Raw genomic sequence first — 72,089 nt, forward strand, 5'->3', positions numbered from 1 at the left:
AAACTAGCTGGGTGACTCTGGGCAAGTCACTTAACCATTTCCTGCCTCTGTTTCCTCAAATGTAAAGTGGCGATAACAATAGCATCTACCTGCCAGGGTTGTTGTGAGGATCATAATATAATATTCATAAAGCACTTAGCAGAGTGCATAATGAGCACCGGTTTCCTTTCTCTCCAAAGGATCCAGTCTCCTCATTTTTAGGAAGAGCCTCATGTAAGTTTCTATGCTGCTAGGGAACAATGATGTAAGCAAGATACTGAAGCTGCCCAGCCCTGGAGCAGAAGTGAGAGGGTGAGAAGTGGCAGTAGGTCAGCTTTTCAGTGGGAAGGAACTAAAATGGTGAGGGATGGCGGTGGGGGTAGAAGAGCAGGTAAAAGCTTTCAGGGACAAAAAAAAAAGAATAGAAAGCAAGAATACCAAGAGAAAAGGTTGGATATAAGCCCAGCTGCTGCTCAGATAAATCAATATTGGAATTATGCAAAAGGAAAAGGAAGCAAGAAACCTATAAAGGAACTGACACGAATAGATATTATGTGGAGAAAAATAAGAACTTTAAAACTCCCAATAAAAAAATAAAGCAAGGAAATCTGAGAATTCCAGATGGCTTATAAACTCAAACAACCATAGATCTAGAATTGATAGGAAGTTTCAAGTTCATTTAGCACAAACATTAATATTATATATGAGGAACCTAAGGCCAAGAGAAGGGAAGTGACCTACGGTCACAGAGTAACATCAATTTAGACCTGGAAGACATCTAAGGTATCATCTAAGCAAAATTTCTAATTTTATAATTGAGGAAACTGAAATCAAGAGGAATGAAATGACTTGCCTAAGATCACACAGCAGGGGCAAGATTTGAACACAAGTCCTCTGACATAAAAATCCAGAACCATATGATCCAAGCTCTCACTTAGTATAAGGAATCCCCTCTATAATATTCTGACAAAAGCCTCTGTTTGTATGTGCCCAATATTTTTTTTCTGGTATGGGACAAACATAAACACCTTTCCCTAATTAAATGAGGAAAACCTCACAAGAGAGAAAGAAGCCAAGCCAAGCCAAATTTTTATCGAGCCTCTTGCCTTATTTTCATGAAGCCTTCCTTTCCTGGTCCTGATTTTAGCCTGGCTATTCTCTCAATTTCATTTTGTCTTTGTGATCAGAGTGAGTAATTGTCTAGATAATTGATTCTCAGAGGAGTAGAAGAATTTGTTCTAAAGGCTTACATTATCCGGCTTACTGTATGCATTGGAGGCCTGGCACCCAAATGGGACCTTCAGAGACTCATATAAGGAGAGGCCCTCTGCCCACTCCCACACAACCAGAGGGAAGGAGATGCCAATGTTGAAAAACCAGAGACCCATTTATAGAGTTTCCAAAGAGTCTCCTTCTTTTCTTTTGGTAAGTGTTTGTGATCCAGGCTCTTGGACCAGGTCTTCTTGGAATAAGTCCTGAAACTTATTATTCATCACAGTTTTCATTCTTGCCTCAGGTCTGAACCTTTACCTCCTATACGTTGTTCTTGTTGGAAGATGGGATACACCTTTCTCCCATCTCCCTCAGGGAAGAAACAAAGACTTGATTGAGGCTGAAATAGAATCTATAAGGACTCCTCTCTAGGAGTGAGGAAACCCCAGCTCAGTCAGGGAGCTGCTGAAGAGAAGGGGGAGAGGATAGGGAAAGAGAGATGGAGCAAAAAATATGAAAAGAGAAAAAAAAAAAAGGTCTGGGGGAATTCTTAGCAAGTTTGGTTTATAGATGGTTTATTTGGTTGGGAATTTTTTTTTTGCTATTGGGGATAGGGTGGTACTAACTTCTGAAACATTGCGGGAGTGCTTCTGTTCCTCTTCATTGCACCCCAAATTACCTTTTGGTTCCAGTTTGAAATTGTTCTCTCCATAGGCACCTGAAAACTGGCTCAGTGGTACAGAATGCCATATCACCCCAGATTATTTTGAGTTCTCACTTTCTGTCTAGATAAAGTTCACAGAATGCCCCAGTGTTCAATTTTTGTAAGTTATTTACCTCTAATTAGTCAAAGTACAACTTCCCTATTGCCCCAGTATTTCTATAACTGGCTTTGAATCACATTCCTGTCATCCAATTGAAGGAAATCTCTTTGAGGGCAAGGACTATTTTTTATTTTGTCTTTGTATCCCCAAATATGATAGGTAGGTTGGTAAGTAAGTAGGTAGGTGATAGATATATAGATAGATGATAGATAGATAGATAGATAGATAGATAGATAGATAGATAGATAGATAGATAGATAGATAGATAGATAGATAGATAGATAGAGCTTTATGGCTACAAGTTCCTTTTTACACCGTAAATCTTTTGGATATCATTATAATATGTGAGTTAGTATGTATACTGTATACCTCCCTTTCTCAATGGGTGGAGGAGGAGTGGGAGGGAGGGGAGGAATCTGGAACTACATTTTTTAAAAATGAAAATAAATAAATATTTGCATGAGTAATTATCATTAATTTCATTTTATATGGGAGGACACAGGTTAAGAGGGATGACTGTCACATAAGTAGTCAGTGGGAGAACCATTCCTCATAAATCAGGTATTCTGACTCAGAGCTAATTTAGCACAGCAAATTCTTTATTTTTACTCCTTTCTTTTCCTTTTTCTATTGTTTTTCCTTTCTCTCCTTCCTTCCTTCCTTCCATCTTTTTCTCTCTTTCCTTTCTCTTACATGGAGGTGTTTCTCATAAAGTAGGAAAGATACAATGGAATGGTAACATGTTAATGCTCTGAAAGTCCAACACTATTCTCTTTTGACTTTTGGACCAGACTTTGAAAACCATTATGTCTGTCCAACTATAGGATCCCAATGGGAAATGGGAAGGGAATGAGCAATTATGTGCTGGGCACTGTGCTAATCCTTACAACAACTCTAAGAGATAGGGGCTGGTAGGATTTTAATATTACAATTGAAGAAACTGAGGCACATAGAAATTGACTTGCCAAGAGTCACACAGCTAGTAAGTGTCTTAGTATAGATTTGAACTTAAGTACGCCTGACTCCAGGCCCAGTATTCTATCTATCATGCTACCTAGTTGCCTTGGGATGAGGCTTTCTCTGCTCCTTTCCCTTCATCCTGCCCCCTCTGGACACCCAGTGCACAGGATCACATATTCCTATCAGAATGTTACTTTGTGGTTAGTTAATCCAAACTTCTTATTTGACCATTGTACAACCAGAGAGATTCACTAATTTATCCAAGATCATACCATCAGTTAAATGAAAGAGGCAGGATTTGAACCCTTAGCCTATGGTTCCAAAGCCAGTATTCTTTACATTGAACCCACAAGAGATTTTTCTACAGTAGTCCCTGACTCATTAGCATTTTACTTATAATCTTCTATGAAACTCTGATCCCATAGGATGAGTTCTATAATGCAAGGTCTCAACAAGTCCTTGGCATTCACTCCCCAGACCTTCATTCTGGTTGGCATCCCTGGGCTGGAAGCTGAGCACATCAAGATTGCTATTCCCTTCTGCCTGATGTATGCTATCATCTTCCTGGGCAATGGCACTATTCTCCATGTAATTCAGGTGGACCAAACCCTTCATCAGCCCATGTACCTCTTCTTGGCCATGCTGGCATCAGCTGAGCTCGGTGTCACCACATGTACAGTGCCTACTGTGTTGGGCATCTTCCTCTTTGGCACCAATGAAATTAGCTTTGAAGCCTGCCTGTTGCAGATGTTCTTCATGCATTCCTTTACCATGATGGAATCAGCTGTCCTACTGGCCATGTCTGTGGACCGCTTCATAGCCATCTACAACTCACTGCGCTACATGGCTATCCTTACCCTGCCTCGAATCACTGGCACAGGGGTCGCCATTGGGCTGAAAACCTTGGGGCTCATGCTCCCTTTGCCCTTACTCTTAAGGTGGTTGCCCTTCTGTGGCCACAATACTCTGTCCCACTCTTACTGCCTCCACTCGGACTTGATCAAGTTGCCTTGTGGAAACACACGCCCTAATAGCATCCTGGGGCTCTTCATTGTCATCTTCACCTTTGGAGTGGACTCAATGCTCATTGTAGTTTCCTACGTGCTGATCCTTCGAACAGTGCTGGGCATTGCCTCCAGGGAAGGCCGATGGAAGGCACTTAACACATGTGTGTCACATATATATGCTGTGCTTGCATACTATGTACCTGTGATTAGTCTTTCTGTGTTACATCGCTTCATGCACCCTATGCCTCCCCTGCTGCAGGTCATGATGGCCAACGCTTACCTTTTACTCCCACCTGTGGTCAACCCAATTGTCTACAGTATCAAGACCAAAGAAATCCGCCGGGCTATTGTACAAACACTGTCCAGGAAGAGGGCCACAGTTAGCTAAGGGTAAGGAACAGCAAAATCATAGGGATTATACTCAAATAGGCTGGTGTCATCCTTGTGAGAATTGTTTTTTGTTTCCTACTAAAAGTAAGAAATATTGAGATTTTGACATCTGGAGAGCCTTTCAGAACATGGCAACTCAATCACTCTGTTATGACCCAAACCATTTGCATTTGCGACCAATTGTCCCACCTTCTTCTGTGTGTGTGTGTGTGTGTGTGTGTGTGTGTGTGTGTGTGAGAAGTGGGGAGTAGAAGGATAGGGGATGGATGAATGCATGAAAAGGCATTTATTAAGTGCTTACTATGTGCAAACAACTGTTCTAGGGGTTGGTGATACAAATAAACAAGTAAAACAATACCTATTCTCAAGAAGTTCACTTTCTAATGGGGGAGACAACACATAAGGAAGGTTTGGCTGCAACCCAGATGGAAATGTCCCATAGTCCTTAGGTACCAACAAAAAAATTGTCGGTAATGCATCTTCTTTAATGTTATTTCCACTAACAAAACTGTATCTATTTCCAATGTTATCATTTGACAGTGCAAAAGACTGATGGTGGAAACTTTTTTTCCCAGATCTTCAGTAACTGTGGCTACTGAGGTGGTAAGGGGATGCCACAGTAACAGAATCAGTTGTCAGGTAACACCTTCACATGGATTCATTACCTGGATATGGCTATGAGAGATGGTCTAGAAGCAGAGTTGATAATCTGGGGAGAGAATGGAGTTGGTAATTTTGTTCCTGAGTTCTTGGGTTTAGAGTTTGGAATTGTTTACCCTGAACTCCTCACCCACCTTCCTTTCCCTCCCCATCCCACTCATCATCAACTATCTCTCCCTACTATTTTGTCTGTTTCTTGTATGTGTTTCGGGGGGATGTCTAGGAGCATCAAGCCAGGGAATAAAAACAGCTTGAGAATTATTAAAATCCGTGAAAATGATTACTCCTAATCAACAAGAATGAGAATAATGCAAATCAAAATAATCTTAAGACCCCATCTCACACTCAGAAAATTGGAAAGATGAAAAAAGATGGGAATAATCATTGTTGGAGATGGAGGGTCTGTGAAATGATAGGAATGTTGATGAACAATTTTTAAAAATGTGCAGTGTTCCAACATTCTGGAAAGCAATTTGGAATTATGTTAAGAAATGAAAATCAAAGAGATCCTATATTTTCACTTCATAACAAGCAAATTGGCAAAAGTAAAAATAAATATTAGAAGGGCTGTGAATAGACAGGCAAAGTAATGCACTGTTGTTGGAGCTAAAAAGTGACTAAAATATTCATATCCTTTGATTCAGGGCTGTTACTGCCAGGGATATACACTAAGGAAGTCAAAGACAGAAATGAAGGTCCCATACATACCAAAATATGGATAGCAGTACTTTCCTTGAGATAAACTGCATCCACCCCTTCCTGATATGCAGCTGATACCAACTGGAAACACAGCAGATGACCATCCACCGAGGCTCCATAAATTTTCATATTGCTGAGTCATATGAAAAATAAATGTGAAGAATCAGGAGGATGTGAAACACAAAGTTAAGCAAAGTAAACTCAGCAAAACCAGCTAAATTATATATACAACTACTGTAATGTAAATGAACATTTCACAGAATCAGAAACAGAACACAATAATTAAAATCATCAAGATTTTTGAAAACTTACTTCCCTCCCTTCTTTGCAGAGGTAAAGGATTATTTGTGCATAATATTGTAGTAAGATTTTGCTGATGTGTTTTACTGAACTGCCTTTATCTCGTTCTTTTTTATTCCTTGCTAGAAGGATAAGGGAAAGGAGAGCTAGAGTGAGAGAGATTTGGAAATGAAAGTGATATAAGCTTTTGTTTGTTTTTTTTTTGGGGGGGGGTGTTGGGATGAGGCAATTGGGGTTAAGTGACTTGCCCAGGGTCACACAGCTATTAAGTGTCAAGTGTCTGAGGTTGGATTTGAACTCAGGTACTCCTGAATCCAGGGCCGGTGCTCTATCCACTATGCCACCTAGCTGCCACTGTGATATAAGCTTTTTAAAAATAAATAAGGATATGAACAGGCAGTTTTCAGACAAAGAAATCAAAACTATCTAAGATCATATGAAAAAATGCTCTAGACCACTATTAATCGGAGAAATTAAAATTAAAACAACTTTGACGTGTCACCTTATACCTATCAGAGTGGCAAATAAAACAAAAATGGAAAATATTGGATGAGGAGGGGATGTGGGAAAGCTGGGATGCTAATCCACTGTTGGTGGAATTGTGAAAAGATCCAACCATTCTGGAAAGCAATTTTGAACTATGCCCAAATGGCTATAGAAATGTGCATACCCTTTGATCCTGAAATACCACTTCTAGTTTTATATGCCAAAGACATCCTCCAAAAGAGAGAAAAAACCTATTTGTACAAAAATATTTATAGCAGCTCTTTTTGTGGTGGCTAAGAATTAGAAATCAAAGGAATCCCTATCAACTGGGAATTGGCTAAATAAGCTGTGGTATATGATGGTGATGGAATATTATTGTGCTGTAAGAAATGACAAACAGGGTGATTTCAGAAAGGCCTGAAAAGACTTGTATGAACTGATATATAGTAAAGTGGTCAGAACCAAGAGAACATTGTGCACAGAGACAGAAATCCTATTTGTTGAAGAACTGTGAAAGACTTAACTATTCTCAACAATATAATGATCCAAGACAATACCAAAGGACTATTGATGAAACATACTATCCACCTCTGAAGAAAGAACTGATATTAATGGAACACAGACTGAAGCATGATATTTTTCACTTTCATTTTTTTCTTTTATTCAAGTTTTCTTATACAAAATGACTGATATGGTAATGTTTTACATAATCATACATGTATAACCTGTATCTGCTTAGTGCCTCAGGGAAGGGAGTGAGGGAATAAGGGATAAAAATTGGGACCCAAAACTATAAATAAAAATGTTTATTACTTTAAAAAATAAATATAAATGTTTCAAAAGTTAAAAAGTAAACAGTGTATTAAAAGTAAATATTAGCCATTATTATATTAATAAAGTCTTCTTAAAAGAAAAAAATAAAGGTTTTATTTGTATTCTTAAATTGTATAGGGAAATTAGGAACTGTGCTAAACTCCTTACAAATATCATCTCATTTAATTCTCACTACAAACCTCAGAGGTAGATGCTATTATCCCTAATTTATATTAGGAGAAACTAAGACAGACATAAATTACTTTCCCAGAGTCACATGGCTAATAAGTGTCTGAAGCTAGATTTATACTCAGTTTTTTCTCGACTCTAAGCCCAGTACTTTATCTACTGCACCACCAAGATGAAGGAGGGGAATTTTGAGGAATAGTAAGATCAGTGCTGCTTAATATTAGTTTTTGTGGAGGTTTATAAAATATAAGAAGACTGGAAAGGTAGAAAGGGGCCAGATAATAGGAAGCCATTACAATCTGTGGTAGACATGCAAGCACTCTAATAATACAGTTGCTGGAACTAGGAATTGGAATAACCCTAATTTACAATTATAATTAACAAAAAGTGACTAAAATGTTCATCTTCTTTGACTCAAAAATTCCATTGCAAGGGAGATACCTTAATGTGGTCAATAGAAGGGAAGGTCTCATGCCCAGCAAAATATTGATGGTAGTACTTTAAAGTAAAAAGGAGGGGAAGCTAGTTGGTGCAGTGGATAGAGCACCGGCCCTGGATTTAGGAGGACATGAGTTCAAATCCAGCCTCAGACACTTAACACTTACTAGCTGTGTGACCCTGGGCAAGCCACAACCCCAATTGCTTCACCAAAAAAAAAAAAAGACAATATGGATGGATGGTAACTTTAGAAAGATAACACTGGGAGCTAAATGGAGAATATGCTGGTGTGGGGAGAGAACTGAGAAAAGGGACCAAGAAGAAGGCTATTACAATAGTCTGGGGATAAAGTGCTGAGGGCTGCTCCTAGCCTGAACCCCTAATGTGTAGCTTCCTTCCCTGTGGTCCCCCTATACTTGTCCCAGGATAGCACTCCTGCATTTGAGTCACCTCTGTGTGTAGTATGGGCTTTGGGACATGAATTATGCTTCCTTGATGGGTACAATGACATCTGCAGATGACATTGACTCGGGGTGGGGAAAATGTATCAAGGTTTAAAATCATGAAGGCTTTGTTTGGGATCTTGAATATATCTCTTTGATAGGTAAAAAAAACCCTCATCGATTGACTGGCTATGTGGAGAAAGCGAATAACTGGGTTTTGGAGAAATATATTCTTTCCAGAGTAACCTTTGAGAGGAATTCTAAAGTTTGTATTTTACTTCCCCTCCCCATTGGCAACAACAGGATACAGGGGAGGGAAGGAGAAGAGAATAAACATGTATAGAGTGCCTATTATGTGCCAGGCACTATGTTAAGTGTATGTTTGCTTAACAACTATTGTGTCATTTGATCTTCACAACAACACTACATAGTAGTTATTATTATCCCCATTTTACAGTTGAGGAAATCGAGCCAAACAGAGGTTGCGACTTACCCAAAGTCACACAGCTCTTAAGTGGCTGAAGTTGGCTTTGAACTCCGATCTTCCTGATTATAGAATGATCCTATTTTTAAAAAGGCTTTTACCATCTTACAGATTTCCTTCCAATACAGGTAATTCACATTAAGACTAACCTCAGAGAAATGAATTTCCCACAGGAATAAATCTAACCTAGACCACAACTTCTATGATCCCAAGCTTTACACATTCACCCCGTTTCCATTCTGCCACAAAATGTCACTGATTGGCTCTGTACTCCAAGGTGGCATAAAAAGCTATAAAAATCCAAGTTTTATCCTAAGAAGTTAAAATTGCACTTATTGCTACAGTTCTTCCTTAGCACACTAATAAATGTATTTTCTTACAGTCTGGCTACTCATTTATCTACGCATAATTTTGCAGATTTCATGTTGGGTAAGATTCTCCTTAGGCTTCCTGGGTTCTGTTTTCCTGGGAGCCAAGGGAGATTAACTCCCATAAAGACTGATTTAAATCTTATAAAAAGTGGCAGACAGATCCACCAGGGAATATTTTGAGACATTCACAGAGTTTAGTTAGACTATAGACTTCAAAGCAGGTGTTCCCTGGAAGGGTGAAACCTGTATATCCACACAGCCACATAGGATGGTTCACACTACCCTCCCCAGTTTATCTTAGAGATGCTGACCATGGACAAGGGAGCCAGATGACCTCATGAGAAGAAGGAAAAGCCAGGCAGAATTAAGGACCCTTTTACTTTCTTTAGACTCCTAGACAAAACTATGCTTTGATATTAGTAGGGGATGCCATGGTTCTGGCAAAAAAAAAAAAAAAGAGTTACTTGGGGTCATAATTTCCAACTCAAAATCTGAATGTCTAAATGGTAGAGCCCCACTGTCAGAAACTGTGCTGGCCTTATCAGAAAGGCAAGAATCTAGGAATCAATGATTTCGCCACAAATCTTGTGAGATATTCAAATGGTGTGGCAAAAAAGCAGTATATTTAATCAGAGAACTTGGGTTCAAATCAAAGTTCTTATGCTTTGTTACTTCCTGTGTAACCTTGAATAAGACACTCAGTGTTTCTAGGTCTGTTAACATTTAAAATGGGGGTGAGGTGAGAGAAGAGAGATTTGATGACCTCTACATTCCCTTTCAAATCTAAATTCTCTAATGGACCAGAACACAGAATCAGCAAAAAGCAACATGAAAGAAGCACAGTACCTTTGCAATTAGAAGGCATTTAATAAACATGAATGGACTAATTCAAGAGCTAGCTATTTCCCCCAAAATGGAATGAAATCTTAGCATTTTGTACTCCTCCATCAAAATCATTTATGCTGGCAATAAGGTTTTTAGAATATCAACTTCACTGATAATTTCTTGAAATGCCACAAGGTGGAGTTATTACTTCAGGAAGATAGTAGGTTTGTTCTTGAAATGACCTTTCCAGTTCTCTACACTTGGAAAATAAAGGGTTTCCTTCAAATAAAAGAAAGGGGGGGGAGGAATAAGAGGATTTGTAAACTCTGAAATTTTGTTCTGTTTTTTAAAAAAGAAAGAGAAAAAAAAAAAGATTCTATAACTGCTTTTGACCAAATGGGAAGCATGCTTTCCACCTTGATGTTGATTCTCTAGAGAAAATAATTAATACTATTAAATTAATATTAAGATTTTTGCTTGTTAGGCTTCTAACAAGCCCATTTGCTTATTTTCTTTTCTGACAACACATCTACTAGTGGTACTACTGGCTAGATTCTCTAAGGATTTTCTATTTTCTTAAAAACTCTACATGGACCAAATCTGGATCTCTACTATAAAGCGGCAGTCATCAAAACTATCTGGTGCTGGCTAAGAAATAGAGTTGAGGACCAATGGAATAGGTTAGGCACAGGAGACATAGTAGTAAATGACATTAGTAATGTACTGTTTGATAAACCCAAAGACCCCAGCTTCTGAGATAGGAATTCAGTATTTGACAAAAATTGCTGGGAAAATTGGAAGATAGTATGGCAGAAATTAGGCATAGACCAACATTTGACACCTTATACTAAAATAAGGTCAAAATGGGTACATGATTTAGACATAAGAGGTGATACCATAAGCAAATTAGGAGAAAAAGGAATAGTCTACCTTTCAGATCTTTGGAAAGGAGAGCAGTTTATGACCAAACAAGAGATAGAGAATATTATGAAATGCAAAATTGTTGACTTTGATTACATTAAATTAAAAAGTTTTTGTACAAACAGAAGCAATACATCCAAAATTAGAAGGGATACAGAAAACTGGGAAACAATATTTATGGCCAGTACCTCTGATAAAGGCCTCATTTCTAAAATATATAGGGAACTAAATCAAATTTATATGAATCCAAGTCGTTCCCCAATTGAGAAATGGTCAAAGGATATGAACAGGCAGTTTTCTGATGAAGAAATCAAAGCTATCTATTCCCATATGAAAAAATGTTCTAAATCACTATTGATTAGAGAGATACAAATTAAAACAACTCTAAGGTACCACCTGACGCCAATCAGATTTGCTAAAATGACACCTACTTTTATGATCATATTTTACTGAATGATATTTCTTAGGCCACTTCTTGTGTGTAGATCATTACTGGAAATATGCTGTAGCCTATCTATTGTATCTTCCACACAGGTCTCCATTGACATTGGAGTCACCTTCATGTTTGATTCTTTGGAGACTGTGGTACATCGAGATTTGCAATCACATGGAAGCGTAAGAGTGTCCTAGTCAGGGGCAGCTAGGTAGCACAGTGGATAAAGCACCGGCCCTGGATTCAGGAGTACCTGAGTTCAAATCCGGCCTCAGACACTTACTAGCTGTGTGACCTTGGGCAAGTCACTTAACCCCCATTGCCCCACAAAAACAAACAAACAACAAAAAAACAAACAAACAAAAAAAAAGAGTGTCCTAGTCACCTGCTTTCTTCCTCCTAATGATTTCTGAGTCCAGTTTCCTATTTGTAAATAGTGTCTGTCTCAAGTACATATAGTGTTGAACTAACTTAATGGACTGATGATACAGTCGAATAGTGTCATTTGGACAATGAGCATTTTTATACATTTAGTTGATCCTATATGGATTGTTGGGTCATTCTCTCTCTCTCTCTCTCTCTCTCTCTCTCTCTCTCTCTCTCTCTTTCTCTTTACTCCAAGACAGTCATATTTGTTGGTTATCATAGTTTTATGTTTAGTGATCCTTTTTTAAAATATCAAATTCATTTCTGAAAATACCCTCCCCAACATGGAAAGAACCTTTTACCTTTTAACAAAGATTAGGAAAAAAGGAGGAAAAAAGTCATTCAGTAAAACCAAATGCTACATTGACCATGACTAACAGTATAAGAAATATACTACATCTATAGTCTCCCAACTCTTCATTAAGGAAAGGCAGGTACATTGTTTCATCTATCCTTTGGGTCCAATTTTGATCATTATAATTATGCAGCATTTAATTTCATTTTATTTTCTACATTTATTTTCATTGTTATGTATATTATTTCCTGATATTGCTATCTTCATTATGAATCTGTCCATTTGTATTGCCACACTATTCTAACTTCTTTGAAACAATTCATTGTGGCACAGTAATATTACTTTCATATAACACAATTTGTTTAGCCTTGGTAGAATTTATGGGCATCTGTTTTTCCAGTTCTTTGCTATAATAAAAAAGAACAAAGTATGGTTCTGAATAGTTTTTTATGTGTAAAAGATCTTTTTTTTCTACTTTTAACTTCACTGGAATACATGCCTAGCAATTGGATCTCTTAGTCACTTTTTAGCATAACTCCAAATTACTTTCCAAAGTGGTTATGAAGGTGCCTTTCTTTTTCAAGAAATCCTAGAGAAAAGGGAGAAAAGAGAGGCAGAAGATATCCAGTTTCTTTTGGACTCACTGCTTGATGTCCATTAGGCATCTGTCAGTTTTCTTAAACTAACAAAACTTTTAAGGCTACAAATCACATTCAAGATCATCTAGTCTAAGTTACATAAAGATTAAGTGATGTGCCTAAGGTCACTGATGACTGATTTCTTTCTAGGCCATTGTCCTGGTGACGATTTTGGCTTCTAGTCTCTCAGGAATTTCCAGAGGGCTACTTAAATCAGTGCAGAAGAAAATAGTTACTAAATGGATAATTATTCCTCAAAGGACTTCCTCCTCTCTCCATCATTACTGCCACAGTGCCTAAGCTGCCCAGGTGGGTCTTCACTCAGCTCATTTAAGAATCTGTAGAGGCCCACCTCACATGTCCAGAAAGAAGGAGATGTCAGGTATGAAGCAGCATGGATGAGATGTCTCTCAACCCCCAAAGAAGCTGAATTTGCCTCTTTGATCATGGTAAATATTTGAGTACCAGTATCATTCATTCATGTATCCTTTAATTCAATAAAAATGTATTAATGTCTACTATGTGAAATGCCTTCTACTTAATTCTAGGGGTAGAAGTGAAAAAAAAGACAGAACCCATGGCCTTAGGGAGGTTACCAGGTACCAAAGTATCTGGTAGTAAAAAATATTCACAATAAGTCTAATACAAGGTAGAATTGAATGGGAGTAAAAAAAAATAGGTTCAGACCCAAACACCATAAAAATATGAGAAAGGAAAAACCATTTTAAGCTGATGGGATGAGGAATGGCTACCCAAAGGAGGTAATACTTGACCTGAGGCTTTGAGGGGAAAAGGGGGCTCAGTAGGCAGAGTAAGTCAAATGTGTTTTAGACTTGGAAGGCAGCCTATACAAAATCAGAGAGGTGAGAGAGAGCAGGATGGGCTCCAAGAAAAATGAGCCGCAGTGTGAATAGAAGATATAGTGGTCTGAAGTGTGGTAGTATAATATCAGGCTGGAAAGTCAGCTTGGATTCATATCTGGGAAGACTTTAAATTTGGGGCTTTTTGGGGGGGATGATTTTTTTATGCTATCCATAGGATAAAAATAGAGGGCCCCTAGAGAGTTTTGAGCTGGAAAGTTAAATCGTCAGCTCTAGGCATTAGGAAGATTACTTGGAAAATTTATTGGGTAAGAGGCAGGATTGTAGAGGCTAGCTCAAAAGATATGAGGCTCTTAAAATAGCACAGAAGATAGGTGATTTGGGCCTGAACAGGGCTGTGACAATAGAAGCAGAAAGAATGAGACAGATATGAAAGGTATTTTAGAGGTAAAATTTTTCACAACCCATGGATGACTCCAAGGTTTTGAGCCTGGGTGAGTGGCATGGTGGGGATTTTGGTACTACAATATAATTAGAGAAATTGGGAAGAGGGGCAGGTTTTGAGGGGAAGACAATGTGTTTCATTTTAATCATGTTGAATCTAGGGTGCTGGAGGGACAGTAGGAAGCTGAAGATTCAGGGCAAAAACTCAGGGGAGAAATTAGGACTGAATAGAGAAATTTTTAAACCATCTTCATATAGCGGATAATTAGAACCATAAAAAAGTTTGGAATCACCAAATAAAGGGTATAGAAAGAGAAGAATAAAAACATCTGTGGAGTGAATCTTAAAATAGAATACCCTCATAAAAATGTAAAGATATAGAATATAACCTCCCTGAAGTAAGGGGTTTGTTTTCTCTTTGTATCACTCTTTCATAGTATACTTAGAAAATAGTAAGCTATTATTAAATGTTTATTGAATTGAATAGGACCCAAGAGATAGAAGATGAATTATCAAAGAAGACTGCATAGAGTTATGATAAAAAGAAGGGGAAGGAAAAAAAGAGCATGCAGCAGAAAGAGGGTTGTCAACAGTAGCAAATGCTGGAGAGAGATTGGGGAGGATAAGGTCTGAGAAAAGGTTATTGGATTTGGTGATTAGAAGTTCCTAAGTGATATCACAGAGAGCAGTCTTATGTAATGATGGAGATGGAAACCAAGTTACACAGGACTGAAGACTAAATGGGTGGGAAGGAAGTATAGGCAGGGAATATGGTATACTCTCTAACATAGTGAAGAGAGGGAGAGCTAAGATAATAGCTTGGAGGGTCATGGGTAAGTTCTTAATCTTTATAATTTATTGGTGAAAAATTTAAGGAAAAATGACCAGATGGCCATGGAAAGATTGAATAAACATGAGAGAGGATATGATTGCTGGTGGAAGTCTTCAGAGAAAACAAGATGGGATCTAAGACAGGTAGAGGGATTAGCCTTGGGAAGGAATTTATCATGTGAAATAGAAGATAAGGGAACAATGATGGGAGATGAAAAAAGAGAAGTCTTTGAGGTATGAAAGAGAAAAAGATAAAGGAGTTCACATTAGATGACTTCAGACTTTTCAGTAAGGCAAGACCCTTGACTCCAGCCCCAGTTCTATTTCACAATATAGTCAAAAGACCACTGTACTCAAGAGTTGGTTAAGACCTGCCTTTACATCCTGCCTCTGAAACTTATTAGTTATGCTTCCCTGAGCAAATAATTTAAACCCTCTGAAACTCTGTTTCCTCATGTTTACAATGAGGTTAATAATACCCACCCATCCCTACTTATGTTTCAGGGTTGTTGTGAGGCTCAAAGGAGTAACATGTGGAAATGTTTTTGCACAATGTAAAAGCCTATGCAAATGTAAGATAATCTTGACTTTACCCATTTCCTTGAACATGAGCCCATGACCCCCACCCCATTCCCATTGCATGGTACCAGTTCCTGACACTAGCCATAGCCCTCAATTTAGCTCCATCACCAACCCCTGCCCCAGTCCTCAGTCTAACAGTAATCCCATTCTCAGATGTAGCCCCCAGTTCCTGTGTCCAACTCTAGCCTCCAAAAATTTGATCTTTACCTCATTCTTATTAAAGAGAATTAATTTTCCTCCATTCAATCTAGAGACAGGTGGAGAAAGATGAATCTACAAGTACAGTGTAAATCTCAAGAAGGGGTCTGGAAGGGAGGCTGAAGAGTTAGGTTTTAGTCATTACTCTGCAATTAAATTACTCCATGGCCTTGTGGAAAGTCACTAATTTCCACAGTTCTCAATTTCCTTTTCTTATGATGAAAAGAAAAGCTCTTTCTCCTTCCTTCATAGTTATGTGAAGATCAAATAGAATGAGAAAGTTCTTTGGCAAGTATTCTACCCTATACAAAGAACTTGCTAGTATTACTTTTATCAGTCCACAAATATGCATTTATTAAGTACCTACTATGTGCTATGCAAGGCACCTAAGTGGCACAGTGGATAGAGTGTCAGGCTTGGAATCAGGAAGACCTGAATTCAAATTCCTATTTGCTTCAGTTTCCTCATCTGTAAAATGAGCCAGAGAAGGAAATGGCAAACCACTTCAGTATCTCTGTCAAGAAAACCCCAAATAGGGTCACAAAGAGTAGAATGCAGATGAGACAATGGAACAAGAACACTTTGCTAAGCAGTAGGGATACAAAGAAAGACAAAAAAACAGTCTCTGACCTAAAGGACCTTACATTGTAATGGGAGAGACAATATGTAAACTATGTTCAAACAAAATATGTCCAAGATAAATTGGGGAAAGTCTCAGAGGAAAGACACTGAAATTAAGGAGAACAGGGAAAGTTTTCTTGTGTAAGGTGGGACTTTAGGTAAAACTTGAAGGAAGCTAGAGAAGACAGGAGGTGGAGATGAGGGAGAACATTATAGGCATCAGGGAAAGCCAATGTTGGGAGACAGACTTTCTTGTGAGAGGAACAGGCAGTGTCTCTGGAGCTTAAAGTATATGGAAACAAGTAAGGTATACAAATTATGGAAAGGTAGAAGGAGGGCTCTGCTGTGTCAGATGGGGTAAGAGAATATAAGAGATGTTACAATGGTAAAATCAGCAGGATTTGGTAACTGATTATTTGAACACCTACTAATCTTCATTGTCAAGTCACATTCTTCTCTTTCCTTGCATTCTCATTTCCTCAAGGAAGATTTTACTGATGAACTCCATGGTTTATATAGTTCCTCCAAATATTGCAGGCCCTCAAGGTGTACCCCTTTGCTCATGTCCTATGTAGCTCTAGAGGGTCTAGTTCAGATCATCAGATCCTTGTGAACAAAGCCCACTTCTCCCTCATGATACTTGATGTTCTCTGTATATCAAGACCTCATCTTTCCCATCAGACCAAAAGGCTTCCCAAAAGTAAGGATCTTGTTTCTCCAATAAGATCTGAAGTTTCCAAAGGGTAAGGAATGTGCCTCCTCTTTTCCAGTAGTTTCTCCAATGCCCAGTCCTGAGCCTTGTCCCCAGGGAGCTCTCTCCATTGTTTTAAACTGACTGGCACTTTGTTTCTTATTCATTAGGTGAAACTATTCCTGTAGCGCAAGGTTCCATAATGCAGACTAATAATGGCTCTGGTCTGATAATGGGGTTCACACCTGAAACATTCATCTTGGCTGGCATCCCTGGGATGGAGGCTGAACACATCTGGATCGCCATCCCTTTTTGCCTTATGTATGTCATCATATTCCTTGGAAATGGGACCATCCTCCATGTCATCCATATGAATCCTACTTTACACCAACCCATGTACCTATTCCTAGCCATGCTGGCCCTTGCTGAGCTTGGCATATCTGCTTCTACACTTCCCACTGTGTTGGGAATTTTCCTCTTTGATGCAACTGAGATTGACTTCAACGTCTGCCTGCTCCAGATGTTCTCTATACACTCCTTCTCCATCATGGAGTCAGGTATCCTGCTGGCCATGTCCATGGACCGCTTTGTGGCCATCTATAGCCCACTGCGCTATACAGTCATACTGACTTTGACTCGAATCATTTCAATAGGTGCTACAATTGGACTCAAGAGTGTGCTACTCATGGCCCCACTACCTGTCCTACTCCAACGTCTGCCTTTCTGTGGACACAATACCCTCTCCCATTCCTACTGCCTACACCCTAACCTTGTCCACCTACCATGTGCTGATACCTCCATCAACAACATCTATGGACTTTTCATTGTAATTTCCACATTTGGGCTAGACTTCCTACTTATTGTGGTCTCCTACATGCTCATCCTTCGCACAGTATTGGGTATTGCCTCTGGAGAGGGTCGGTGGAAGGCCCTCAATACTTGTGGCTCACATGTCTGCGCTGTACTTGTATACTATGTACCCATGATTGGCTTGTCCATGGTGCACCGCTTTGGGCGACACCTCCCCTCTTTGCTACAACCTACCATGGCCAATATTTACCTCTTCTTTCCACCTGTGGTAAACCCAATTGTTTATAGCATCAAGACCAAGGAGATCCGCCGAGGTATTGTCCGCGTATTCTCTAGAAAGAGGGTCAGGGGTTAGCATAGGTAAGAGGAAATAGCTCCTAGATACATGGAGATAAATAGACCTGACTGGACCAGTGCTAGATGAGGGCTAGCTTACTACCACTTCATGGTAAATCTAAGCACTAGTGGAAGCCAAGGGAAGTGGAAGAATCAGTTACCCTGAAGGAAATAGAATCAGACTTTGGTTCATTCTGGTGGAAAGGGAAAAACCTATGATATTGGTTCATTTCTTTGAGATAGGGAGTAGCCATTGCCTAACTGTACTATCAGTCCCATGACCTGGCATCATGGGGATGGGCCCATCTGGTTCAGGAGATAACATCTAATATGGACTATAAATGAGGTAGCCGGCATTTTGGATTTTGAGTTGTCTCACTTACTATTCTAAGGTATTTTATGGGGTTTATGAAAGTATGTGAATTTGACCACTGTGTAATATGCCTTCTTCTAGCAGTATTGTTTGAAACTTAGGGATCACTGAACCTTCTGCTTGGACACTGCTTTTGTGATACGTCAGTTTGTAAGTTGACATTTTCAGGAGATATGTTGGCCTCAAAAAAATCTAATCTACAATTAGGGCTTATGATCACTGGGTTTATTTGTTACTTGAATTGCATAGACCAAATTATAAAACCCTAAAGTTCTCAGATCTTTTCTAGATGAACTTGTACATTCTATCCTGAACTTGTACAGTAGCTTTAGCCATTGTAGTCACTTACATTTATTTCTGTTATATTTTATTTTGGGGAATTTGTTTTATCGTTAGCTTTTAAATGACCTTAATGGATCCTGACCCAGCTATCAAACCTAGCTTTCTGTCATCCTTGGTTCAATCAACTGGAGACCTGCTTCCAGATTGTTATCAATCCATTAATTACTAGCCTATATTTTGTTATTCAGTTTGTTCTGAAGCTACCAAACTTTTCATCACTTAGCTTACATCTTTGCACCTGTCATGCAAAATGTTGTCAAATACTTTTCTAGGGAACAGCTAGGTGGTGCAGTGGATAAAGCACCAGCCCTGGATTCAGGAGGACCTGAGTTCAAATCTGACCTCAAACACTTGATACTTACTGTGTGACCCTGGGCAAGTCACTTAACCCTCACTGCCTTGCAACAACAACAACAAAAAAAACACCTTTTCTGAAATCTAAGTATAGTATGCTGGTTATCTCCCCCCATCTCCACTTTTTGGCTTCCATATGTGTTTTATTCCCCCATTAGACTGTAAACCACTTGAGGGTAGGAACTACCTTTTTCATATTTAGTGTTGTGCCAAGCACAGGCGCTATGTGCCTCACACATAGTTAGTGATCGATAGATGTTCAATGACTGACTGTAGCATTTCATTCAAGTAAACTTATCAAAAATGGAAATAAGGTTTGTCTGGAATAATCTATTTCTGATGGACCCATTCTGGGTCTTAGAGATCAATGTTCTGTTTAATTTTTTGAAAGGACTATCTTTTCAAAGCACATCCTAGAATTTTGTCAAGAAAAGAAACACAACTCACTAGCTTATAGATTGAAGAATGAGATATCTTCCCTACTTAAAAAAAAAATCTAGGCCTCTGGCTTCTCAGATACCATAACATTTCTCCTGATTGACAAGACTTTTTAAAGATCACCAGACCTACAAACACATCTGCCAATTCCATTAGTACCTAATAACTTCATTCATCCAAGCCTCAACTTGAGTTCTTTATTAAGTGCCTACTATGTGCCAGGCACTGTGCTAAATACAAGTTCTCTCATTTGATCCTCATAATAATCCTGATGTAGGTGCTTTTTTGTCTTCATTTTACAGTTGAGGGAACTGAGGCAAATAGAGGTGAAGTGGCTTGCCCAGGATTACATGGCTTAGTAAGTATCTGAGGCTGGATTTGAACTTAGGTCTTTCTAACTTCAGGTCCTGTACTCTATACATTGTTCCACATAGCTTCCTCCAGGTGGAATGAATGGAATCTCTTGGGCCCAAATCCTTCTAGACCATTACATGTTTGGTACTACATTCTAGGAGGGACTTTGACAAATTCAAGAGCATCCAGAGGAGGCCAAATTTTCAACCTGAATTGTGCCTTACTTTCCCTCACCTGAGGGAATTTCATGAGTTCGTTCTTGTCATTCTTTCTCGGTCCCTCTCATAAGGATTTTCATGCACCAGAACAACAAATGAAGAATGTTTGTACCTGCAATAAAACCTAGGACAAATGGCCCCAAATCAGTTCACTGATCCAGCCCTATCAGAAGCTCTCAGTTTCTCGTTCCTGACTATATTATTGCTATTCCTTTGCTACTTTTCTCTTCAATACTCATTTTCTTAGTTTTCATTCACCACTCTCTACTGCTGCTGCCACCACACTCTGCTCATTTGCCCTCTCTCCTCCCAGAGGAACCGAGGCAAAACAGGTAGCATAGCAGATAGAACATTGGGCCTGGAGTCAGGCAGACTTAAGTTCAAATCCACCCTCAGATATTTATTAGCTGTATGATGCTGGGCAAGTCACTTGACCCATTTGCCTTCATTTCCTTTACTGTAAAATGGAAATGATAACAGCACTAACTTCACAGGATTGTTATGAGTCTCAAATGAGATAATATTTGTAAAACATATAGCATGGTGCCTGGTAAAATAGGTACTATATAAATACCTATTCCCTTCCTCTCCCCAGACCAGTTTTTCTCATTAACTCACTTCTGAAAAATAGAGTACTCTTGATACACCTTAGTAAACCTTGAATTACCCTGGTCCTATGGTCACCTGACCCATGATGTTGAGAATGGACAGAATGCCATATGAAAATCAAGAAAACATTGTTATTATAATATAAAGTTATAATGAAAATGGATAAAACATGTATTTTGACAACTTTAAACCACAATACAGGGTGTCTGATTCCAAACAAGTACAGCTTAAAATTAGACTAAGACTCTTCGGATGGCCTATATAAATGTTTGCCATGATAATAATAATTCTCAGGGTTCCGTTGTCACTATCACTCACCTCCCTCTCACCCTGGAACTTCCCTCAGATCCTGGGATCCTCTACCCTGGATCGTCCTACCATCATGTCAGCCTACTTCTCTCACTGATGAGTTTCTTGGGTCCTTTTAGGTGGATGGACGCAGGCCAGCAATTAACCATTTGTTTCCCACCATTCTCCTTTTCAGCTCCCATTTGTGGGTTCTTTTCCCACATGGAATGTAAACTACTTGAAAGCAGACACTGTTTTTTTTTCTTTTTTTTATATTTGCATTCCAAGGCTTTGCATGTAATAAGCAGTTAATAAATGGTTGCTGCCTACTTGTTAATAATTGGTTTGCTTTATATAGTATTTTGAGTGTGGCAAAGCACCATGGATATATCATCTCATTTGATCCTGACAAACCCATTAGGGAAGTATTCTTACTATCCCTATTGTACAAATATGAGGCCTAAGGCTGAACAAGATTAAATGATTTGCCTAAAGTCACAAAGCTATTGAGGGTCAGGGGTAAAATGTGAATTCAGATTTCACCGTGCTCCCAGTCCAGTTTTTTTAATCAATTTGGGATGGGATCTGACATCCAGGGAGTGTTAAAGCCAGCTTAATTAGTGAGAACTGATTATCAAATTTTCAGAGTGAGCATTTACACCATGGAAATCAGCAACTGCTACAAATTAGGACTTTATTTCTTTTTTGATTGACTAGACCATCGTCAGCATCAGGTATAAGAGTGCAAGGAGAAATCAGGTTAAAATGTAAATAGGAAATGTAAAACAAAATAAATAAAATATGATGATATAAATCATAAAATAGTTTTCTAAATCAATATGCAGTCATATGGGCCATTTCTATTTGAGTTTAACCTTATGGTCGAGACTTAAGAAAGTGATGGAGAAATGTTAATAATATATATTAGCCCTTCTGGTGACAAGATGATGGAGTGAGGAAGGAACCCTCTGGGGCTCTCCCAAATTTCTCCTCCAAGCCAATATAAAACTGCCTATGAATCTTTCCAGGAGCACAGAAGCAGCCAACCAGCCCAGCAGGAATGGTCTGTCTTACCCCAGTGGGAGGAAAGTGAAGACCAAGAGCAGCAGCAATAGCAATAGCAGCAGCATCTAGGCTCACAGCAGGGAGCCTGAAGCAGGGCTCTGAGCCTGGAGCAATCTACCAGTGAGGCTCCACCCTCCTGCAAACCAGCAGGCCCCTAGGCAAGTGAGGAGTCTGGGCAGCATAGTAGGGACCCTCACTAAACACCCTACAGCTAGCGCAGACCACCAGGGAGGCCGTGACTCCGCAGCTGACCAGTAGTTAAGCCCCACCCAAGACTGGTCAACAGCAAGTTCATGCCCCTGGGACCTACCAGCAGAGAGACTGTTTCCGGGGCAAACCAGCAGCACGGGGCTCCAACCCTCAGCAGATCTGCAATAAAATTACCCTACCATGGCCTGCTAGTAGAGTGACTCAGTTACCTGAGCAACCCAGCAGCAGGGCCTCAACACTGCTAACAGAACAAACAAGTAGCAGGGCACCACCCCTGGGGCAGACCAAGATCACTCCTCCAAGGAAAGCCACCAGACTTTGTCAACTTTTGCAACCCAGCACCACAATACCACCCCTGGAGAAGACCAGACCACACCCAGGGGAGGCCAAAAGGGAGGACTAACCCCCCAATACCAGTCAGAAAGGAAGCTTATTCTACAGAGAAAATAAGTGGATAAGTCCTGGAGCCCAGTGAAAGCCAGACCTTGGCAGAAAAAAACTTAGGACAGTGCAGGAAGAGAGCCCAACTCTCTCATAAAAGTACCAAGTCACAAAAAAGGCACAAAAATGAGCACAAAAAGAAACAAACAAAAAGCATAACTATTGAGAGTTACTAATGATTATAAGGAAAATCAAGGCATAAACATAGAGGAGGACAATGGTAACAAAATGGCTACAGGTAAAATTTCAAAGAAAAAAGGAAATTGGTCTCAGGGCCGAAAAGAATTCCTGGAAGAGCCTAAAAAGGACTTTAAAAAGCAAATTAGAGAAGTGGAAGAAAAACTGGGGAAAAAAATTAAAGTAATGCAACAGAACCATGAAAAAGAAATACAAAAATTTTCTGAGGAAAATAACTCCCTAAAAAACAGATTTAGCCTAATGGAAAAGGAAGTACAAAAGATCACTGAAGAAAATAATTCTTTAAAAATTAGAATTGAGGGGCAGCTAGGTGGTGCAGTGGATAGAGCACTGGCCCTGGATTCAGGAGTATCTGAGTTCAAATCTAGCCTCAGACCCTTGACACTTACTAGCTGTGTGACCCTGGGCAAGTCACTTAACCCCAATTGCCTCATCAAAAAAAAAAAAAAAAGAATTGAACAAATGGAAACTAATGACTCTATTGTATTAAGATACAATAAAACTAAATCTTTTAATAGAATAAAATGTGAAATTTCTAATGGGAAAAACAACTGAACTAGAAAACAGATCCAGGAGAGATAATATAAGAATTATTGAACTACCTGAAAGCCAGGATCAAATAAATAAATAAATAGATAAATAGATAGATAGATAAATAAATGAATGAATGAATGAATGAATGAATGAATGAATAAATAAATAAATAAATAAATAAATGAATGAATGAATGAATGAATGAATGAATAAAAAGCCCGGGCAATATCTTTCAAGAATTATCAAAGAAAACTGCCCTGATACATTAGAACCAGAGTGCAAAATAGAAATTTAAAGAATCCATTGATCACTGCCTGAAAGAGATAACAAAATGAAAACTCCCCAGAACATCATAGCAAAATTTCAAAGCTCACAGATCAAGGAGAAAGTATTGCAAGCAGCCAAAAAGAAAGAGTTCAAATTGTGTGGAGCTACAATCAGAATTACACAGCATTTGTCAACTTAGAATATGATATAACAGAAGGCAAAGGAGTTAGGTTTACAACCTAATTATAATTATAATGCAATAAAAATTACATTCAATAATGGACAATTGAAAGAAAGATTAAAAATCAATTGGAAATTAAATAATCTGATCCTAAAAAACAAGTGGGTCAAAGAACAAATCATAGAAATAATTGATGATTTCATTAAAGAAAATGACAATGATAAGACAACATATTAAAATTTATGGGATGCAGTCAAAGTGGTACTTAGGGGAAAATTTATATCCTTAACTGCTTACATCAATAAAATAGGGGAGAAGCAGATTAACAAATTGGGTATGCAACTAAAAAAAAAACTAGAAAATGAATAAATTAATAATCCCAAACTAAACACTAAATTGGAAATCCTGAAAATCAAAAAGAGATGAATAAAACTGAAAATAAGAAAACCACTGAAATTGATAAATAAAACTAGAAGTTGGTTTTATGAAAAAAACAATAAAATAGATAAACCACTGGTTAATTTGATCAAAAAAAAAGGAAAAAAGAAAATCAAATTACAAATATCAAAAATGAGAGGGGTGAATTCACCACCAATGAAGAGGAAATTAAGACAATTATTAGGAACTATTTTGTCCAATTATATGCCAATAAACTTGACAATCTAAATAAAATGGATAAATATCTACTAAAATATAAATTACCCAGATTAACAGAAGGTATAAAAAACTTAAATGACCCAATTTTAGAAAAAGAAATTGAACAAGCCATCAATTAACTTTCTAAGAAAAACTCCCCAGGACCAGATGGATTCACAAGTGAATTCTACCAAACATTTAAAGAACAATTAATCCCAATACTATATAAATTATTTGAAGGAATAAGTGGAGTCCTACCAAATCCCTTTTATGAGACAAATATGGTGCTTATACCCAAAACAGGAAGAGCCAAAACAGAGAAAGAAAATTATAGAACAATCTCGCTAATGAATATTGATGCAAAAATTTTAAATAAAATACTAGCAAAAAGGTCACAGCAATACATCACAAAGATCATACACTATGACCAGATAGCATTTATACCAGGAATGCTGGGATGGTTCAATATTAGAAAAACTATCGGCATAATAGACTGTATCAATAACAAAGCCAACAGAAACAATATGATTATCTCAATAAATGCAGAAAAGGCCTTTGACAAAGTACAGCACCCATTCCTATTAAAAACACTAGAGGGGGCAGCTAGGTGGCGCAGTGGATAAAGCACTGGCCTTGGATTCAGGAGGACCTGAGTTCAGGTCCGGCCTCAGACACTTGATACTTACTAGCTGTGTGACCTTAGGCAAGTCACTTAACCCTCAATGCCCTGAAGAAAACAACAACACTAGAGAGCATAGGAATAAAAGTTTACCTTAAAATGATATTTAACTAAACCCATCAGCAAGCATTATCTGTAATAGGGATAAGCTAGAAGCCTTCTCTATACAATCAGGAGTGAAGCAAGGATGCCCATTATCATCTCTTTTATTTAATATTGTACTAGAAATGTTAACTATATCAATAAAAGATGAAAAAGAGGGGCAGCTAGGTGGTACAATGGATAGAGCACCGGCCCTGGATTCAGGAGGACCTGAGTTCAAATCTGGCCTCAGACACTTAACACTTACTAGCTGTGTAACTCTGGGCAAGTCACTTAACCCCAACTGCCTCACCAAAAAATAAAAAAAATAAAATAAAATGAAAAAGAAATTAAAGGAATTAGAATAGGGAATGAGGAAACAAAACTATCACTCTTTGCAGATGATATGATGTTATACTTAGAAAATCTTTTAAGAATTGAGGCTTTTCCTGACTTCAAATGACAAATTCTACCCTCTCTACTACCACGTTTCAAATTTTAACACCATTTTAGATGAGGAAATGGTAGCCCCAACAAGCTTAAGCAATTTGGCCAAGGTCAGTCACGCAATGGAGCCAAAGGACTTAAACCTAGGACTTCTGATTTAAGCTTGAGTATTCTTTCCATGGTCTTTCCAGATAGTTTGAGTTCTTATGTTGACCCAAAATGTGCCTCCTTCTGATAGAACCCTTTTGTTCTAGTGCTTCCTTTTGACACCACATTGAAGAAATCTACCCCCTTCACTATTAAGTCTACTGAATAGTCTTTCAAATTCTTAAAAACCCACTCATCTTCCTCTGCTTTACTGTTCTCTTTTCTGAGATAAACACTGCCAATTCTTGAAACATGCCTCCTTGTAACAGCTTTCAGAAGCCTGAACCGCTCTCATTATGCTCCCCTGGAAACACAAAGCAGAAGCAGCTCTATAAGGAGCTTCATCCATCACCTGCAAAGACCCTGAGACATAGGTCCCTACTCCCACGTGAAGGGCAAAGAACTTTCTTTCCCTTTTCTCTCTGGACCCTGGGCTTCACCCTAGTGGTTTTTCCATTTTCCGTTTTCCTTTTTTGTAAAAAAAAAAATTTTTTTTTAAATTGTTCTGCTCCTTGACATGATTCCTAACTTTTTTTTGATATTTATTCACTTTTGTAATTTTTTTTTACTTTGTAAAGCAAATTGGCTAGTTTCAAAATTTTGTTAAGTTTGAAATAAACATCTAAGTTGATTGTAGTTAATTACAAAGCAAAGTGGCAAATAATACCATGCTTCTCATAACCTGACCCCCCCCCAAAAAAACTATCACTTTCAGCAAAAGAATAAACTTTGAGATCTGAGTTACTATTGTGACTTTGCACCTAAGTATTTGTACTTCAATTCTAAGTTTAAAAAGAAACAAAAAGGCATCAAGAAAAAGAAAATTAGAAAGTAGGATGACAAGAGTTACTCAACAATCAATAAACACTTGTTTGTTTATTTCATATTCCAGGAAACAAAAATCCAAACCACCTTTTCAACTATAAAAATCTAAAACCCGGGGCAGCTAGGTGGTGCAGTGGATAGAGCACCTGCCCTGAAGTCAGGAGGACCTGAGTTCAGGTCGGGCCTCAGACACTTAACACTTACTAGCTGTGTGACCCTGGGCAAGTCACTTAACCCCAATTGCCTCACCAAAATTAAAAAAAAAAATCTAAAACCCACAAAATAACTAAGAGTAAATGCTATATTACAAATTAAAACATGGCCTCAGGACATATTAGAAGATACCTTCCCCTACTGCTTTGCAGAGGTGGGAGCTTCCCTGGGTATGCAACTTTGCATATATTTTCAATTTTTTGGAAAGTACTGATGGGTTTTTTATTCTTTTCCCCCCTCCTTGGCTTCCTTTTTGTTAAAATAAAAACTCTTATTACATATGGAATGGCTCACTGGGAGGTGGGATATTAGGAGTTTAGGCATCAGAAAAAAACCATTTTAAAAAGAAAACAGAGGGGGCAGCTAGGTGGCAGTGGATAAAGCACCCACCCTGGATTCAGGACGTGAATTCAAATCCCACCTCCGACATTTGACACTTACTAGCTGTGTGACCCTGGGCCAGTCACTTAACCCTCACTGCCCCACAAAAAATACAAACAAAAACAAAAAGAAAATAGCCAAAAATCTAAGAAAAATAGGAAATTTTATTTTATAAGTGTAAATCAAAAGGTATCTATCTCAAGTACGTGTGTATGTATACATATGTATACATATATGTGTATATATACATATATATGTGTATGTATACATACACACACCCTCTATACATGTATAAATATTTCCCCCCAATCCATCCCATCTCTATCAGTCCCAACTAAAGCTCTGTTATGTTTAGTCAAGGCAATGACTGGGAAGAATCAAAGGAAGAGCTTTCAGCTGAGGATTACACTCCTTGGTAGGGGTGTTTCCAGAGGCCCTTTCTGAGGGAGGGGAAGGCGAAGGCCTCCTCCCTAGGGGTCCAAGGAGAGGCTGCCCAGGGCTTCCACAGCCTGCTCGCCCTCGTTCTCGGGGTGGGCAGCTGCCCGCTCCTGGGCATCGAGCAGGGCCCCGGGCTGCAGCATGCCCCGGCCCAGGCCCCCAGACTTCTTGAGTTTGCAGGCCTCTTGGTAGGGCGGCCGAATGGGTGGCTGTGCGGGAGGCGTGTAGCGGTATTCCGGGCTGCCCTCCAACTGCAGTGGGTAGGTGCGGTCGGCGTCATAGGCACTGAGGTCCCCGCAGGCCAGGAAGGGTACGATGAGCCGCGTGGGGCCCTCGAGCTGGTTGAAATCCCCGTGGTAGCTATGGTCCAGCAGGGGGTTCAGCATGCTGGGCACGTAGCCCTCCGGGAGCGTGAAGCCGCGGCACACGGCGAAGGCCTCAATGCTCGAGTTGCGGCTGCTCCTGGGCTTGGCACACACCACGTCGGGGAAGAAGAGGCGCAGCTGCGAGTAGAGCAGGGTGACGTCGCGGCCACGGAAGATCTTGGCCACGAAGCTGCCGCCGGGCTTCAGAACGTGGATGGCGATGTTGAGAGCGGCCAGGAGGAGCTGCGCCTGTATGTACTCGTCGATGTCGTGCAGCCCGGTCACATCGGGGGCACCATCACACACCACCAGGTCAGCCGGCTGTCCCTCGAAGTGCCCTATTATCTCCTGCGCCGTGGACGCCTTGGTGATGTCCCCCTGGAGCTGCACCACCCCGGGCAAGGGCGCCATGGCCTGCAGGTCCACGGCCACGATGCAGCTCGGCTGCCCGGAGCCCCCGAGCTTGCGGCTCAGCACCTGGCTCCAGCTCCCCGGGGCGGCGCAAAGATCCACAGCCCGCTTCACGCCGCGGAAAAGCTGGAACTCCTCGTCCAGCTGCAGCAGCTTGAAAGCGCTGCGGGCCCGCCAGCCCTCCTCCTTGGCCAGCCGGTAATAGACATCGCGCTTGTCCTTGGACGTGCGGCCCATCGTAGACCGAGGGGAGGGGAGGACCAAGGCTACGCAAGAGGCGCCCGATGTACAGATACTGAGGCTGCCAGCGGCTGGCCCCGGCCGAAGGAAAAACCGAGCTACTTCGTCCTACCGAGACAGCGTGCAGCCGTGCGTGGGGTCGTCACTCTCCTCGGAGCGTGATGGCGTCACTCACTCCCTACGGTGTCCCGTAGGGGGAAGAGACAGGAGGACGGAGGGAGGGAAAACGAAGCGCTGTGGCACTTAAGAGGTAGTGATTTGAGCGAATCCCGCCCTCTCCCGGAAGGGAGTGTTCGCTGAGTTATCAATTGTGTGTCTGTCTTTACCTTGCCTTTTACTGTGTCTTGAACTCCGTACAGAAGACCCCTGAGAACAAATGGCGGCAATTTCTGTGACAATTTCTGTGCTAGCTCCCCTTCGGAGACTACCCCGAATTTACCTAGTCTCTATCTTGTCCGTTCGTAGTTCTTTGCTTGTCGCTTCCTCCGTTGGACCATGAGCTCTTCTAGGGCAAAGACTTTTACCCCGCGCTTAGCTCAGTGCTCCCCCTAGTGCATAATGAATGCGGACTGACCCACCGCAAGAGACCTAGGCCGGCCCCGCCTGAATCTGAAGGACTTTAGGACCAGGCGAGTCTGAACCTGGGAACATGAGAAGTCAGAGCTAGAGGGAGGTGCACAAGCCCCGACTCCCTTTCAGATCCGATAGAAGAAATCAATGCGCCTATCTCCAGCTGGAAAAAAAAAAAAGTCACTCGGATCTGCCCATTTTTGTATAAGGTCCATTACTATGCAAAGCTCTATTGGTGTCAGTCTGTTCACCACCTGGTCTGTTCTGTATAGCAGTCAGGTTGGTCATTTGTGAAAATAGTTCTTATGTAGGTTTGGTTTGGAAACTTTTACACGTGTCCATTGGGGGAAAATGTTTGCAGCTTAGTCTGTATATACTCCGCTGCTGAGAAGGAATAGAGAGATTAGACTATGTTCTTTATTGCAAATCGCTGATGAGACAACAGAATAAGGAGAGAGGACATTTTTTGTCTTTATTATGACTTTTCTGCTGAGAAAGAAGTAAGGGGAGAAGGGAGGAAGGAAAGCTACAGGTCAGTCTGGTTTTAAACTGTATTGTATAAACTTTTAAACGATCTTGTTTATTTTATTAGCCTCAATCTGTATTTGGTATGTGTTTACTGCGTGCCAGGCACTGTGCTCAATATTGAGAATACAAATAGAAGAAACAATCTCTATAGCAAAGTCTAATCAATGTGCTATACAATGAAACTGTTAACTTTCTATGATCTAGCCACTATACATTTCTCAAGGTAGTCATTCTTTAAATATTGCTCAAAATTACGCTATATATACACTGTCTGATCTGGCCACTTCACACCACCCTGCTTTCACCCTAGTGGATCTAAGTTCGAAGAGAAGAAACACTGTCTTATAGCTTAGCTACACTTAAAACTCAGTTACTACACACTACTCACTACTTAAAGCCTTTCAAAAATCCCCTTAATGCTAATATGTTCCCTCTGAAATTGCCCCCAAATCATTCTGTATTCAGCATGTCCCAAAAGACTTTGTGCAGTTTTAAAGCTTATTTGAATATAGTTCTTTGCATGTTGACCCCTCCATTGAACTGTTAGCTCCTTGAAAGCAGGGGCTGTTTTTGCCTTTCTTTTTTATTCCTGCCACAAAATAACCTCTTAATAAATGCTTTTTAACTTGATGAATATTATTCTGTAGTTTACATTAATGTGGGCAAATCCAGACACAGTGATGACAATTAGATCTTAAACATAACCATTTTCTTTTAAAAAAAAGTGGAAAATAATATTAGAGATACTCTTAGAAAAAAATGAGAAACAGAAAAAAGGCGGTATCTTGATATAAAAAACAGCAAGACTAATGACCCCTACTAAAATAATAAGAAAAGAAATTCATGATCTCTCACTTATCTGTATACTATTTCTTGTGGTTGATATGCTGGCTGTAAGTATCTTCATTCTACCAATTGCAACTCACCATTAGTTTTCTTATGAGAGTGTCATACCTCTGGCTGCTTTTCAGTTTGTATAGATAGCATAACCTCTCACAGCCCCCATAATCATCACATTACTGTAAGCTTTATAGCCTTCTTGCACTAGATGCTGACACACTACTTAATATTTTACAATTTTGCAAGCTTTGGATGATTCAAAATCAGAATATCTGATCCCAAATGGCACAGTCATGTCAATGACAGTGGTAGGAGGCAACAGGGTTCTTTTTGGTGTAGAATTATCAGGTCAGATTGAAGTGCTTCCTCTAGCCCAAGAACAGTTAGATTCTCCTAAATCTCAGTGGCCTTTGGCAATTATATATCTTTCACTAATCTGTTTAGAATGGCATTTTGTCAGAAGTTACTAAACTGTGCATGCTTTTTGACCCAGCAATACCACAGCTAGGTATACAACTCAACGAGGTCAAAGAAAGTGGGAAAAGTTTCTATACATATAAAAATATTTAGAGCAGCTAGCTTTTATTATGGTGGCAAAAATAAAAACTGAAAGCTAAGGGGATGACTGTCAGTTGGGGTATGGCTGAACAAATTGTGATATATGAATATAATGGAATATTATTGTGCTGTAAGAAATGAGGAAGGAGATGTCTTCAAAAGAGACAGAGAAAGATCATATAATATACTGATGCAAAGTGAAGAGCTCAAAACCAGAACAATTTATACAATAACATCAGTATTGTAAATAATTGTTATTTGAGGTTTTTATGACCCCGTGTTTTGGCTAGAATTTTTAAAACTCCCAGCCTGCACACTGACCTGGGGCTCCGGTGTGTGCCTCAGCAATGGCACAGTGCTCCACCCACTGGTTGTAGCCATAGCCATGGCACTGGCACCTCACCTCATCACCACTCCATGACACCTACATGAGCCTGGCAAAATTATAATGACTGGAAACCCAGTGAGGGTAGTCATGTGACTGTCAGTCAGGGCTGCCAGCCAATTGGCTTGGGGCTGTGTGTGGTCAGCCTGGGGTCTTCTGGGAAAGAGAAGGGAGAAGTTTCACCATTCTAGCTTGAAGCTGGAAAGTGACAGGACACAGAGTGTTCTCAGCTGATTCCTGGGAGGTGGTGTTATTCAGGTTCTATTATTTCTCTTCCCCCATTTTTTTTTCCTTTCCTTAATTCTACTTTTCTTGCTTGTGTTTTTAAGTTCATTCTTGTTAATAAACCCTGCTCTGCTTTTGAGGGAGGCTGTTGGTCTCCTTCCTTGCCCCAATATTGCAGCAAACTGCCTAGCTAACACTCCCCAATTAAAATTTGGCCCCTACAGTATTATAAAAATGAGTAATTTGGAAAGACTTTAGAATTATGATCAACCAAATGATCAACCATGATTTCAGAGGACTAATAAAGGAGAATACTGCCCACCCCATGTCAGAGAAATAAACTAATATGCAGAATAAGAAATACATTTTACATGACCAGTGAAAGAATATATTTTGCTTGACTATGCTTATGTGATACAAGAATTCTTTCTTGTGGGTAGGAGAAAAAAAATAAGTGCACAATACATTGTTTAGTACAGTACCTGGAACATAGTAAGTACTTCATGAATGCTTGTTGACTCAACTTGACTAGAACCTACACAAAATAAAAAAATAAAAAAAAATAAAAAAGGTCCTGGCCTTAATACCTGCCTGTCTTCTTTTCTCCCTCAGAATTCCTTGCTGCCTCCATTTCTCTCTACCCTCCCTGATGCCAGTTCAGCCTCATAGTTCTTTGAAGGCACAGAGCTTAATGGTCTTATATTGGTAAATAGTTCTGCATAACTAATCTATCAGGCTTTGCCACTCATGAAGCTTTTCCCAGGACTATACAAGATTCATTTTAAAATATATAAGTTTTATACTAGTCCAGTTGTATGTTTTATTAGTTATTTACATACTCTCTGTAGAATAATAATAGTAGACATTTTTAGGTCAGTTTAAATTTTGCAAAACACTTTACTTTCATTATTTCATTTTAGCCTCCATTAAACTCAGCCAGATAATGATAATCTCCATTTCACAGATGAAGTAACCAAGTTTTAGAGATGTATAATATCTTTTGGACTTGCATATAAATTGGATTTATGTTGAGGCAGAGTGGTATGTCAGCTTCTCTCTTCCAGAGTCATTGAAATCTAGTGACAAGACAAAAGTCAAGGTGACTGTTGATGGTTCAGGATACAGTGGATAACCTTGGCATCCTCAATGTCTGGCAAAGCTCTAAGTGCCTCCCCCTCCCCCAGGGCTTGTTTTCCCCTCCTTCATGTCCTATTAGAATAAGTTGTTCTCATTTGTCTGTTTTGCCAAGAAAGTCTTCACATGCTTGGGATAGACATCCCCCTAACTAATTGTCAGGTTTGAGACTTGTTGGTTACTCTGAAGCTGCTTTAGCCTGTCGACGGAGACGATTTCCCGTGTGTGGCCAGTGCACATGTAATAGCTTCTAGGAGCCAAAGGGGAGAGATGGATGGCAAGTGGACACCAAAGGTAGAAAGCCACCCTGAGAAGGGCTTAGCTAGATGTCACAACAGGTGGGCTAGTCCTCCTCGATACCCCAGAGGTGTATAATAATTCAGCTATGGTAGAACAGTTAAAGATTGTGCACGTCAAGATGGATTCTAATCCAGGTCTTCCGGACTGTAAGAACAATACTCTATCTACAACACATATATTATTGTGTTTATGCCCATTTTGCGTGCCTTGCTTTGTAATTGTGTAACAATGGTGTTTGATATTCTAGGGAGTAATTTGGAATTATGCCCAAAATTCTATAAAACAATGCATACCCTTCAATACAGCAATACCACTGCTAGGTATGTATTCCAAAGAGAAAAATAAGGGGTGGGGTGGAGTATTCATCCTTACAAAAATATTTATATCAGCTCTTTTTGTGTTACATAAAAATTCAAAATTGTGGGGATGCCTATCAATTGAGAAATAGCTGAACAAGGTGTGGTATATGATTGTGAGGGAATATTACTGTGTTAGATGAAATGACAAACAGGATGAGTTCAGAAAAACCTAGAAAGGCTTATGTGAACTGATGCCAAATGAAGTGAGCAGAAACAGGAGAACATTGTACACAGTAACAGCAATATTGGATGATAAAGAAATGTGAATAACAGCTATTCTCAACAGTACAAAGATCCCAGACAATTCCAAAGGATTCATAATGAAACATGCTATCTTCGTCCAGAGAAAGAACTGATGTTGTGTGAATAAAGGCTGAAGTGTACTATTTTCATTTTCTTTTTTGTGTGTTTTCATCTTATATAAAATGAATAATATGGAAATGTTTTACATGATTTCATATATGTATTGCATCTGCATAGCATATAGATGCAATGCATGTCTATGTATTGAATATATGCAATCATATATATGCAATATACATAAACATACATACCTACACATGTATGTATTGTAACGATTGGAATGATGCCACCTGCTGGATACTTACTGTAGAAGATTTCTGCCCATGAAGCGAAGGTCTTTGAGGGCAAGACCAGGAGTCTTTTCTTTGGCGGGAGGAAGTGACGCGGACTAGTGGGAGGAGGAAGGAAGAGACTGGCGCTGACTCTGGGGCTCTTTCCTTTGGACGCTGGCGGAGAAGGGAGCTAGAAATGTGCTCTCCCTTTAATAGATAGGAATCTAGGCCTTCTTCTCTCTCTTTACCAAATTCTTATTCTCCTTAATAAATGCTTAAAAGTCTAACTCTTGCTAAAGCTTACAATTTATTGGCGACCACTCATTAGATATTTTAGACAGTTTAGCTAGAATTTTAACCCTTAACAGTATATATGTAACCTATATCTGATTGTTTACTATCTCAGAGAAGGGGGAGTAGAGGGAGAGAGGAATAAAATTTGGAACTCAAAACCTTAAAAAAGTGTTAAAATTGTTTTAACAATGTAATTAATTGAAAATAAAATATTAAAAAATGCATGGTGGTTGGGTGGTATTGAAGTGGAGGGTATAGCTGGACTGCAGACTCCTTATCACTGACTTCTTTTCCCTTCCCCCTTTTAGTTTCTAGATTTTATCAAGCCACACCAAAGATACAAAAAGTGTGGTATGCTCCTTTCTTAGCCTAGGCTTCTCAGCTCCATTGCCTACTATAAGCCTGCTATTACTTTCCAGGGTTTATATTCTAGGAAAAATTAGGAGTATAACGACAGTAGTTTAAAGGTCTCCGTTAGGAAAAGTTCCTTACATTTACAGAAAGGTTTGTCTCTGTCCTGATTTAAATTTATTTTTATCTCTAAATAAGGCATGACCCCTTCATAAAGGATAAAGCAAAATTCAGGTTATGGAATTAGCTGGGTAAAAAAGCCAGTAGATATGTTTTATATGTCTATTAATGGACAGGTATCAGGCAGGAGAATTAAGGAAGAAGCAGACCTGTTCTTAGAATTACTCTCAGTCCTTGAAGAAGTGGGAACAACTGGTGGATTCAGCCCAAGTCTTCTGTACTCTGACGTTCCTAGAGAAGTCAGTGGTCCTCCTTGATTTCTTCCTTTTCTACTAAAGCTCCACCCTACTGCTTCTGTGTTCTTTTGCTTGTTTCCTCTGTACCACAGTGTTTCTGGCTAAGCTCATTAAGGCTGGTCTAGGACTGTGAAAGCTGACCCTTTGTTCCTGAAAGTCAAGCTACTGAGATCCTATTTCCTCTAGCAATTACCACAGCCTCTGGCACATAGCAGATACTTAATAAAGGTTTATTGATTGACAAATTGATTGATTCTTCTTAGTATCTTTCCTTGCCTGTGTATATCTCTTTAAGGACTCTAGGGTATGATTTTATTCCACCATCTGTCTCAAGGATCTCCACTGTGCCCAATTCCTCTCAAGACTAAGAGGGGAGTGCATGTCCCTTTGAAATCTAAACCCCAAGATGTCCACTGGTCCTTTAATCCCTAACACAAGTATGGTATTTAGGAGTTTAAACTAGATGATAGTTATTCTACTTTTGCTTAAAAGAAAATAGTTGGGGAGGGGGGCAGCTAGGTGGCACAGTGGATAAAGCACTAGCCCTGGATTCAAGAGGTCTTGAGTTCAAATCTGACCTCAGACACTTACCTGTGTGACCCTGGGCAAGTCACTTGACCCTTACTGCCCCACAAAAACAAAACAAAACGAAAAAGAAAATAGTTGTTCATGACTGCAATTTTGTTGAAACCAAGTCCTTTCTCAGGAACTTCCCTGCTGGAAACTTTATTTCTATGGGAAAATAAAATCATGTCTATGATATAATTCACATTATGCTTGCTGTGAAAAGCTGGACTAGTGTAAACATTATAGTAACATGCAGAGCAAATGTGAAATCTGGTGGAAATGAGTGCAAGAGGCTATGACTCAGTGAGTTAACCTAGAATGAGAAGTCTGTCTGCTCATAACATATCATGACCCCTATTCTCCAAAAGACCCAGTATGTTAGACTTTACACAAATGGCAGCCACCAAAATCTTTGTGTACATCATATAAAACCAACACTTAAAGTCACAGAAAACTTGACAGGATTATTTGGTGTGTGGCTATTACCCTCTCTGCCAGCTTCCACTATTCAGAGTTTAGTCACAGGTAATAACCTGATCAGCCTTCGACGGATCTCCTTTGTCTTGATGGAATAGATGACAGGATTGAGCATGGGAGGGACAAAGAGGTAGACAAGGGACATTAGTGTAAACACATATGGTGGTGCATATCTCCCGTAACGATGTACCATGGATACACCCACCATGGGCACATAGAAGATAAGTACTGCACATATGTGAGACACACAAGTGTTGAGTGTTTTAAGCCGCTCTTCTTGAGAGGCTATAGCTAGCACAGAGCGGAGGATGAGAATATAGGAGAGGAGGATGAGTGCAGAATCTAGGGCAAAGGTAGAGATGACAATACACAGGCCAAAGATGTTATTAATCGTGATATCCCCACAGGGTAGACGGATCAGGTCTGGGTGCAGGCAGTAAGCATGGGACAGGATGTTGGCTTTGCAGAAGGGCAGACGCTTTAGGAGGAAGGGCAATGGAAAAACCACACAGAAGCTGCGGATACCAATGAACAGGCCCATTTGCGCAACTCGAGCATCAGTGAGAATGGTAGAGTACCTTAGTGGATTGCAGATAGCTACATAACGATCAAAGCTCATGGCCAGTAAAATCCCAGATTCCATGAAAGAGAAGAGGTGGATGAAGAACATCTGTGCCATACAGGAATCAAAAGCAATCTCTTGGGTATGGAAGCAGAAAGTGGCCAGCACTGAAGGCAGTGTAGACAAGGAAACACCAAGGTCATTGACTGAAAGCAGGGATAAGAAATAGTACATGGGTTGGTGCAGACTTTGCTCCTCTTTGACAATGAAGAGTATTAGGCTATTTCCCACAATAGAGATAGCATAGAGGGCTCCAAGCAGCAGGAACATCCAGTGTTGGGAGTCTTCAAGTCCTGGGAGGCCAGTCAGGGTGAAGGGAGGTAACCCTGTGCCATTAGTAGAAGAACTTCCCATGCTAAAAACTTTGTTCTGGCTGGACAGTCAAATTTCATGGAAAGAAAAGGAAGGGGGAGAGGTCATTGTTGATCAAATTCCTCAGTCTGGTATTTAAGACCTCTGTTATCTAAAACTACTCTATTCAAAGTTCTATCTCATTCTATTGCTCAGCATATACATCTTCTATTCTGATGAGGTAGGTCTCAACATCTCCTGTTCTTCAGTCCTTGCAAACACTTAGGATAACTTCCCTTACTCATTTAGCTAATCCTGGTCCATTATCTTCTTTAAGGTAGATTTACAAACCAACTCATCCGGGAAGTCCTTCTTGTTAAACCCAACCTCTGTGGATCTCTTGGCCTTATTTATAATAGCAAATGATAATAACATTAGATTACTAATATACTGCATTGCCTATGTCTTCACATCCCCCCAGTTCACTCATTCCTACTAAACTTCTTTGACCCTACAAATAAATACTGAAGAATAGGAAAAAGTAATTTGTCCCCCTCCTTTTTCTCTACATTTTTTTCTTTTTCATCATCTTACCCACCACCCTCCTCCTCCTCCTCCTTCTCTTTCTCCTTCCCCTTCCCTTCCTCCTCCTCATTCTCTTCCTCTTCATTCTCCTCCTTTTCTCTTCCTATTCCTTTCTATCTTCTACCTTCTTCTTCCCTTCCCTTTCTTTTCTCCTTTCTCCTAGTTAGCACCTCATTCTTGTTCCCCTTGCCTTCCTTGTCTCCTCTCAATCCTGTTACTCCCTTACTCCTTTTTGCTCTTCCTTCTATGCTTTTCCTCCTTTTTTCCTCATGCTCTTCCCTGAACCACTAGAAATCCACTCCCTTGGCTTTTTCCTTTCTCTCTCATAAACCTTTATCTCCAAACTTCTCTCAGGTTGGGCAGAGCAAAGACTACTTTTGCTGCCTGAACTTCTGTAATCTCTAAAACTAGGTTAGGGTAAAAAGAAAAACTCTTAAGCAAACTGAGTTAGTTACGTCTAAAACATATGAGAAGTAACCTAAAAGTAAACTTTGGAAAATTATGATTATTGAATCTCAGAGCTGGAATAATAGAATCTAAGAATTTTAGAGCTGGGAGGGAAACTAATGAGCATTTAACCCAGCCTATATGCCCAAATGAATCTCAACTTTACCATACCTAAAAAGTAATCATCCGGGGCAGCTAGATGGCGCAGTGGTTAAAGCACCGACCCTGGAGTCAGGAGTACCTGAGTTCAAATCCGGCCTCAGACACTTGACACTTACTAGCTGTGTGACCGTGGGAAAGTCACTTAACCCCCATTGCCTAAAAAAAAACAAAAACAAAAACAAAAAAAAAGTAATCATCCAAGTGTTGCTTGAAGATACCTAACCAGGAGAAGCCCATAACTTCCAGTGGCTTTTGGATAACTTAAATGGTTACATTTTTCCTTAAAGCAATCATTGTGTCTTCCATCCATCATTTCTTCCTTCTTGGGCTAAGCAAAAAAAGGCTTCCTGGGCTTACCCCCCCCCCAAATTTCTCCCCACTACAATTCATTCCTCTACTCATTTATCAAAGTGATTTTCCTGAAGCTCATATATAACCATGCCACTATTCTTCTCATTCTATTCCACTGGTCACCTATTACCTCTAGAACATATATTCTTTTCTTTTTTGGGGGGGGGAGGGCAATGAGGGTTAAGTGACTTGCCCAGGGTCACACAGCTAGTAAGCGTCAAGTGTCTGAGAGGTCGGATTTGAACTCAGGTCCTCCTGAATCTAGGGCCAGTGCTTTATCCACTCCTAGCTGCCCCCTAGAACATATATTCTTAACCTTTTTTTCTGTCACAGACCCTTTTGGTAGTCTGGTCAAGCCTCTGGACCCCTTCTCTGAGTAATGTTTTTAAATATAGAAAATAAAAAATGTAGGATTACAAATAAAACCATTGATACTGAAATAGTTATGAAAACATTTCTTAAAATAAGTTCATGGAGGGGCAGCTAGGTGGCGCAGTGGATAAAGCACCGGCCCTGGAGTCAGGAGTACCTGAGTTCAAATCCGGCCTCAGACACTTGACACTTACTAGCTGTGTGACCCTGGGCAAGTCACTTAACCCTCATTGCCCTGGGGAAAAAAAAATAAGTTCATGGCTTCCAGATTAAGAACCCTGCTCTAGAAGTAAATATAAACTACTTTGTTTCACAGTTAAAATCCATTTCAACCGAGCCCCAGCCTAATTTAATTAGTACTTCGTTCCCTTACTCACACTCTACAATCCAATCAAACTGATCTTACTTTCCCTTAAGTGTGGCAAGCAACTTGAATTCATAAATGGAAGCTAAATGCTCTCTACCTCCCTATTTCTTTTGTTTTTGTTGTTGTTGTTTTTTTTCTGTGCAAAGATATTCACCTTGGAAGAGAATGCAGAAGAAAAATTAAAATTGAGAATCTCTGAGTTTTCTCTGTTGTCCATTATCCCTCCATTGGTCCTCCTTTTTCCTCCAAAATAACAAACAAACAAATAAAAAGCAGAATTCCGACAGTGGGCAAAACAAAACAAAACAAAACACTTTTGTTGTCTTTAGCTTTCTTCATCATGCTCATCTCATTCTGGGGGTTAGCACTCAGCTCTCTGTTTGGTCTCCTTCTTTCTGATATGTTACTTGACCTTGTTTCACTCATATATAAAATCTATGGGACCTTAGACATAATCTAGCCCAACTGACAAAGGAACAAGAATTACCTCCAGAATAGCCCCAAGTTGTCATGCAACTTCTGCTTAAATCTCCTTAATAAAGAGAAATTTTTGTTTTCAGAGCCAATTCATTACGCTTTGGGATGATTATAATTGTTTCCAAGTACTTCCTTACATTAATCCGAAATCCCCTTTTCTTTCTACAATTTCCACCCACTTTTTTTGCTTCTGTACCCTGCAAAGAGGATACATCTAATCCCTTTTGCACAGAACAACACTTCTAATGTTTCCACAAAGCAATCTTTTCTACCCTCTCTCCTCCACTCTAAATCTTCTCCAAGTTCAAAATCCCCATTTACTTCAATGAATCCTCACATATCGTGGTTCCCAGTACCACCATCATCCTAGACACCTTTGCCACTTGTTTCATATTCTCGATGTCCTTCCTCAAATATGATGCCCAGAAATAAATATATTTTAACTTACCTAAATGTAGAGACCATTCCAGTACTTCAGCTAAGTGGCAGTGAACATTTTAAGCTAAGCTGCTGGCAATGGGGATGTGGAAGGGAAGACATACCGGGAATTAGTGTAGCCTGATAGCAATGTAAGCTGGGGGCCAAGGGAGGGGGCATAAAAGACAATTCTGATATTTGGAACCTGGATGACTAGGAAAGCAATATGAGTTATAAGGGTCTTAACTGAACTAGATAATCAATAAATCAACTATAATTTGTATCGAGCAAATACTATGTGCCTAGAATTTTATTAGGAACTAGGCATATAAAAATGGTTTTCATTCTTCCTTCCAGTGTGGGTCCATGTGTGTATGTGTCTGAACACATGTGCATGACAGAGACACAAAGAAAGACAGGGGCACAGACAAACACAGACACAGAGACAGAAAGGTAGAAAAACACAAAAATGAGAGCCAATTCATCTTATCAGGCAGGCCTCAGGAATTAGAGTAGGGAGATCAGATGTAGCTTTAGAAACGAGTCCCTTTCCAGTTCCCTGAATTACTCTAAAAAAGGTGGTCTTCAGTCTTTGACTGAAGGAGGCTAACCTTGGGGTGACAGGATTGAGGTTTAGAGGGAAAGAGCCAATGCTTTACTAATGGAGGACATCATAGGATTTAAGTGTTTGGAGGATCCAAGGATCATCGATTTAGACCTGAGAGGGATTTTAAATGCCATTTAACACAAAAGGAAACTAAGGCCCAGAAAAGTTTAGCAACTTGCTCAGGGTTATGTAGCTAGAAAGGATCTTTTAGGATGTGAACTCACTTCTTCATGCCTCCAAGTCCCACAGTATTGAGCATGCTATCAGAACTGGAAGAAACAGAGAGGGATATCTGGCACAGATTCTTTGTTTTTTTTTGGTGGGGCAATGAGGGTTAAGTGACTTACCCAGGGTCACACAGCTAGGGTCAAGTGTCTGAGGCTAGATTTGAACTCAGATCTTCCTGAATCCAGGGCCGGTGCTTTATCCACTGTACCACCTAGCTGCCCCTGGCACAGATTTTTTCAGAGTAACAGATTTAAAGTTAGAAGGGACCTTAGAAGCCATTTAATCTAATCTAATTTATAGCTGAGGAGACTAAATCCAAGGAATCAAAGTGACTTGTCCAGGGTTAAAGAGGTCATATGCACCGGAGGCAGGATTTGAACCAACAACCTTTGACTCTAAAGCCAGTGTTCTTTCAACTAGAGACCACATTGTCCCCTCTATGTTGTTAACATGAAGCACAACAAAATTTTCTCTGATCCTCACAAGGATCTTTCTTAATGTTAAGCTATAAGGTATGTGGAAGATTACTGGTCTTCCAGCTTCCTTTACCCTTCATCTACAGGTACCAATGAATTGGATCCTCCTTCACTACCATAAAATTTGTTTCCCCAGCATTTAGTGCCCAATACATGGTAGGAAATTAATTATATTAATGATCCATTGCTATAGTCAGTTCTCCTGAGGTAAAAGAGGGGTCTTTTGACTCAGGACCTCATATGCTCAGTTCTGTCACTGTCATCCAGACAGACAGAACTCTCCACGCTAACAGAGGACTTACAATAGGGAGGAGTCTGCTAAAAAAGATTAGGCAGGAGTAGCATACTAGACTCCCATCCATAGGATCCAGATCCAGAGAGGCAGATGGGTGAGATGTACTTAGGACTGGCCAAAGCTCCTGGGGAGTACTGTTTTCAGTTCTAGGTACTACATTTTGAGAGAGATGGTGACAAACAAATATGACCAAAGGAGGGCACCAAGGACAGTGTTGGGGCCAAATTTATTATGGGGAGAGTTAATTGGGTGGCTCACCGTAATACTGGGGTTCAGGAAATAATGAGAGACTTCTACATCCAAAGTTTCCTCTCTTCCAAACTGCCTTTTTTAAAATTATTTCTCCCAGGCTAATAAGAAAGGAGATTAACAGTCTCTTCCACAAACCAGGTTTTATTAATGGGAATACAATTTGTAACAAAGGTGAAGTTAAAGCCAGGGACAAGGGAATAGGGTAAGAGAAAAACAGATAAGCTCCCTGCCTCTAGCAAAGACTGACTCAAACCCCAAACTTGCTTCCAGCTCAGCTAACTCAAAGAGCTGGCCTCATTTCTAATAACTCACCACCTGGGGTCCGTAGTTTCAATGGGAGTCAGCTGTTCAGTCCCTCTCTGGTCCACTCTCGAAGCTCACCAAAAGGAAAGAGAGAGCTTCTCTGAGTGAGCATTCCTTTTTTCAACTTTTTCTCTCCCTCCCCCAAAAGGGAGGTCCTTCAAGTTGCTTGGTTGAGAGTGGTCCCCCTAGTGATGTCAGTAGTACACATCACTCAGGGCCAGCCAGGTATGGCCTCCAATCATTCCCAAGTAGGTACTTAGTCAGTTTCTCATTCTCACCCAATTCAAACAATACTAAATCAATCAGGTAGGGCTCTGGGCATCAGCCAAATTCCATTATTTTATCACAACAGAGAGGTACCTGAAAATTCTATCATGAGAGGAACAACACTGAAGAGCTAGAGTGTCTTTATCTGGAGAAAGACAGCTTTGGGTAGTCCATGATACTTGATTTCAAATATGTGAAGGGCTTTCATGCAAATGAGGAAATAGATATTTTGTAAGGCTCTAGATGGGAAAAATTGGACCTCTGGCTCCAAGTTATAATTTTTTTCTTTTGCTTGACATGAGTAACCCTGTAACTATTAGTGTTGTGCAAAAATAAAATTGGCTCCTTCAATAGTGAGCTTTCCATCACTGTGAGTAGAGGTTGGATAAGAACCCATGAAGAATGCTGCAGAGGGGAATTTTGCATTAATTAAGAATGATCTAAATGACCATTAAAGTCTTTTTGAACTTTTATTATGCCATTCTGTGATGATGGGGGAAGGTCTTTCACCTTAGCAACCTCCAAGACTGTCTCACTTCAGTCTGAGAATACGGGACTGAAGTTCCCTGGACAAGGGTCATTGATTCTGGGGCTGGGCTGTTTAGGGGGAAAGGGGACCCAGGACTTACCTACTTCATTGGGACAGTCCTGGCAAGGGATGGAGGGTCTGCAGTTGTTCAAATTGCCACTCCTTAGACTCTGCTGATTCTGAGTGCCCTATGTTTTATAGGGATACCTCTAGGGATTCCCCAGGCTCCACAATTGCACAAGCACTTAAGGAATTGAGCACAAAATAATCACAGTGAGGGAGGGGTCTGTGGTACCTTGGGATCCAGGAAGGAAGAACTCTCGACAGGGATTTCTTATTCTCCAATCCTAGCTAATAATTCCATGTCCCCCAGGGAGGTTGTATACTGTCTCAACTGTTTCTTCCTCAGAAGAGGAAGGCAGAACTAAGCCACTGATATTCAAAGAAATTCAGAATTTGATGGCACCTCTGAAGACATTTAATCTAACCCATACCTGAAGAGGGATTCCATCCACAATATGGAAATGATTAGGTTACCTCTGCTTGAATACTTCTGGTGAGGAGGAACCAGTAATGTCCTCATGCAGCCATTCTAGCATTGGAAAGCTGTAATTCTGTTTTTCTTATAAGGAGATAAAAACTGCCTCTGTAGTTTCTACCCGTTGCTTCTCATTCTGCCCTCTGGGGCCAAGCAGAACAAAGCTAATTTCCCTTCATTTGGACATATCTTCAAATACTTGAAAACAGTTACGCTTTCCCAGCCCACCCCTCTTATCCAGGCTAACCACCTACTTCCTTCAGCTGTTCCAGTTCCTTCACCATCCTAGTCACCCTCCTGTAGTCCTCTTCATCTCCTGTACACAGGATTCAGCCTCTTTTGCTGGGTCTTGATAGTGAACAATAGAACACATGTGAGAGAGGTCAGACTGTTTTATAAGGTTACTGTCATAGGACAGGCTGTGTGAATTCCTATGAAATGATTAACATCCTAATTGAAGCCTGACTTCAAAATGCTATGTGGGCAACAGTTTCAAATTTATATGTAGTTTGAAGAAAAGAAGAAAAGATTGAGTCTCTCTATTGACACCTGGGCCTAAGAGGGCTGAGTTCCTGTCAACTGAGCAAGGATATAAATTGTAGAGATGTATGAGCTACTCAATGAAAATCCCAGGACATAAATATGAGCAAAAAGCTTGAAGCATGGGCAATGACTTGGTGAAATCCCAGATCACCAGCCCAGCCTACTTTATGTATTTTTTAAAATTAATATTTAATTTTTCCCCAATTATGTGTAAAAACAATATTTAATATTTTTTAATTTGAATTCCAAATTATCTCCTTTGATTCTTTCTCTATTCATTAGTGATTTAGAGCATTTTTTTCATGACTATAGATAGCTTTGATTACTTCATCTGAAAACTAACTGTTCATATCATTTGACCATTTATCAGTTGAGGAATGGCTTTCATTTCTATAAATTTGACTCATTTATATATTTGAGAAATGAGGTCTTTATCAGAGAAACTTGCTGTAAATGTTTTCACTATTATGATTACTATGTATTTCCTTCTATCCTATTTTCCCAGTTTATCCTACTCCTCTCTCTCTCTCTCTCTCTCTCTCTCTCTTTCTCTCTCTCTCTCTCCCTCCTTCCCTCCCTCATAATTTTCTCTCCCTTCTACCACCCACTTCCCATATCATCACCTTCCCCTCCTACTTTCCTGTAGGGTCAGACAGATTTCCATACCCAACCGAATGTGTATGTTATTACCTCTTTGAGCCAATTTCAATGAGAGTAAGACTTGGGAACTCCACCCACCCCTCCCCCATCTAGCCCTCCACTGTAAAAAACTCTTGCCTCTTAAGTCAAATAATTTACCCCATTCTACTTCTCCCTTTACCCTTCTCCCAATCCATTCACTTTTCTCCTCCTTTAATTTTATTTTTTAAGATAATCATCCCATCATATTCAACTCACACCTATGCCCCCTGTCTATATATACTCCTTCTACATGCCTTAAGAATGAGAAAGTTTTAGGAGTTTCAGGTATCATTTTCCCATATATGAATATAAACAGTTTAACCTTATTGAATCTCTTATGATTCTTATTTCCTGTTTACCTTTGTGCTTCTCTTGAGTCTTTTATTTGAAAATCAAATTTTCTATTTACCTCTGGTCTTTTCACCAAAAATGCTTAAAAGTCGTCTATTTCACTGAATGTCCATTTCCCCCCTGAAGAATTATACTCAATTTTGCTGGATAGGTGATTTGGGGGTTGTAATTCTAGCTCTTTTGCCCTCTGGAATAGCATATTTTATTGTTTTTTGTTTGTTTGTTTGTTTGTTTTAGGGTTGTTGTTCTTTTGCGGGGCAATGGGGGTTAAGTGACTTGCCCAGGGTCACACAGCTAGTAAGTGTCAAGTGTCTGAGGCCAGATTTGAACTCAGGTACTCCTGAATTTAGGGCCGGTGCTTTATCCACTGCGCCACCTAGCTGCCCCTCTGGAATAGCATATTTTAAGACCTTCAGTTCTTTAATGTAAAAACTGCTAAATCTTGTGTTATCCTGACTGACTCCACGATATTTGAATTGTAGCTTTTTGCCTGTCAGGTAGTCCAATAATTCTTAAATCATCTCTTCTTAATCTATTTACCAGGTCAGTTGTTTATCCAATGGGATATTTCACATTTTCTTCTATTTTTTTCATTCTTTTGATTTTGTTTTATTTTCCTTGATTTTTCATGAAGTCATTAGCTTCCACTTGCCCAATTCTAATTTTTAAGGAATCTTTTCTTCATTGAGCTTTTGTACCTCCTTTTCCATTTGGCCAATTCTATTTTTAAGGAACTCTTTTCTCCAGTGAATTTTTGTACCTCTTTTTTGAATTTGGCCAATTCTACTCTTCAAGGCATTCTTTTCTTGATTGGATTTTTGAGCTTCTTTTACCATTTGGCCTAGTCTGTTTTATAAGGTGTTATTTTCTTTAATATTTTGTGCCTCCTTTACCAAGCTGTTGACTATTTTTCATGATTTTCTTACATCACTCTAATTTCTCTTTCCATTTTTCCTCTACCTCTCTTGCTTGATTTTTAAAATCCTTTTTCAGTTCCTCCATGGCCTATGGCCACTTCATATTTTTGTTCTCTGGGAACTTAAATTCACTATGGTGAGAGGTGGCCAGATCAGACGGTGTATAAATAGCATAATTTTGAGCAAGATTTAAAGAATGACTACCTTGAGAAATGTATAGTGGCTAGATCATAGAAAGTTAATAGTTTCATTGTATAGCACATCGATTAGATTTTGCTACACAGATTGTTTTGCTTTCTTCTGTTTGTATTCCCAATGGTTAGAACAGTGCCTGGAACACAGTAAGCACTTAATAATTTGAGGCTTTTGATTGTAACAGTTTTGACTGTTGTCTTCTTCTAAGTTTGTATTTTGATCTTCCATCATGATAACTCTATTTTCAGGTTCTTTTTCTATTCTTTGCTCATATTTCCAGCGTATTTCTTAACTTTTAACTCTGTGCTAATGTTGGACTCTGCTTCTGGAGTGGAGAAGGTACTCTCCCAAGTTTCATATTTTTTGTGCAGCTATTTTCAGTGATAATTTTGGGTACATGTAAGTTTTTGGGTCTTCCAAGGTGGTATGATCTCAGGAGAGGCGTGTTTACTACTCTGCTGACCTGTGCTCTGGTCTTTTAGGGACCACAAGCTCTCCTTTATGCCCTGGAACTGTGACCAGGGTCCCTGCTCCCCTTGCCCTGGAACTCAGATGCAGGACTTGACCATATCCAAGTATGGGCAATGCTACAGAGTCCTGCCCTGGTACCAGCAAAGAGACCCCTGTAATTTTCTTCTGATAAATTATCTGATCCCCTTACCAGTTGTTGGCTGAGAGGTCTGGAATTGACCAATGCAACCACTGAGTTCAGGGGATCCCAAGGCCTATTACTGGTTTCCTAGGGGTAGCCTGCCCTGGACTGTGCTCCACTTTCACACAGCTAGTAAGTGTCAGGTGTCTGAGGCCGGATTTGAACCCAGGTACTCCTGAATCCAGGGCCGGTGCTTTACCACTGCGCCATCTAGCTGCCTACCCCATACTTTTGTGCACTCTGCTGCCCCAGAATTTGTTTTTAGGCATCAATTAAAGTTGTTCAGAGGGGTTTGGGACAGAGCTTAGGTAAATCCCTATCTTTACTCTACCATCTTGGTTCCACCCCAGCTCCTTACTCCTCTCTCCTGGTCTACTTTAGTTTCTCAAAAGAAACTGGTGTCAATAACATTCTATTTGGTGGTTTGAATAGTTACAGGAATAACAGCACCTTCATGTATGTTAGCCATGAAGGCTTATTGTACCATCATCCGATGTACAAGTATGATTTTAAAAATAAATAAATTTTATAGGGAATAAAAATACAAGTAAAAAGACATTATCTTCACTCAAGGAGCTTACATTTTTTTTTTTTTTTTGCAGGGCAATGAGGGTTAAGTGACTTGCCCAGGGTCACACAGCTAGTATCAAGTGTTTGAGGCCGGATTTGAACTCAGGTACTTCTGAATCCAGGGCCGGTGCTTTAACCACTGCGCCACCTAGCTGCCCAAAGAGCTTACATTCTAATAGGAGAAGACAGCCCATAAAATGAAGCAGTAAAGGGGTAGAAAGGGAAGAGAAGGTATACATTTGGGGGCATCGTAAAGCAAGTCTGAAGAGTCAGGAGTGGAGCCTGGAGAGGAAGGAAGACATTGGCCCTGGGCACTTTGTTTAAATGGAGGTCCTGGGAGGAAGCAACCAATCGGAAGAAGGGACCACAGGGGTGGAATGTAATTCTAGTGTGAGAAGTCCAGGGGTGGAACTTCCAGGATGATGAGGCTTCTGTTGAGGCCTGGTAGAAAAGGTCCAAAGAGTCAGGAGTAGAGTAAATGGAGAGGAGAGTGAGGAAGCTTGTTCAATGTTTTGACCTTGACCCTCTATATCCCAGACCCACTGTGTGACCCAGAATGAGTCACTTTTCCCCCGCTGAATACTGCTTTCCTCATTTTTACATGTAAAATCAATAAAAGTCTTGTCTAAACAAGTTCCAAGGTCCTTTTCAACTGTTACAAATCAAGGTATAACATGGTATGTAGTCCTGGAAATAAATCTGGATTTGTACTTAGCTGTCCTGGGTTCCTGTTCTAGCTCTGCTCCTTATGGTCCCTATGGTCTCAAGCAAGGCAACTCACCTCTCTGGGTTTCAGTTTCCTGATGTGTAAAATTAAGGCTTTGGGCTAAACAGAGTCCAAGGTCCCTTCAGGCTTGAAATCTACAAACATATGAAAGTATGACTTTTTCAGATCTCTGCTACTTACACATCACTTCACATCACAGGTTCTTAGTTTCTTTTTATGTAAAATGAGAAAGAATGACTATAAGAGCTCTGCTTTCTACATTTATGATCCAATAACAAATCTTGTTAGAGAGAAGAGATGAAAAAATGCACCTCCCTCCTCTGTGTGAGGAGGTGGTAAATTCTTTGGGTGGGTACAGAGAAGTGGATAAGATGTCAGACACAGTTGCTGTGTTGGTTGGTTTTGCTTAACTTTATTTTTTCTTTTGAATGTTACAAGAAATAGTTCAAGGGGCTTGGGGGCAGGAAAAGGGTATATCAGAAATGACTACTGAATAAAAAAAAAGCATTTCAATACAATTTTGGGAAGAATAACATAGAATGGTATAAGTAGGCAGTTACATATTACCAGTGACAATTTCTGTGCAAAATCAGTAAAATATGAGACATTATAAAGGGCATGCATGACTGAAAAAGGACATAAACCAGCCCTGTAGCAAGTCAGCTAGCAGTCTCAATGGATAGAACACTGGGTCTGGAATCAGGAGGACCTGAGTTCAAATCTGGTTTCAGACCCCACCTGTGTGGCTCTGGACAAGTCACTTAAGCCTGTTTCCCTTAGTTTCCTCATCTAAAAAATGAAATGGATAAGGAAAAGGCAAACCACTCCAGTATCTTTGCCAAGAAAATCTGAAATGGGGTCACACAAAGTTGAATATGACTGAAACTATTCAAGAACAACAGCAAGAAAGCAAATCGTGTACACATTTAGTAAGTATCCACTACTCACATATCACTGTGATAAGCACTAAAAGTGGTACGATGTTTAGTTATGACAAGCTTTTATCTAAAGAGGGATATGTGAATGCAGCCATTACACAGAATTCCTCATGCAATTCAATTCTATCCATACCAGCAAGGAAGTCTTGCTTTGAGATACATATTAGGTTTTTAGTACAGCCACATTAAACATCAAGGTGACATTATAATTGCTTTTGTTATAGAATAATTCTATTTTTTATTGTTCAGAATTCATACTTACAACAACCAAAACAACAAAAGAGGATGCATGTGCCTATGTTAAAACTGTGGAAAGCACTCTGGTATACACAACCAGCTGCCATATTAGACTTGGCACAAGGTCAAAATGACTAAAAGAAATGGTTTAGAAGCAGTAAATTCCAAGGCATGGCATTGTAAGTTCAACTCTGAACCTTTTTTCTGTATTGTCTTGTTAACAGTTCTGTGCTAGATAACCCAACTTATTTCTAGGACTAATAAGTTTGCTGAATTCTACTAGGGCCTTTGGGCTTAGGGTCAATTATTTATTTAATGCCCCTTAGTTATCAAAGAATCCTTCACTACAATGCCTGAAACACAGTAGTTGTTTAATAAATTCTTGTTAACTGACAAAGAATCCATTAAGGAAAAAAACCAAACCTTTCCAATGCATTTTTGGTCTCCTTCATTAGTAGGATTTCTACTCGTACTAGTTCACTTTGCATACAGAACTGTATGTCTTTACTAGTAAGCTTTGGAATTATATTTAAAAAATGGGTCTGGGTGATTGTTTTTGTAAAAGATCCAACAGAGTCCTTTACGTGTCTGTCAGCTCTTGGTGTTGGTGGGGCTAATGGTGGTTCAAATACTTTTTTTTACTTCTAATGGGAGCTAATAAGTTTGTATCTGTTCTAAGTACAAGTCAAGTGATAATTCTCCTAGACAGTCTCTTAGTTTCAACACTTGCTATACACACCACCAAAAAGATTGTAGTATTGATATGATGGTGATGGTGACAGTGGACAGCTCCTCTACTTCTCCAGGTCTTCTACCATTCCTGTCTTCCTTCTCTGAACACGAGTCACCTATATTTTGTATCATTCATCCGACATTTTCTTCTGATCCCCTGCATACTTACGTTTTCATTTCTATGTATATCCTGCCTCTCCTAGTAGATTACAAGCTCATCCAAAGTAGTTTATATAGTATAGATCTTTCTTTCCCTAGTATCCTACACAGAATAAGGACTAATCAATGTTCATGTATTGTAATAATGAGAGTGATAGTAATGACTTCCAGAGCAGTACCATGCCACCTAAATCCAAGTAGGTCACATGCCTAGTCGGTCAAACATCCGGACAATACTTCGTCTGATTTCCTTTGTCTTGGCACTATAGATAATAGGATTGAGAACAGGGGGCACAAAGAGGTAGATATTTGACATGAGCACATGCACATATCGAGGAGCATGTTTGCCAAAGCGATGCACAGTGGATACCCCAATCATGGGTATATAGAAGATGAGCACAGCACAGATGTGCGATACACATGTGTTAAGAGCCTTGAGCCTCTCCTCACGGGAAGCAATGGCCAGCACAGAATGAAGGATCAACACATAGGAGAGGATAATGAAGAGAAGGTCCAGGCCAAAGGTGGAGACAAGTACAAACATCCCATAAATGCTGTTGACAGTAATATCAGCGCAGGCTAACTTCATCATGTCTGGGTGCAGGCAATAGGAATGGGAAAGCACATTGGATCTGCAAATAGGCAGCCTCTTGATGAGGAAAGGTAAGGGAAAGAGGGTTGTGAAGCTACGGGCTGTCACAGCCAGGCCCATCCTGGCAATGACCTGGTTGGTGAGGACAGAGGCATACCGCAATGGGTTGCAGATAGCTACATAGCGGTCAAAACTCATGGCCAGCAGAATGCCAGACTCCATCATGGAGAATGAGTGAATGAGGAACATTTGAATGAGGCAGGCATCAAAAACAATGGCCCGGGCATTGAGGCAGAAGGTTCTAAATACAGTGGGAAGTGTAGCCAGGGACATGGCCACATCACTGAAGGAAAGCATGGACAGGAAATAGTACATAGGTGCATGGAGGCTGGACTCCCCCCACACAGCCAACAGGATCATTGTATTGCCCCCGAGAGCCACTGTGTACATTATGCAGAGGGGCCCAGCCAGCCATTCCTGATAGCTCTCCAGGCCTGGGATGCTTGTCAGAAGGAACACAGTGGGGTGTGAGACATTGAACATTTCCATAGTGAGAAGCCAGGGAAATCTTCACTGTCAGATCTTCTGTCACAGAGATATCAGAAAAACCCTTTTAGAGGAGAATGAAGAGACAGGCACATAAAAGGCTTACATTCAGAATTACAGAACTCTGTGGAATTTAGCTGTTCCCTAGCTACTTCCCCTCACACCCCCTGCAAAACCTCAGGAGGGCTTATTTCTCTGCTTTTAGTGGTCACATGTCTATGAATGACCTTATTACATAGTGCTGTGGAACAGGGAATTGATGGAACGTTGCACACACTCACTAACTGAACAAAACGGGTGCTTGTACCTCATTGCTCAGGGTAGCAGCATCTCTTGTCACTAGATGGGTACATTGTACAAAGGGCTGCAATCATAGAATATATTAGCAAGGATGAAGGCTCCCATGCTTTATAGTCATATCAAGCCCTCAAGTTTATATGTGACATGACTCATGGGACACCACTCACCTAATGGCTATTATTCTTTTCCCTCTGGTGCTAGAAATGTAAAGACACAAATAAAAGCAGTCTCTGTCTTTAAGGAGCTTATATACATATATCTTCCAAAAGAATAGAAATATATCCATTTTTTTTTCCAAAGTAAACAGAAGGTAGTTTCAGGGTAGAGTCACTAACACCTGTGGGTGGGGCATTGGGGGTGGGGGGTGAGGGAAGAAAAGCAATAGCCCTGGATGGGTTATGAATCAAGAGCTTTTTCTAGGTTCCTTTTTCTCTCTGGGCCTCACTTTCTTCCTCCCCAAAATGATAGTATTTAATTTGATGATCCTATAGCTTGGCAAACTCAACAACAATTTAGTAAGCACCTACTATGTTCCAGGAGCCATGCTGAGTGCTGGGGATATGACTGAAGTCAAAAGACAGTCTCCGATCTCAAGGAGCTCAGTCTAATGAGGGAGCATTATGGAAAAAGCACTAGCCTTCAGGTTCAAATCCTTGGGCTTGAACCCAGGCTCTAACGCTTTTTAATCTGTGTGACTTTTAGATATGTCACTTAACTTATTTGGGTATCAATTTCTTCACCTGTAAAAGTCAGATGACATTTACTCTGCTTACCTTGTTAACATCATTGTAAGGAAAATGCTTTGTAAACCTTCAAGTATTATGGAAATAGGAGTTACTCATTTAAAACTGCTTCCAGCTTTGATTATGGATAACTGGAAAAAAGCAGTAAGATGCTGTTCAAGATTGGTCTCAGGTAGGCAGAAGTGTCTCTGATCCCCAGACTGGCAGAGAGCCTGCATTTGTAACATATTCCTGGAGTTCCCACTGAGGGCAAAATGCCTACCTGGGAGGTTTTCATCATGATGGCAAGGAACTGGAAATGCATTCCCTTCCACACATACCCCATTCTTTAACTGACATCTTGTCTGAACCCTCAGGTTGTAAGTAACTTTAAAGCAGGGGTTCTTAACTTAAAGTCAGTCCTCTGTAGTTCTAGCTTGCTAGGAGTGCTGCTCCCTATCCTCAGGTCTCTGTGTTCTATTCTTTCTCAAGGCTACAGAGCCCTGTTCTTATTCATCCTCCTGCCTTTGTGCTGAACAGCCTTGACCTGTAGCTTTTATGAAAGAAATCCCAGAGACCAGCTATGTGGTCCTAAGAGTCAGCTGTGTATGATGCAAATGTTCACGAATGCTGAGTCAAAAATACATGGGTTTAAATCCTGGCTCTGGCATTAACTAGCTGTTTAAACATGGACAAGTCAATCTCTCAAACTCAGTTCAGCTATAAAGTGAGAGTGATAATATCTTTTCTACTTACATTACAGGAGTGTGATCATGAAAGTATTCTGTTTTAGAGTAATTGCTTATATGTTTTAGGGTCTTTTATTAAGGATTTTGGGAGGATGGATTTCATACCCAGTCCCTTTTCCACTTTTAGCTCCTTCCCTCTGGGAAACTTATGCCTTTAGAACCTGAATTATCCTCTGGGCATTCAGCTCTCTCCCCTTATTTTCCTCCTCAAGCTCTTTCAATTATGTACCAGCTAGAAGAAATAGTAGAGATCATCTAATTATCTCTCTCTCTTTCTCTCTCTCTCTCTCTCTCTCTCTCTCTCTCTCTCTCTCTCTCTCTCTCTCTCCCCCGCCTTCCCTCTCCCTCTCTACACACACACACACACACACACACACACACACACACACACACACACACAGAAAGGGTCATATAATTAATTGGTAACAAAATGGAAGTTTTGCCGTGTTTTCCAGCTTCTAATCCAATGTTCATTACCTTCCTCGAGATCCTACTATGCCATTTCTGTAACAATTGCTCTGTCCCTGGAACTTACCCTATGCAGTCATAGGACCAGAAAAAAAAAAAAAGAGACACATGGAGCTCACCAGCCCAGGAGGATCCCAGAACTCATCAAACCCATTCAGGGAAGTAGATTGATGGAAAGATAGTGTTATTCACAGAACTGTCTGTATCCTTCTCCCTGCCTTGTCACAAGGTGCGCAGATCTTTTCTCATTACATTTATAGCCTGATCTGAGGCTCCTGGGAAGGGACAGAGTGGGAACAGGTGGAAGTCTGTGATGAGATGAAGCTTAGGATTCTCTCTTGGGTATTCATACCTCCTCCCTCAGTGAAGAAGCATCCTTTAGGCTAAGTCCCACGTGAGAGAGTAGAATATGATCCAAACATTTATGGGCCATTCCTTTCCTGGCTGAATCTAGTGAGGTCATGATCTTCATCTCAGTTTGGAGGAGAATGTAGAATTAATTCACTCCAACTTTGGTTTCAAGCACATGGCTTCATCTTCCTTTCCCATGAAACACTGAGGTAGAGAAAAGGATAAAGGACAATGCTCATTTCTATTAAAAACACTTGAAAGTACAGGACTTTTTCCATGACTACTCATGTATAACTTATTTTGAATTGCTCGAGTTCGAAAAGTTGGAACACAAAGTTTTAAAAAATTGATGTTAAAATTTGTTTTTACATATTTTTGGAAAATAAAATTCTATTCAAAGCAAAAAGAAAGAAAGTACAGTTATATAAAATAAAATAATGTAAAAAAGAGAGTACAGGTATAAATGGATTTTTACTTAAATTTATTTAGGAAAAAAAAAACATTTAGGGGCAGCTAGGTGGCACAGTGGATAGAGCAGCGGCCCTAGAGTCAGGAGTACCTGAGTTCAAATCAGGCCTCAGACACTTAACACTTACTAGCTGTGTGACCCTGGGCAAGTCACTTAACCCCAACTGCCTCACTAAAAAAAAACCAAAAAAACATTTATCTAAAACCATCAGCAATCATTATTTGTAATGGGGATAAGTTAGAAGCCTTCCCAGTAAGATCTGGTGTGAAATAAGGATGCCCACCATCACCAATATTATTCAATACTGTATTGGGAATCCTAGCAATAACAATAAGAAAAGAAAAAAACAATAGATGGAATCAGAATAGGCAATGAGGTAATAAAACTATCTCTTTTTAAAGATAATATGATGATATACTTGGAAAATCCCAAAGACTCAGCTAAAAAGTTAGCTGAAACAATAATTTTAGCAAGGTAAAACCACATAAATTATAAGCATTCCTATATATCACAAACAAAATGCTGCAAGAAGAGATAGTAAGAGATATCCCATTTAACATAACTCTAGACATTACAAAATACCTGGGAGCATATCTGCTAAAACAAAACCAGGAACTATGTAAACAAAATTATTAGAAAATATAAAAATAAAATCAAATTTAAATAATTGGAGGAATATTGATTGTTCAAAGGTAGGGCAGGGCCAATATAATAAAAATGACAATTTTAACCAAAATAATTTATATATTCAATGTCATCCCAATTAAATTACCACAAAAATTTTACTGAATTAGAAAAAATAATAATAAAGTTCATTTGGAAGAACAAAAAGTCAAGAATATCAAAAGAACTAATTAAAAAAAAAGTAAAGGAAGGAGGCTTAACAGTACCAGAGCTTAAACTATATTATAAAGCAGTAATTATCAAAACTATCTGGTGCTGGATAAGAAATATAAAGAAGGTAGATCAATAGAACAGAGTGTGTGTATATGTATATATGTATGTGTGTGTGTGTGTATATATATATATATATGTATGTGTGTGCATATATGTGTGTATATATGTGTGTGTGTGTGTGTGTGTGTGTGTGTGTGTGTGTATGTATATGTATAGCCATCTCTGGGATGGCATATGGAAGGGAACAAAAAGAAATTTACACCATAACTTTATTATATATTTCAAAGGAATACCAAATTGTACATAATAGATTACAGTTTCATGTACAATCTTTTTTTTAATTATACTATGTTGTGGGAATGCTTGTTTTATTCCATAAATTAAAAATAATTTTTTTAAAGGAGTCTCCATTTTCTCTCTTCCTTCTCCAAGCTATATCATACTCTTCTTTTTGTTTGTTTGTTTGTTTTTTTTTAGTGAGGCAATTGGGGTTAAGTGACTTGCCCAGGGTCACATAGCTAGTAAGTGTGAAGTGTCTGAGGCCAGATTTGAACTCAGGTACTCCTGACTCCAGGGCTGGTGCTCTATCCACCGCACCACCTAGCTGCCCCTATATCATACTCTTACAAAGGCACCACAACTGAAAGCTTCAAGATTAATCACAAATAAGAAACAGGATGTGGCCTGGGTTCAAACTGCATATCATGGTACCAGGGCAATGATTCTAAGTCTCAGACATTTTCTAGCTTTTGCATGTTCCTTGATGCTTCAATATGGTCTTACAATTGGATTGATTCCCTGTACTTAAAGTAGGAAGGGTCCTCTAGCATGACAGAGACCAACTTCCTGCCTGACAGTCATCCTCTTGATTCACAAAGTGCTATACTCGGCAACCTGGTAACTTGTAGCCCGTACTCCCAGGTCTTCTCTTTAGGGCCAAACAGAACAAATCTAATTTCTTTTCTACTTGACAACCCTTCAGATGTTTGAAGAAAATGATCATGTCCTCCCAAATCTTCTCTGCTGAAAGTTAAACATCCCCAATCCTTTCCATAAATAACATTAATAAACGTTCACAATTCTTTAACATTTTGTGGTTTGCAAAGTACTTTGTATACATCATTTCTATTGTTCTTCCCAATAACCTTGTGAGGTAATTATTCCAGTTATTTTAAGCCCATTTTATAGATGAGAAAACTGAGGCTGAGAGAGATTAAAGGGCTTGCTGAAGGTCAGAAAACTAGTAAATATCCATGTCAAGATTTGAACCCAGGGCTTCCTGAGTTTTCCTAAGCTAAAGTGCTCTACCATGCCATACTGCCTCTCATACCAGTCCTCATATGGCATCTCTCACCATCCTAGTCACCTTCTTCAGGGCATGCTCTAGATTATCAGGGTCCTTAAAATGCAGCTCTGAGATTTGAATATAATACTCCAGATTTCATTTGACCAGTGAAGAGTACAGAGGGATTATCATCTTTCTTGTTCTGGATGCTACCCATCTATTAATTTCAGCCTAAGAAAGTGTGTGGGGGGAGTTGGGGGGAGGGGCTGCCATTATGAACCTATTGCCTTCCATAGACACATCTGGCTTTTTCTTAAAAAGTATTATTGCCATACCTCCCTGAGTCTGTAATTTTTTATTAATGTGTACCCTTTCATAGCCAAATCTAGTTTTAAGCCACATCCCACCAAGCCTCAGTGATACTAGTGAGATAAAATACAATTCCTTGAGTTAAGATTTCTAGCTATTTGCCTTTATTGACTGGTCTGCATTTATGGATGGATATCTTAAGCAATAAGTTTTATTGTTATCTTTCCTCTTGGCTGTTGTTACTCGTGAATTACTTCAGTAATTTTACCTTTTTTGTTGTTTTGAACCTACCACAGATCATTTATTAATCAGTTACTATGTGCCAAGCTAAATTCTGGAGTGCTTGAGTTGATTTGGTCATATATCATGGTGGAGCATGAGGATGGAGTAGGAAAGGGCAAATTCATGTGGAAAAAATGTTCTAAATGACTATCAATTAGAGAAATGGAAATTAAAATAATGCTGAGGTACAACCTATCAGATTGGCCAGCATGATAGAAAATGACAAATGTTGGAAGGGATGTGGAAAAATTTGGACACCAGTGCACTATTGGTGGTGTTAAGGGCTAAAATTCTAGCTAAACTGTCTAAAATATCTAATGAGTGGTCGCCAATAAATTATAAGCTTTAGCAAGAGTTAGACTTTTAAGCATTTATTAAGGAGAATAAGAATTTGGTAAAGAGAGAGAGAAAGGCCTAGATTCCTATCTATTAAAGGGAGAGCACATTTCTAGCTCCCTTCTCCGCCAGCGTCCTCAGGAAAGAGCCCCAGAGTCAGCGCCAGTCTCTTCCTTCCTCCTCCCACTAGTCCGCGTCACTTCCTCCCAAAGAAAAGACTCCTGGTCTTGCCCTCAAAGACCTTCGCTTCATGGGCAGAACTCTTCTACAGTAAGTATCCAGCAGGTGCCGTCATTCCAATCGTTACAGTCCCCCCTGTTGTTCCTCAAGAAACAAAATGTTTCCTTGATGGAACAGTAAAAACAATATAATAACTATTGCTAACTAATAATATGTGAACAACAATATAGAAAAGGAAGAGAGGAAAGTTTTGTCCAGAGGGGCGATTTTTTTTTTGTCCTCATGAACCGACGCTTTGACATTAGTCTTGCAAAGGGAGGGCCTCTGCAGAGAATACATGTTACAGATGGTGTATATTATAACAGAAAGAGAAAAAAACAACAAAAACAACAAATCAAAACTGTTCATTTAAAGTCTCTGAAAGTCTTTTCTCAGATGTCCTCTAGGTGTAGTCGTGGAATGGAAGTCTTTTCAGGGGTTGATGTGTGGATGCTGGTAATCAGCCAGGAAATTTCCTACAAAATTGAGCTTAACACAACTTTAAAATAGCTTTGTCAATAATCAAATCAAACAATGAAAGTTTTCAAAAACATGTCTAAGGGAATTCAGAATCTTAGTTGTTACACATGAAACATATAATAAAACAAAAATTGAACCATTCTTTAAAATTATAATATTACTATAGTCCCCCCCTTATGGAGGGTAATTGAGAAGACAATTGCTGCGATATTAATTATTAAAAATAATTTTTTTATCTTTGTTTCATCACTTTTTGCATCATCTGCCTAATAATCCTCATGCCATTATGAGAAATTAAAAAATCTAATATAATTGGTAACAGGTGTCAAGGCCAAATTCAACACTGTATTTATCATGACACCTGAGATAATTATGGGGGTTACCATAAAAGAACAGAGAAATGATGGGATATGAGCATTCCCACACTTGAGCAATATGTACTGCTCATACAGTATGCCAGGCTTAAAATAGGTAGATGGAATATATGTCCAAGCCACCGAACATATTGGAAGAAACTGAGTCAGACTTAATCAGATGCATGGGATTGAGATGTCCATGGCATCAGGCATATAGGAGGGAGCATAGAAGCCAGGTGTAGAAGTGAGATGGGTGGGATGAATACTTCCAGCCATCTGTACAATATTGTGGGGAAAAATAAAATAAAATATTAAACCAAGAGAATCCAACCTCAACATTTGTCAAAAGCCATTCCCTCGGCCATACCTTAACTTCGTGCATGTCTCCCCTCATGTAACAGTTCAATGTCTGCTCTTTGCATGTATTCCTCTTGTGATTGGATGGCATCTTGGCCAACTGGCATCTGATAACTCAGAATAAAGGCAATTAATGTCTTAAATGATAAGTTCCCATAATCCAAGTCTCATATGGATTTAAAAATTGAGGATAATAAATGATTGCAAAAAATGTGAATACATCTTGACTCAGAACACAATATATAATTATGCAACAATTTCAAATAATACCCCTTTTTTGCACTTAGTATACAATTACTTTTGTGAAAAATCAGAACATATTTAAATACAAGTTAAAGCACAACAGAATATCAAAGAAAACTTTTTTCTGAAAAAAGAAAACTTTTACAAATGTTCCCCTCTTTTTTTTTTTTTTTGGGAATATGCTTATCAAAAATAATACTTCTAGAATCAATTTACACTTGCCATGGCAAACAATTTGCCAGGGAAATGCTTTAAAGAGTTTGATCAAATAATCAGTTGAGAAAAAATAACAAAAACAAACAACTCAGAATATGGGAGCACAATACTCCTAGAATTAACACTGCATTATGAAATCAAAACCATCTTGCAATTTTTTCAAAATTAGATAAATGAATAGAAGAAAATACACATGGAACAATAAAAGACAGTGAAATTCAAACTAAGGAAATCTAAATGAACATGAACTTAAAGAGTATTATAAAATATAAACTTGATCACATGACTAAAAAGCTTTTACAAATATTCTCCTTGTTTTAAAAACTAAGTATAAGACACAATCTCAAAAGCATGAAAATCTCTATGAAAATAAACCCATACCATTAATTTCAAAATGTATATATAATAGCATAGAAATCCTATGTAACCTCTGAACTGACATTATTACTCTGAGTGAATTCAGAACACTTTTGATTCCGATATCTAAAATCCCCAATACTCATATCAATACCTTGCTGCTTACTTCTACATTTCTGTAAAATATGTACCCTTCCATGGCAAAAGAAGCAGAGTCTTGAACTATGGTGATGATTGTCATTCTTATTCAGCTTAAGTTTTTCTTCTTTAACCCCTCTATATTGTCTGTCAGTCTTTTCACCATACAAATGCTTTATAAGATTACTAATTAAAGACAAAAGCAGGTTAGCAAAATTATGAACAAAACAAGCATATCTGGAATTTAAAGGGCTTTCTAAGGTTGTCTCAGAAGCACAGCCAGGCTGGGAAAGGGCTGAGCCTGAAGCTGCAAATGTAGTTAGAGAAAGTTGAGCATGCGCATCAGTTCTCTGGACTTCCCAGGCTGGGGAAGCAATGGGCTTGGCCATGGGAGGAGTAGAGGGTGGGGTCTGGGGAGGAGGGGAGGGACCAGCACAATTTGAATCCGACTTGATTTTGAACTCAGGCCTGGATTCCTCTTCCCCCACTTTGCCTCCAGGTGCTAGGGGATTAAAAGCTTCTAGAGGGTGGGTCATTGCCTCCAGGCATGCAAAATTAAAGCAACAATTACTGTTAGAACTGGGAAAAGCTGCGGGAATCTCTTCAGGTTTCTCTGAAAAAGCATGGTTGGGAGAGGGAGAGATATTTCCTTGTGTGAGTAAGTTGCTGGCTCTTTTAACAAAAATAAAAAGAAAAATAGAAAATCCACAAAAACAAAGCATTAACATGATCTTATCTCCCATTTGTCTGGTTAAACAGACTAAAATCAAAAATAGGATAATTAGGGAGTTTAAAAGGTCCATTTGAAAAAATTTAAAGGAAAACACAGCCAGTACACCAGTACTTAGCAGTTAAAGGGAGAGGGAGGGGAAATTTCTTACCCAACCAGAAGATCAGAAGAAGACTGAGGTTTAGCTTTCCTCTTCGTGGTCAGCCATCTGTTAAGGGCTAAAATTCTAGCTAAACTGTCTAAAATATCTAATGAGTGGTCGCCAATAAATTATAAGCTTTAGCAAGAGTTAGACTTTTAAGCATTTATTAAGGAGAATAAGAATTTGGTAAAGAGAGAGAGAAAGGCCTAGATTCCTATCTATTAAAGGGAGAGCACATTTCTAGCTCCCTTCTCCGCCAGCGTCCTCAGGAAAGAGCCCCAGAGTCAGCGCCAGTCTCTTCCTTCCTCCTCCCACTAGTCCGCGTCACTTCCTCCCAAAGAAAAGACTCCTGGTCTTGCCCTCAAAGACCTTCGCTTCATGGGCAGAACTCTTCTACAGTAAGTATCCAGCAGGTGCCGTCATTCCAATCATTACAGTGGAGATGTAAACTTTGCCTTTCTGTAGACCAGTTAGGGAACTATTCCCAAAGGGCTATAAAACCATGCATACCCAGGAATAACAATACTAGGTCTGTATCCCAAAGAGATCAAAGAAAAAGAGAAAGGACTTATATGTACACAAAAATATTTATAGCTGCCCTTTTTGTGGTGTCAAAGAATTGGAAATGGAGAGGATGCCCATCAATTGGGGAATAGCTGAACAAGTTGTAGTATACAATTGTGATGGAATACCTGGGAAGACTCATATGAACTGATGCAAAGTGAATTAAGCAGAACCAGAAAAACATTGTACACAGTAACAGCAACACTGTATAATGATCAACTGTGAATGACTTAGCTATTCTCAGTAATACAATGATCCATAACAATTCTGAAGGACTAATGATGAAAAATTCTATCCCCCTCCAGAGAAAGAACTGATGGAGTCTGAATGAGACTGAAGTACATTTTTTTTCAAATTTTGTTTTTATTCCTCTTACTTTTTTTTGCATAATTTCATATGTATAATTAATAGCACATTTCTTGCCTTCACAATGGATGGGGGAGGGGTAGGAAGGAGAGAACTCAAAATTCAATATTTTTTAAATGATGTTAAACATAGATAAATAATTTTTAAAAAGAAGTTGAATAGCAATTCATCTATAAGCTTCTTATTAAATTTATAGGACACCAATAACACAAACTCACCACATGGACAAGTCTGTGACATATAAAAATTTCAGGAGACATAGTTTCTGGCTATTCATTTGATTAATTATGCTAGCAAGTAATTTAAAAAGGATGGTCATGGGGCAGCTAGGTGGCGCAGTGGATAGAGCACCAGCCCTGGAGTCAGGAGTACCTGAGTTCAAATCCGGCCTCAGACACTTAACACTTACTAGCTGTGTGACCCTGGGCAAGTCACTTAACCCCAATTGCCTCACTAAAAAAAAAAAAAAAAAAAGGATGGTCATTTGGTCATCTCTCCTAAACCAAAGACAGATCATTGTAGCTTCTTGATACAAATACTTTGGATCAACTCTGATTACTTAACAATGAGAAGAATGAATATCATGAGAGGTAGATCTATTCTAATGAGGGGGTGGAAGACATGACTCATTATGTTACTCTTAGTTGCAGACCATCCCCAGCCTTGTGCAATCTAGATAAAGGATATGCTGCCCCTCACCCCACCTCCAAACCCTAGCTTGAGTAGTTGGGGCAGCCAACTGGTACATTGGCTAGAGCACTGGCCCTGGAGTCAGGAAGACATGAGTTCAAATCTGGTCTCAGATATGTAATACTTACTAGCTGTGTGACCCTGGGTGTCACTTAACCCCTATTGCCTCAAACATGCAGGGCCATCTCCAGGCATCCTGACCTGTGTCTTACCACTGGACCCAGAGGGCTCTGGAGGAGAGAGTGAGGCTGGTGACTTTTCACAGCCCTCCCTCACTTAAATCCAATTCATTGCAAGTCATGGTATCACCTCCCCATGTCAAGGACAAACAGCAACAAGAACACAATAGGCTGGAATTCACTCAGAATAGATTTTCTTTGTAAAGTTTTTCTAGTTGGGTGGGGCAACAACTCCACCTAGATAAGATGGTCTATGTGGTGTAAACTTTTGGGGGCAAGGTCTGAGATATCCTTGAAAGACTGGCCTTTGAATGAGAAAATAGGAAAAAGGGGGGAAAAACCTTGAATCTCTTCAATAATTGGTTATTTAATAATCTTTTCTCTCAAATTATAAGGCCTAGGTTTCAATGCATCCTGATCTTATAGTATAATTTTATATGTCATTTTACTCACTGAGCCTTAATTTACTAATTTATCAAATTATATGTGTATAACAAGCATATATGCATCTGATTTTATGTATATGCATATGTAATTCACTTAAGTATATGATAATTTCTTTAATTTTACATAACTCTATATCCACATATATATGTGTATTTGAGTATAAGTATATAACACTTGGTGTATCTTAAGAGCCATGTACATGTCAACAAATGTTTTAGGATTAGAACTGGGTATATAAATGTCAGAGTATCTCAGGGTATGTATTTAAAACTATGTTTACATGTCCATGGCTATGAAAGGGTCAGCACTCATAATGTTATCAAATATCCGACTTCTCTAGGGATTTGATCCCTAAGGAGCTCTTCTTCCATCCACACATGCTACCCCCAGGGTGCTACAGAAATTCTATAAATACTGTACTCCCAAGTAAGGAAGGGTCACTCTTCCTGCTCTCCCCATGTAGGAGAGGGAAGACAATCCAGTGTCTGCATCCCCCACACCTAAGATCTATCCAAACCTTGAACCCAAAACAGATTCAGAGCCTAATCCGGCACCCTAAACTCAATCTCCACTCAGACTTTAATTCTAACCCCAACTCCAAGACAGACCTTGGTCCTAAACTTTGGAACCTTGTCCTAATATCAACCTTAATCCTGACCTGTGCCTACCAAAACAGCCAACAGACAAAAACCACCCAAAATGAAACTAGCTGTCAGAATGTGAAATGCCAATCTTGATTTGATTTTTCCTAAACCACTTCAGAACAATACCACACCTGTGGGGACCAGGGTGGGAGAGGTGAGTGAATGTGTGTCTATGTTCCTACTTCCTCTTGGTAGAAAGACAGGGGACTACCTAGGGGTTAGGAGTGGGCTGGGAATGTTATATATGATCTTAAAATCAGGCTCCATGTTATCTGGTCTTCCTTAATTGTTTTTCTTCATTGTAGAGGAATCCATCACAGGTTAGATGTGGGGGTAATATATTAAGGAAATGACTGTGGTATAAGAACAAGAGGCAAGAATAAAACTACAAAAACAAAAAAAAATGTGTATATGAATTCTTGTGTATGAAGGGCTTGTAGATATTTGTCTGTGTGTGTTTGTTTGTATGCCAGTGAATGTGACTTTAGTTGTAAGTGTATGGCTGTATGTTCAGGAATGTTTTCATGCCTGTGGATGTGTTTGTATGAGAATATTTGTGTATGTATATATGTACATATATATATATATATGTATAAATGAGTATGACAATGATTCTTTTGTGTATGAGTATATGTGGGCTTTCTGCTGTCTTTTTTTTTTTCTATGTATGCCTGTGTTAGGAATTGTAAGAACAAAGAACTTTAGAATGGAATAGGATCATAAGCTTCCATTTCAAGCCTTCTTATTTTACTGAGCCAATTAGATTCAAGAAATAGGTCCCAATAGATTTTTATATGTGAGTTCCAGGACTAGGTCCTAGAGGACGTAAAAATAAATAAGGTATGTGACCCTTGACTGCATAGAACTGACAGTGCAATAAGAAAGCCCATGGACACAAGTAAGCATGTATGATACAGGGCATGATATTGTGAGTGCATGAGGATGGTGCTGGGAAACAGTGGAAAGAGCACTTAACTTGGCATCAGATCACCTGAGTTTGAGTCTTAGTTTCACCATTTGTTGATCATGTAAACTTGATAGGTTTCAACCTTCTGAACTTGGCTTTCTCATCTGTAAAATGAGCCTCTTAATATTTGCACCATCATTATATGTATATGAGCCCTTATTATCAGATTCCTAGACTATTGCAATAGCTTCTTTGCCTCTCTTCATGACTCCATTATCTACTCCACCTTAGGAACATTCCAAGAAAAAACTCCTTAAGCATAGATTGAGTCCTAGCACGCCCTTGATATCAACTTTTCAGTGGTTTCTTACTGTATACAAAGTAAAAGTTAAACTACTTTACCTAGCATTCAAGGCCTTCCATAACCTTGTGCCACCCCACCTATCCATCCTCAGTTCCCATTACTTTTTTTTTTTTTTTTTTTTTGCGGGGCAATGGGGGTTAAGTGACTTGCCCAGGATCACACAGCTAATAAGTGTCAAGTGTCTGAGGCCGGATTTGAACTCAGGTACTCCTAAATCCAAGGCCAGTGCTTTATCCACTTCGCCACCTAGCTGCCCCCCTCCCGCCATTACTTTTCATTACAGACACTATATGCTAGCCAAACTAGACAATGCTTCATATCCAGACGTGCTCTTTGCCTTTAGCCAGGCTCGTCTTTGCGCAAGCAAAGAATCAATGTGAGTCTTGAATGCTGCCTACCTCCTGTTGGACTTTCACCTATTTCTAAAGCACAATTCAAATGTTCTTTCCTCCAGGAAGCTTTTCCTCATCCCAATCGCTTTGCAGTTCTCTAAGGTCTTGATAACAAGAGTCTCTAAGATGGGAGGGAGACTCAGGCATTAAGAAAAGGAGCTGAAGGAACTTTGGGCGGATGATGAAAAGTTCTCTCAAGAAATAAGAGATAGTCATTTTTTTAGATTGGGGGCAGGATTTGGGGAAAAGATTTGGCACAACCACTGTGGGAGATATAATGAGGGGATATATATATATATATATATATATATATGAGAAAAGTAAAACAATTGTTGTGCCAAATTGTTCTACCCAAAGAACATGAATTTTTAATTAGCTCTAGGATGAGGAGAGGGATTAATCAATTTTTAACTTCAAGAAGCATGAAAAAATCTAAGGATTGGCTTAATTAAATTCTGAAGTATAGTAGAAACAGAAAAACTAGTCCTAGATTATGCTTTGAAGGTTCTTCTAGTAAAGTGGACCTTCGATCCATTCCCTCCTCCCTTGTCTCTAGAATCTCAAAGGAAGCATGCAGAGAATACTATGGTAGTATCTCAACAGGAAGAATATAGTATACCCTTGATCATGACAGGTTCTTGCCACAGACCTTCCAAGTACATGTTGGGGGAGGAGATACAACAGCCATATTAAAGGAAAGCTTGAGATTTCTGTCATTTCTGCTCCCCCTCTGCTCCCCAGGAGTATTTATATACAGGCATGTTGTTATAGTTGTATTCAATCATTTCAGTCATGTCCAACTCTCTGTGACTCCATTTTTGGTGTTTTCTTGGCAAATATATTGGAATGGTTTGTCATTTTCTTCTCCAGCTCATAGATGAGGAATTTAGTCAAACAGGGTGAAGTGACTTGCCCAGGGTCACACAGCTAGTTAAGTGTCTGACACTGGATTTGAACTCATGAAGATGAGTCTACCTGATTCTAACCCCAGTGCTCTATCCACTGCATCACCCAGCTGCCCCTCATATAGAGACATACCTTGTTTTATTGTGTTTCACTTTATTGCACGTCAGAGATACTGCATTTTTTTTTAAGTTGAAGGTTTGTGGCAACCTTCCTTCTAGCAAGCCTGTCAGTGTCATTTTTCCAACAACATGTGCTCAGATCATGTCTCTGTCACATTTTGGTAATTCTTGCAATGTTTTAAACTCTTCATTATTATTATATCTATCACGGTGATCTATGATCAGTGGTCTTTGATACTTCTATTACAATTGTTTTGGAATGACATGAATGCACCCATATAAGACAGCTAACTTAATTGATAAATGTATGTGTTCTGACCTCTCCACCCATCGGCCATTCCCCATCTCTCTCCATCTCCTTCCACCTCCCTGTTCCCTGAGACACAACAATATTGAAATTAGTCCCGTCAATAACCCTATAATGGCCTCTAAGTGTTTAGGTGAAAGGAAGAGTCAGTCTATGTGGCAAACTTCATTGCTGTGTTACTTTAAGAAATGACCACAGCCAGCCCAGCCTTCAGTAGCCACCAGCCTGATCAGTCAGCAGCCATCAACACAGAGGCAAGACTCTCCACCAGCAAAAAATCACAACCTGCTGAAGGTTCAAATGATGGTTAACATTTTTTAGCAATGAAGTATTTTTTTTAATTTAATTTTTTGGGGGCGGGGCAGTGAAGGTTAAGTGACTTGCCCAGGGTCACACAGCTAGTAAGTGTCAGTGTCTGAAGTCAGTTTTGAATTCAGGTCCTCCTGAATCCAGGGCCAGTGCTTTATCTACTGTGCCACCTAGCTGCCCCAGCAATAAAGTATTTTTTAATCAGGGTATGTGTATTGTTTCTTTTACACATTGCACTAAAATATAATGTAAACATAGCTTTCAAATGTACTGGGAAATGTAAAAAATTGTGTGACTCATTTTATTGTGATATGTGCTTTATTGTGGTGGTCTAGAACCAAACCCATGAGATCTCTGAGGTATGTCTATAGTGGTCTAAGGTTTACAAGCTACTTCATAAATATTGTCTCATTTTATTCCCACAACAACCCTGATAGATAGATGTTATTATCCCCATTTTACAGATGAGGAAACTGAAATAGAAGTGATTTGCCCAACGTCGTACAGCTAGTAAGTGTCTGAGGCTGAATTTGAACTCAGAGCTTTCTGATTCCAGGCCCAGTGTTTTAGCTGTTGTGTGACTGCTTAGCCTAATAACCTGTGTTCCTTTTGTTTCTGGAGACAGGGGCTGGAAGAGAGTGAGGCTGAGGACAGGCCCCAAAACATCTGCGTACCAGCCCCATTCCAAGGCGGTCTATACCTTCTCCCTACTATGTGGAGTTTCAATGACTCACATTTCCAACCAGCCAAGTTGCAGCTAACAGGTATCCCAGGCCTAGAGACTGGAGAAGGGTGGGTAGCTTTCATCTTCTGTTTGCTCTACTTGATCTCCATTGGGGGCAACCTTGCCATCCTGGGCCTTGTGATGCGAGAGACTGCCCTGCACCAGCCAATGTACTACTTCCTGTCCATGCTCTCCCTCAATGACCTAGGCGTCTCCCTGTCTACATTGCCCACTATGCTGGGTACTTTTTGCTTTAATTACCGTGAGGTTGGCTTTGATGCCTGTCTGGTCCAGATGTTCTTCATTCACACTTTCTCTTTCATGGAGTCTGGGATCCTGCTGGCTATGAGCTTTGACCGCTTCGTGGCCATCTGTAACCCTCTTCGGTATGCCACCATCCTCACTAACACCCGTATTGTGGTCATGGGCCTGACCATCCTTGCAAAGAGCTTTGTCACCCTCTTCCCTTTCCCCTTTCTAGTGAAGCGGTTGCCTTTCTGCAAGGGCAATGTCCTGCACCATTCCTACTGCCTCCATCCTGACCTCATGAAGGTTGCATGTGGAGACATCCATGTCAACAACATCTATGGGCTCTTTGTGGTCATCTTTACCTATGGTGTTGACTCAACCTTCATCCTTCTCTCCTATGCCCTCATCCTGAAGGCTGTGCTAGCCATTGCCTCCCAGGAACAGAGATTCAAGGCACTCAACACCTGCATTTCCCACATCTGTGCAGTTCTTGCCTTTTATGTGCCCATCATTGCTGTTTCCATGATCCACCGCTTTTGGAAGAGGGCCCCACCGGTAGTCCATGTCATGATGTCCAACGTCTACCTCTTTGTGCCTCCCATGCTCAATCCTATCATCTACAGTGTCAAGACCAAGGAAATACGCCGGGGAATTCTCAAGATCTTCCAAAAATCCTAAATACAGCATTTATGAAATTTAGACATGGGTGGAAAGGGAAGATATATACTCATTCTCCACAACCTAAGATACTACATCAAGGGGAGAATATACACATTGTATCTAAAAGGATGGTAATTTGAGATAAATAAAAAGCAATCCTATGCCACAACCACAAAGGAAGGGTCAGCCAAATTAAAGAACTGTCAAACTTACAGCAAGAAGGAACACTAAGGACTCACATCTAATTTCATTTCACAAATGGAGAGATTTTGAACTTTTTCTTTCAAAATGTGACAATGTTAAACTAGGTAGTCTGTTTTAGTTGAAAGATCTCTAATAAGTTATGAAGGGGGTAAGTTGTTGGGAGTATATTGTTCAGCCTCATCCTTGGCATGTGGAAATGAAATCAGTAAAATGTGTATAGGTTTGGTCTCTGCACTATTCAGTCAGAAGAGAGAGATCTCAGGGTGTACAGGAATTCTAGAAAAGACCAATATAAGTGGAGAGAAGGAAGCCCATGAGGATGGACTTTATAGATTGAGCTTCTACAACATGAGCAAGGGAAGAGAAACAAAGATACTAGCTTTAAAGAAATAAAATCCTGAAAAGCATGGGGGAGATGGAAAGTAGACTTGTTTTTCAATCTTTCAATCAATCAATCCATATTTATTAAGTTTCTCCATCATGTGCCCAGTACAATGCTAGGCAGAGGGGTTACAAAGACAAATGTGAAACTTTATTTGTCCCCAAGGAATTTACAATCTAGTAAGGGGAGACAACACGTACAATAGAAAAGGTCACTTTTGTAGCTGTGTGAAAGATAGATTAGAATCAGGAAAGGCTCAAAGTGAGTAAGAGGTTATTAGAACATCCAGTCAAGAAATGACCAGGATTTGTATTAGAGTGATATCTATGTGAGTGTTGAGGGGAAGATGACTACAAAAGATGCTATGGAGGTCCTAATGACAATATTTGTCCTCTGAATGGATGTGTAGGGTATCTGAGAGTATGGAGTTGAGGATGATATCTTGGTTACAAACCTTGGATGTCTTGAAAGATGGAGGTGACCTAGATAGAAATAGAAAAGTTTAACAGAAGAGTGAATTTGGGGAAGGGAAAAATAATGAGCTCTCTTTGGGGCATTTTGAATTCACAATGCCTGTTGGACATACAGTTCAAAATGTCCAGTTGAGTACTGGTGATTTAGGACCGCAACTCAAAGAGATACACTAGAGCTGCACATTTAGACCTGGAAGTTATCATCACAGAAATGATCAAGAGAGAGACAGAGAGACAGAGACAGAGAGAGATAGAGACAAAGACTAAGAGAGAAAGTCCAGGATGAAACTCTGCAATTTACCCACAGTTGGAAGGGAATGATATAGATTATGGTCTCACAAGGAAACTAAGAAGAAGTAATCTGATAGGTAAGATGAGACTCAAGAAAGATCAGTATCACAAAAATCCAGAGAGGAATATCCAGGAAAAGATGGTGGTCAATAGTATAAAATGACCTAGAGAAGTTAAATTTTTAAAAAGACAGAGAAAAGGCCATCAGACCTAGTGATTAAGAATTGATTAGAAATTTTGAAGAGCAGTTTCAACTGAGTGAAGAAGTTGGAGGCCAGATTGCAAAAGGTTGAAAAGCGAGTGAGTGGAGAAGAGTGGAAGTGGAAGCAATGAATGTAGCCTACTTTTTTCAGATACTGAAGACTAGTAGCTGGAAGGTGATGGTTTGAGGCCTTTCTAACTCACCCAGTGGGGAATTCCCATGGTATACTTCTTTTCCTGGTAGAGTTCATAAGTTGATAATAAGAACCAGTTCGAGAGAGTTCAGAGAAAATGTAGACATGTCACATTCAGAAGTTAACACTGAAAGGAAGGATCACAATTAACCCAAGACAAAAGATCAATTGTGACAAGGAATTTTAAAATAATTTACTATAATTTCTCCTGTCTGTGCAAATGTACATTAAATACAAATAATTATAAGGATATTATAATTTTACTGTGAAATAAACACTTTCATCTTATTATTTCTTATATGTTCAAATTCATTATGTTATTTGATCCTGCTTGGTCCTTCAAGGTATTTTTAAATTTCAGACCTTCTTTAAAGGACCTATCCCTGGCCTATGAAGAGAGCATCAAGAAAAGGGACCTTGACTGGATTCAGGAGTACCCAAGTTCAAATCTGGCCTCAGACACTTGACACTTACTAGCTGTGTGACCTTGGGCAAGTCACTTAACCCCCATTGCCCCACAAAATTAAAAACCAAAAAAAAAAAAAAAAGGGACCTTGACCTTCTCCATTTTCTGAGGCCTCTGTCTCAGAGCCTAGAGGATCTTGAGAAAAGCTGCAGTTCTTTGGGAGAGGTCAAATCCTGATAAAACCCCCTTTATAACAAAAATATTCCCTGGTCCTGCATGACAACTCACTTACTGAAACAATTCATAGAATCATTGACATTTTAAAGGCAGCAAGACATATTGGAGAGAGAATGGGGATACAAAGTCAGGGCGCTTTGGTTCAAATCCTAGTTCTTTTGATTACTACTTGTAAGGCCACCGGCCTCCAAACTCTCATTTATAAACTAGGGGTAGCAATAATTACACTGATTTGTAAGAGTGAATTATAATTATTTTTATCATAGATTAGAGATTTTGAAATATATCATGGTACAATTTTTTTTTAATTTAAAAAAAAGATATCATGGTACAGTGAAAAAGATTAATTAGTTTAAAGTCATGAGAAACCTGTGGTCAAATCCCACCTTTAGTCTTTTTTTTTTTCCAGTGAGGCAATTGGGGTTAAGTGACTTGCCTAGGGTCACACAGCTAGTAATTGTTAAGTGTCTGAGGCCGGATTTGAACTCAGGTCCTCCTGACTCCAGGGCCAGTGCTGTATCCACTGCGCCACCTAGCTGCCCCTTTGACATTTACTAATTTCATGGCCAAAGGTTATTCACTTAACCTGTCTGAGCCTCAG

At 39.6% G+C, this 72,089-nt stretch overlaps 6 protein-coding genes across 7 annotated transcripts; 3 read left to right on the forward strand and 3 right to left on the reverse strand.

Annotated features, from left to right (window-relative positions):
• The first annotated feature begins 3,413 nt into the window (after positions 1-3,413).
• Positions 3,414-4,370, forward strand: LOC122748074 (olfactory receptor 51G2-like). The gene has a single exon (XM_043993799.1). The coding sequence runs from the start codon at positions 3,414-3,416 to the stop codon at positions 4,368-4,370; it is 957 nt and encodes a 318-aa protein (XP_043849734.1).
• A 12,813-nt stretch (positions 4,371-17,183) lies between these two features.
• On the forward strand, positions 17,184-18,146 carry LOC122748075 (olfactory receptor 51I2-like). The gene has a single exon (XM_043993800.1). It carries the CDS (start codon positions 17,184-17,186, stop codon positions 18,144-18,146), a length of 963 nt encoding a protein of 320 aa, XP_043849735.1.
• Positions 18,147-27,552: 9,406 nt separating this feature from the next.
• Positions 27,553-30,484, reverse strand: FTSJ1 (FtsJ RNA 2'-O-methyltransferase 1). Its single transcript, XM_043995015.1, has one exon. It carries the CDS (start codon positions 28,857-28,859, stop codon positions 27,879-27,881), a length of 981 nt encoding a protein of 326 aa, XP_043850950.1. The 5' UTR covers positions 28,860-30,484; the 3' UTR covers positions 27,553-27,878.
• Positions 30,485-33,260: 2,776 nt separating this feature from the next.
• LOC122750071 (olfactory receptor 51I1-like) lies at positions 33,261-37,417 on the reverse strand. 2 transcript variants are annotated; one of them, XM_043996727.1, is made up of 2 exons: positions 36,498-37,417; positions 33,261-33,285 (listed from the first exon to the last, which is right to left on the reverse strand). In XM_043996727.1, exons 1-2 carry the CDS (start codon positions 37,415-37,417, stop codon positions 33,261-33,263), a joined length of 945 nt encoding a protein of 314 aa, XP_043852662.1. The 2 variants fall into 2 exon arrangements, with proteins under 2 accessions (XP_043852662.1, XP_043852661.1); XM_043996726.1 differs by lacking the exon at positions 33,261-33,285 and having other exon boundaries at positions 36,473-37,417.
• A 13,514-nt stretch (positions 37,418-50,931) lies between these two features.
• LOC122749929 (olfactory receptor 51I2-like) lies at positions 50,932-51,870 on the reverse strand. Its single transcript, XM_043996528.1, has one exon. It carries the CDS (start codon positions 51,868-51,870, stop codon positions 50,932-50,934), a length of 939 nt encoding a protein of 312 aa, XP_043852463.1.
• A 16,309-nt stretch (positions 51,871-68,179) lies between these two features.
• On the forward strand, positions 68,180-69,118 carry LOC122749997 (olfactory receptor 51I1-like). The gene has a single exon (XM_043996629.1). The coding sequence runs from the start codon at positions 68,180-68,182 to the stop codon at positions 69,116-69,118; it is 939 nt and encodes a 312-aa protein (XP_043852564.1).
• The last annotated feature ends 2,971 nt before the right edge of the window (positions 69,119-72,089 follow it).

Source organism: Dromiciops gliroides, chromosome 3 (assembly GCF_019393635.1).
Source record: "Dromiciops gliroides isolate mDroGli1 chromosome 3, mDroGli1.pri, whole genome shotgun sequence".
Taxonomy (NCBI): domain Eukaryota; kingdom Metazoa; phylum Chordata; class Mammalia; order Microbiotheria; family Microbiotheriidae; genus Dromiciops; species Dromiciops gliroides.

What these genes read in the sequence shown, in the direction of transcription:
- LOC122748074 (XM_043993799.1), top strand. Translation starts at nt 3,414, where the DNA reads ATGCAAGGTCTCAACAAGTCCTTGGCATTCACTCCCCAGACCTTCATT.
- LOC122748075 (XM_043993800.1), top strand. Translation starts at nt 17,184, where the DNA reads ATGCAGACTAATAATGGCTCTGGTCTGATAATGGGGTTCACACCTGAA.
- FTSJ1 (XM_043995015.1), bottom strand. Translation starts at nt 28,859, where the DNA reads ATGGGCCGCACGTCCAAGGACAAGCGCGATGTCTATTACCGGCTGGCC.
- LOC122750071 (XM_043996727.1), bottom strand. Translation starts at nt 37,417, where the DNA reads ATGGGAAGTTCTTCTACTAATGGCACAGGGTTACCTCCCTTCACCCTG. An exon ending in ATCCGTCGAAGGCTGATCAG is followed by an intron (nt 33,286 to 36,497) that starts GTTATTACCTGT and finishes AAGCAGCTTCAG; the next exon opens with AGTAACCAACAAGTCTCAAA.
- LOC122749929 (XM_043996528.1), bottom strand. Translation starts at nt 51,870, where the DNA reads ATGGAAATGTTCAATGTCTCACACCCCACTGTGTTCCTTCTGACAAGC.
- LOC122749997 (XM_043996629.1), top strand. Translation starts at nt 68,180, where the DNA reads ATGTGGAGTTTCAATGACTCACATTTCCAACCAGCCAAGTTGCAGCTA.